At 27.6% G+C, this 72089-nt stretch overlaps 1 protein-coding gene across 4 annotated transcripts; it reads right to left on the bottom strand.

The window, feature by feature from the left end:
* Positions 1-13213: 13213 nt before the first annotated feature.
* LOC119688095 (dachshund homolog 1) lies at positions 13214-67446 on the bottom strand. Of its 4 annotated transcripts, none has more exons than XM_038102737.1 (11): positions 66361-67446; positions 53356-53382; positions 35506-35663; positions 25868-26144; positions 25541-25629; positions 25211-25447; positions 24447-24968; positions 24189-24272; positions 18199-18423; positions 17379-17840; positions 13214-13854 (listed from the first exon to the last, which is right to left on the bottom strand). In XM_038102737.1, exons 1-11 carry the CDS (start codon positions 67356-67358, stop codon positions 13721-13723), a joined length of 3213 nt encoding a protein of 1070 aa, XP_037958665.1. In that variant the 5' UTR covers positions 67359-67446; the 3' UTR covers positions 13214-13720. The 4 variants fall into 4 exon arrangements, with proteins under 4 accessions (XP_037958665.1, XP_037958666.1, XP_037958667.1 ...); XM_038102738.1 differs by having other exon boundaries at positions 35506-35642; XM_038102739.1 differs by lacking the exon at positions 53356-53382.
* Positions 67447-72089: the final 4643 nt, after the last annotated feature.

Raw genomic sequence — 72089 nt, 5'->3', positions numbered from 1 at the left:
ATTAGTTTAAGGTTGGCAGTGCCAGTGAATTAAAGTTTTTGCTGAATGCAACATTTAAAACTCTGCTGCTGATGTTGCTGAACCTGGATTTCACTTACCCGTTACAATTGAAAATTATTCACAGTCCTTTGGAGTCCAGTATAGTGAACGGAAACATACTTATGACAGCATATATAAAATCAATATGTCAACTTCATATAACCTGGTAACAATTTAACCAAAATTATTCTGCGACATGAGAACTTCAGTGGAAGCAAAATATGCCTCGAAGCAAGATGAAATTATGTACCAAATTTTTGTAGATTGAAGCACATAAAGTTTTCATAATAATAAAATTAACCTACTTAATACACAAACATGACAATTACATACTTGGCATAACCAAATGTGGTAGCCCACGTGGCATAATCAAACCTAGTAGCCCATTAGGCATATATGGTTGCTTTACCATATGATCTACCAATCAAAGTAGAATACAGATTTGTCTTTAAGTCCGCTATAATCATAATGATGAATTAACACCAAACTATTAAACATCAAATCTAGTTAATGAATCTACAGTAATTAATGATGATTCAAAACGAATAATAATGAAGAATTTTTTTATGCTTCACATTATAATACAGATTTGTCTTTAAGTCCGCTATAATCATAATGATGAATCAACACCAAACTATTAAACATCAAATCTAGTTAACGGATCTATAGTAACTAATGACTGTCTAAAACGAATAATAATGAAGAAGAATTTCTCTATACTAAATTAGATATTTACTTAGCTCATCATCATGTTTCGACCTGACGCAGCATGTCTCTCCAGGTGCCTCTTAATGTCACCTTCAAACATTTTTTAGGGTTAAAAAAAGGATTTCTTTCCGGAGAATATAACAGAAACTTCATTTAAAACAGAATAGCACTCCATAGAGGTTCTCATTAACCCCACTTCTAATTGTCTAAATGTCACAATATCATACATTTCTTTATTTGATATATTTTATTTATACCATAGATTAAAAAAATTTAGAACAGGTCATGATATAGAAAAAAAAAAATATAAGTAGATTTCATTACAGTGTGTTTCCGATTATAAAAATATAGTCATGCATACTTTTCGAAAAATTCTTTCTTTTCAAAATTATTTCAATCTATTACCAGACAATTATCGGTTTAAAAAAATCTGTATCTTTACTGACAACTTTTAATAGATATGTTGGTGTAACGAACACAACCTCGATTTTTATTTCAACGCAGCCTTTGCATACAAGAACAATATCAATGGTAAAGCCCTTACTAATATCTCAATCTAAAAGATTATTAGCAAACTGAACTAATCTAATAACTAAAAATTAATACAAAGTTGAAATCTTTATTGTACTTTGATGGGTTGCATTTCGTATGATGTAAGTCTTAAATCCAGTTTTTTACGAAATTATTTAATCAAATCTATAATCGATTGTTGTAAACAACAAATCAAATTTAGTGTGGATATCTAAAAGCTTCATTCCCTTAGCAAACTATTAGAGCTAAGCTAATAAAAATTTATCAAGGATGATATACCCGTGATATTTTTTTAGTTCAACGACTAAAAGACTTCACTTGAAACAGCAGCAGACGCTCAAGTTCGAAATCAAAGCCATACTCGTACAATGTATGTTCCTAACTAAATTATATGTTTGTGCAAGAACAAGACACCACATTAGGCATTCCGACAACAGAAATTAAAGGTGAACAATTAATAAAGAACCATTAAAACTATTAAGCGTTACAATAGCACTTCACGCTAAGCCGGCTGGAGAGTTTCAAGCGACGACAGCAGGCGAAGAGCCGTAAATTGCGAAAACCACGCAGATATTTCATCTCAATGATATCGCGTGGACATACGTTAAAGACATAAATATTTTTATGCTCAACAGAATTAATTCAAAAATATTTTTATTTCTGAAGTAAACTATGAACAAGTAAAAGAATTTTGCTGCATTTTATAGTACTGAACTTTTGATGTACACTCACCCCTCTGCAAGTGAGTACTAACACGCGACTAGTGTTTTCATCCTGTGTTTGCTTAATACTGCTTCTTGTCTAAGTAAAGACTTCCCAAAATCATAAGTGTACACTAATTTCTGTTCAGTGACATTTATGTTCAGTCTGGACTTACAATTAATAAACACTAGTAAAGATTTAATTAATGACTTCTTTTTTTTAATAATAATGCATAATACATATACATACATATGTATACATATACATAATGCATTTAGGAGATGACATTATATATTTAATAGTTGCATTATTCCTTTATGGCATTTCAATATGTAATAATAATAATAATTATTTATATAAATTTTATAAATATTTCAAAATTATTAATTAATTTAAACAAAATAATAAAATTTAATATAAATATTTTAATTAAATAAATTATTTATATTCCATAAATATGATTCCTGACTACAACTTTTGTCCCCTTTAATAATACTTTATATAAATTTTATAAATATTTTAAAATTATTAAGTAATTTATACAAAATAATAAATTTTAATATAAATATATATTAATTAAATATATTATTTATAACCATAAACATAATTCCTAACTACAACTTTTAAATTTATTGTATATTTTATATTATTACAATGTTCAACAGATACTATACTATATTATTAATATAAATATGTAATTAATTAAAAGATGTCTATTAAACCAGATTCAAAAATTTTTAAATCTTGAAATCGATAACGACTTTTATTTATTATATATATATAAAAATTTAAAGTAGAAATTTTAAAAACTTGATGTCCTACTAACAAACAATGTACTGCCAGTATTATCTCTGAATTTGATTTTATAGACAATCAATAAGTTCAAAATCATATTATCTTAAACTTGTATTGATTTCACCATCATTTTAAAATTAGACAATACATTTCACGCCAATTATTATACTTATAATAATATTATTATATAATATGATAATACATAACACTATATATTACATATAATATATATAATATATATACATTGTGACCGAAAAGCTTTCGGAAATTCTCATTTAAAATTCGCGCGCTGTATATTTTTCGATATTTTAAGTTTATGTAGTTTGGCAGCACTTAAGGACAATTACTATGCCAAAAATGAGCGCGATCTGTCAGACAGTTCGTTTACGGCAGCTGTTGAAACCAGTTCACCTCAGTAGTGCGTTGCGAAAAAAACAATGGAAAAAAATATTGAACAAAGAGTTTGCATCAAATTTTGTTTTTCGAACGAAATTTCGTGTGCAGAATCGTTGCGAATGCTACAAAAGGCTTATGGGGAATCAGTTTTATCGAAAACTCAAGTTTATGAGTGGTACAAAGCCTTTCAGGACTGTCGTACGACCGTCGAAGACATGCCGCGTTCTGGACGACCTTCGACCTCTACCACCGACGAAAACATTGAAAAGGCAAAGGAAATCGTGTTCAAAAATCCTCATGTGAGTGTTAGAGAGATAGCACGAGAGCTAGGCATCGGTCGTGAGATGGCTCGTTTGATTTTGGTGGACAATTTGTGTATGCGACGTGTCAACGCCCGGCTTGTTCCGATTCACCTCAATTTGTTCAACATTATCAACGATTTTAAGGCCAAACATTCAATAAATACCATCGAACAGCCACCGTATTCACCTGATCTTGCACCGTGTGACTTTTTCCTGTTTCCCAACCTCAAATTACCACTCAGAGGAACGCGTTTTGAATCCATAGAAGACGTAAAACAGAATTCGCAGAGGGAACTCAAAGCCATACCGGAAAGCGCCTATAAAAAATGTTTTGATGATTGGAAGAAACGTTGGCATTTGTGTATCACTTCTAATGGAGCATATTTTGAAGGAGATAAAATAAATATTGATGAAGATTAAGAATTTTGCGTTTTATTTAAAATTTTCCGGAAACTTTTCGGTCACAATGTATTATAATATATATAATATTAAATATAATCATATGTATCATAATATACGTTCTATTTTATATATATATATAGGTATAATAATTCGCGTAAAATTGTATTATATCATAATCATGTCATCATTTTACCTAAAGGTAGCCGATTTTGAATTGCAGATCGGTTCTTCTAATCACTTGATCTTTCCTCTCTTCAAATCTTCCTTACTGACTTAGTATATCATTTGTAGAAAAATATTCGTTTCTTTGATAAAGTCTTCCAACACATTTTTAGTTTCATTCTACCAATCTCTTTACCAATCTTAATATAATTATTGTTCTTTTAATCCATAATTCATTGCATTTATTTTATCGATTATATGTTATGTTTATACATAACAAAATATATATATATATATACATAATCCAATAGTATCTCAAGGCAACTTATTTATTACAAAATTTTGCGCCAGAAAGCACTTACCAGATTTTAGTTTATTTCCATTAAATTACAGTATCTAATACTGCAAGAGTAATAAGGATGTCAAGGATATTATAAGGACAAGGATATTAAAAAATATTTAATATATTTTCAATGTTACTTTATAATATATATTAATAAAAACTTACATGTTATTAGTCGTTTGTCGTTACTATATTATAAGTTAAGATTCTTTTATACAACTTAAAAGAAAGTTGTGAATCATTTTGGTTTTTTTTAAATAAACATAAATAAGGCTTAAGACTTGTTTGAGGTATCGATCAAATATTTCCTTCAATGTATTGTTTGGATCATGCTATTAGGTGTGAAATACAGAAAAATTTAAATGTCTTTTATAGGACATCTCACAATGCTGGGTCCTTTTAAAATTATTTTTAATAACATGTTGGTACGTAGTTGGCAATAGCTTGGGCATAACTTAATGGATGTTCGTCAAGAAGCTTCAAAAAGCTTCTGAACTGAAGATCAGTTCACATAATTTATTATTTGCGTAACCTTTCTAGAGAATGTCTAGTAGTGACAAATCGTATAAGTCTTGGAATAAATTTAATTCTCAAAGTTTTCACCTACAGCAGTTGTTTACTGATATTTATTAAATTAATAATAACTATATTAAATATTTAATCGAATTATTTTTAATATTTAAATTAATAAAAATTTGATAATAAATAAATAAACAGCAGCTATAAGTAGTACACAGCTCACTATGAAAACAAAATATAGCACAAAAAGTATTCTGGGAAAGACTTTGGTTTGTCGTTCGTAATATATACATTTCTAAGACGATGGTTTAAAATTATTTTTAGATTTTATAAGTTTTTACTTTAATGTGAAAGTCGTCTTTGTTTTCTTCAAAAAGATCTGTGCACCAACTACTTTGCGTTTTATACCTGTTTAGGTAATCCATTTAGTCAGAAATCAATATCCACTCCCATCTAACCTTACCTATAAATATGCTCTTAAGTCTCCCTTTTAAAATATTTTCACAACTATTTATCTAGACTATCTAGGCTACAATATTATATAGAATTTCACAACCGAAACTTCTTATATGAAGTTATACTTTTTAATGATCAAAAGTATGTATCAAAGTTTTATTTGTGATGTCACAAAGACCTCATATTTGTATTTAAGTGGACTATAATGACCAAGACCTACTTTCGGCAAGACTATATTTTCATAATCGGAAACGCACTATGATAAAGTTTATTTATATATTTTTTTCTTTTTTAGCACTACAGAACATCGAAAACCATGGCTTACTTCATAAGCTGTTCTAAATTTTTTTAATCTATACATAAAATATTCCAAATAAAGAAATTTATGATTTTGTGACATTTGGACAATTAGAAGTGGGGTTAATGATAATCTCTAATGAGACCTAATTTGTTTGAAACCAAATTTTTATTATATTTTCAGGACAAAATTTTTCTTTTTAGCCCTGTATAAATTTTTGAAGATAATATCAAGTTGGAAGCAAGATTATTTGGAAGAATCAGTATTTGATCGTGATGTTTTCTCGCCACATTTTAGCTTCATCTTTCTTAATATACAGATACAGATTTTTTAAAGGGATAATTGTCTAACTGTTAATAGATTGAAATAATTTTGAGAAGAAATTATTTATTTATTAGTTTGAAGCGTGCAGCATATAAGTTTAGTACTAACTATTTATTATAGTACTATTTATTAGTTATTACTAAATAAATGCAAAGAATTTTTTACGTTTTAGTAATGGCTGAATTAACTTCCAATACAAGGATGTTCTTATTTACTCTTACAAAAACAGTTCACTTGAAACAGTAAACCCACAGTTATGTGCCCACCATAAAATCTTCCGATACATCAATAATTTATTTGTTATAATCACTTAATAAAATCATTAAACATACTTCATTTTAATACATGCTCAACAATAATAATTCTGAGAAACTTGGCCGAATGCGGTACATTCATTAATCCATTTCCGATTTGAACATACAACTTAGAATCAAAGGAGCTCTGCAGCTCTCCGCGCAATTTCTGTTGTGATTTATGAAGAAAACAACAGTTATTCGATATGAAAACTAGAAATTAAAAATATAAAATTGCTTCACAATTCTTTAGAATAAACACAAAAATTTATAAAATTAAATGAAAACAAAACAAAAAAAGATATTGGGTCTTAAAAATATTGCCACACCAACGTACCCTTCAATCAGCTAAACGTTTCGATACAATTCACAAAAATTAACTAGAATTAAAATCGATTGACTTGCAGATACCCGTAATCTAATGCCGTTTGTCCAAAAACTGATCGTTCAAAAATTAAAACCCTGCAATCAAATACATTCCTTTTAATTTTGATTTTTTTTTTGGATAAATTTTTTATATTTCACGTCGCACACAACGAGTTGGAGTTGGATTTCGAATTTAACTTAATTTTCGTTTTAGATAAAAGTAAACGACAACAGCCACAGTATTTATACTTTTCAGGCACTAATAGCACACATGCGCCCCGCTCTAATAGCCGGCCAAGCCAACTGAGTCCAGCTACACTCGGGCAATGTGTGGAACAAATTTGAGTTTTGCGCGCGGATACATTCAACATATCAAAACCAATAATAAAGTTAAATCGATAATTGAGGTCATTTTCGTGCTTAGCACACTCGAATTGGAATAAAAGATATAAAAATTAATTCTGCGTACGCAAAGTAACATTTAGCGAATTTTTTAAAATATATAATAATAAAAGTAAAAATACCTTTTGTGTGCATTTATGTGAGTAGTTAAAATTTTGCGACTTGGTCAAATTATAATTCGATACCTTTTCTCATGTCCTTCATTATTTCTTCCCTCTGGAGCCCTAATACAACTTAAACTGTTAAACATTTTATTCCCTGCCTGAGCGCACTGCATTGCTGGAAAAGGGATGACATTTCCCCCATCTCAGACTTTCAATCATCATATATTATTTATATTTATAATTTATTTTATTTTATTTTTTTTATTTTATTTTATTTTTATTTTTACTATACTATACTATAATATTGAATAGTATTGAAATTAAACAATTAAAAAATAAAAATATAATCTATAGCTGATTTATGATTTCGTTCTAATATAAACACAACAAGTGAATTTGTTAATAAAACTCTCACAACAAATTAACAAAACTCCAGAAAAATGTGCGTACGCTGACTCTAAGCTTCAAATTTGGCAGGGCACGTGTTTGATATTTGGCAATACTAGAAACAGCTGTACGGTCAGCCAAAAATTCAATTAATTAAAATAATATAAAATGAATTTTTGTTATTGTAGTTCACTAATGTTCAAAAAACATTTTTATTTATATAAATTACAAAATTTTTTATAAAATTTTAAAATTTTCTAAATTTATAAATTGGTGTTTCAAATTTATTCAATTCTTATTATTTATATGTATATTAATTTCTAAAATCGTGTTTCAAATTCGTATTTTAATTAAAATCTGGAATGGAAGCTTAAAATGGTTCTCTTCTAGACATATTTAAACTGCAATATTTCAAACTTTTTGGAAAGTTTCTTCAAACTTTATTTTTAAAATTAATCCATATCAGTGGCGAGGCGTAATCCTTCTAGGTTCTAGTAATATGTGCTCATAACATATTCAGCACGAAGAATTATTTTAATTCAAACGTATTTAATGCCAAATCTGCTCTACATTAAATGTATGTCTGTGGGCCCCGATCCTATTTGTACCTCCAATCGATAACAGATTATTAATTGTAACTGAACTTTATTCGACTCGATATACTGGCAAAAATATTTAATTACTTTACATGTTTTCAAGCGCTGTTATAATAATACTCCGCCCTAAGAAAGAACTCATATAATAAAACCAAATCGTGCTATTTAATAAAACCAAAATAAAAACTAATTTATAAGCACTTATTTTATATCTTCACTTCAATCTTTTATTAATTCTAAATAATTTTAAAAAATATACTCCCCCACAATATTAATTTCTGTTTAACAAATATTTTTTAACAATTTCTGTTTAAAATGCCGCCAAACTAAAAAACCTCTCTAGTTCCATTGAATGTTTTATATATGACTATACTATTTTCAATATGGAAACACTTCAATCTATACTAGGTACACTAATTAGCATCACCAAAATCAAGTTGAATATATACATACATATATATCTAAAAATAGGTACCTCAAATAGTTACTTAACATAAACTGGAAAATCTTAATGACTCGTCTATCATTGAATATACTGTTTCTATAAATAATTGCTAATTTACTACTAAACTTGACAAGAATCTAATCGATCTAGATCTAGATCTAATCTAGTCGTCTATCGTGTGATAAACTTTTGTTAATGCGATAAATCACCAGCTGTATGAAATTTTCATATATTTTGAACTCCGGCTTTTCAAACTGTGGTATAAATTCTGTAGCAATACATCCCATTATGTTTGATATCCCAGCAAATCTTGTACGATGAAGTTAATAGTCATTAAGTACCTAACGGAGGGAGTTAGAGATAGGTAGCCGTTCGATATTAAAGCATATTTTCGGAAAGGTAACACTTATCGTTTGTTTTCTTTAATCACTTATTGAAAATGATCATTTGAACAGCAGAGTTTAACCACAATAATTTTTTTTACAAAAATCTAATACTGCTAGCTAATGCCAACGACATTCATAGGCCATTGTTTGCCCTAAGCCCTGAGAAACGTCCCAGAAACTTATTTGAAGTAACAAATATAGGCGAAGCAAGTAGATCTTTTAATAAATGAGGAAAAAATAAATATACCCTCTCAATAAACATATATTCTGATCATCTTCCGACACAAGTCACTACTAATAACTGCATATTCAATATTGCAGATGACTTTATTTCTTTTGAGAAACAGAGTAAACTTCAGAATGACATCAGCCAAATGATTTAATGAAAAATGACATTTACCAATATCTTCCTCTTCGGATAGAGCATGCAATGGAAAAACCAAGCATACTTTCCATAAACAAAAATTGCGATTTTTAGTTTTATAAGTAGTTAACATAAATAAAACTCGTACATAAAGAAATTTTCCTTCTTGATTATTACTACGCCATTGCTTTTTATACATATGTATATGCGAACTTATCTACTTTGTTATATATCGATATTCACTTCATCACACTTCTATATGCACATTTGGAGGTAATCATTTAACAGTTAATCAAATGAGAATAATCATAATCGTATCAATTTTAAAGTCTAAAAATCTGAATGCAGAGGCTTGAAATCGGGTTTCATAACTAAAACTTTTTTCACAAAACTTCTTATTTTAAATGAATGAGTCACCCAGAAGCAAAGACGTCTCCAATAAGAGATATTGAAGTCGTTTCTTGGCTATGGTTTTGCATCCCATTGATTCAGTTTAGAACTATCATTCTTTAAGTACTCTCTTATTTCTAACTATTTTACGTCCCAGTTAACTAAAATTTCACTATTTAAAAAACATTCGGTTCTAAACCGCAGTTTTTTTGATTTTGACAATTGGCGATCGTAATAATATAAAATAATAGATATAAAACTAGAAATTAAAATATTGAAATAGAAATAGAAATAGTAATAGAAATAAAAAATAGAAATATAATAATAGGAAATCTGACAGTCTTACTTTATGATATTATGAAATGGGAAGCATTTTGTTATTATTTATACTGATTTACTATTCAGTTTCTTCAAAAGTAAACTTTTCGTTTAGGAAATAGTCAACTTCTCCTCTATGGCAAAAATACGATTTTTTTTTAATTTACGAATCTATTACCCAATTCACTGACACTTTAGTAGAAACAAATTGTAGTGGATGAACTATTATTACAGAATTTGCAAAACGCACCCATTCCAATTCTATACAACAAAAACTATGAATAAAGCAAAGCGATTTACAGTGAAGTAGATGATATAGCTAATTATTACTATACTTTTCTTTCTTAATATGATCGATGACTATAATATATATATTAACGTTCGTTTTGGTTCATGCCCAAGTAACTTTAACTATTTTTATATTCCAAGCATTAAAATGTTACAATTTTAAACAACATTTGGTGTTGCTTATATGTTTTCTATCACACGTAGTGCTTTTATACAGCATTTTTATAATGTGCAAGTCTAGAAAATTTTCTGTCAAAGAAAAAAAAATCAATTAGCCAATATTATTCTAGTAAGGTAAAATGTTAAGCTTCTACCTATTTTTAATTATTATTTCTACAGTTGAAACAATAACTTAATATAAAAATAAAAAACTTCTCTCTCACCGTCTTAATGACAGATCTCGTCTCTCTTATGTCTGGAATTATATACTCGAAATATGTTGCACTTTAATCGACAATACATCGGAAATGCAGATAATCTTAAATTATAAAATCTTACTATATTTTAAAAATAAATTCATATGATAAATATAAAATAGATGCCGGAGATTGGATATATATTTACCTCTATCCAGTTTAATTGCTTAAAGCAATTCCCTCTCGAATGAAGAGACAAAACTTATGACTTTTCTGTTGAGTAGAATCTATCAAGTCGATGGATTCACTTGGTTTAGAAAGTGCACAAAGGTTAGTGTTATAATGACTTTGCACTGATAAAATATTAATCCATATATCGAAATGTTAATGATTAGAAAAATCTTGGTAAATAGCTCTCTCTCTAGTTTAAATTTAAGTATGTGCTACAACTCAATTCAACTAATTTATTGATGATAAGAAGTAATAGATATACTATATTGGAAAAACAATATAAAATTATCTGGTGTCAGTTTCAAATTTCACCCATTTTGCTTTAATCCCTAATAATCACTCAGAATCATATAGATGTATCAAACAAAACTATACCGTGCTTTCAAACATAGCAGCTCCATTTCATTGCCACATGAGTAAATCGTAACGGATCCATTGGCGTTGCCAAGCAGTATTTCAGAGACTCTCTCTCTCTCTCTTTACCCTAAAATCATGGGTATCCTAATATTTTATAAATAGTAGGGAATCTGCCACTCCCTTAATTTAAATAATAGGTAGAGTAGGTATGTTGTGTACAGTAGAAAGGACCAGATTATCGATTTTAATATCCATAATATAGACATTGGATGGAACATTACTACTTACATCATTTCCTTTTAATGGTCACTGTTTATGCGAGAAACTCTTCAAATATGCTTTCCCATACTACATTGTCAAGCTTTCCTAACTTTTAATAGCTAGAGCTGGAAATATTTGATATATGTCTAAAATGTTGAGGAACCACTCTTATCAAATTTTTTCGGAAATAAAACACAAAATATTTTTAATTTTTTTTTATTTTTATTTAATTTTTTGTAATAATTTATTTTAAATATATTGTAGCGTACTTTATATAATAATTTCATATGTTTTTATTTTATTTTATTTTATTTTGTTTTATTTTATTTTATTAAATAATATATATTTTTTCTATTACAAGAAGCTTTTAAATAGTATATTTTTATTTATAATTATAAATGTTTTACTGCATAACATTGAGTTTATTTTTATTTAAGTTTGTGTAATTTTATATGTACGAACAATTTTTTCTTGTTTATGTGAACAACGTGTATATGTGTTTCTATATATATATAACTGCTTTTCTTCCGTACTATATTTAACCTTTATTTATTAAAAAATTTTTTAATAAAATTTTTTTTATTTATTAATTTTTTGGAATTTTTTCTATACGAAAATCTTAAATAGTTAAGTATTAAATTTTAGTTTTTCTACCGAGAATGCAAATATTCAAAGTTTTGCATTAGAAATAAGCAAAAAGACATTTTCAACTTTAATCGTTTTTATTAATAATTTTTTTAATAAAAGTATTTTTTAATTTTTTTTTTTAATACAATTTTTAAGTAGTTTGAATATTTGAAAATTATATTGGAACTAAAAACTATGCTCGAAAACATTCCTTTCGAGATTTCGACGTAATTAACTATGATTACAATTTTTTTTATATATATAAATATTTTAAAATTACATATTAGATTATATTTCAATAAGTACGTAACTATATATTTTGTTTTTGTTTTTGTTTTTGTTTTTGTAAGTTTTATGATTTATGTTATATATTTTAAGTCTTTAAATTTGCATGTATTGTAGTTGAATATCTGAAATATGTATGTATGTACAGTTTAGACCACTGAATTCTGGCATAGTTGAATTAAATACGTACAATACTCGCAGCAGACAATGCCTGAAGGTAAATTTTAAAATTATTTTAAAATTTTATGTCTTAAGTAATTTAATTTTTTATTTTTTAATATTTTTTTTTTATAATTTTTTTTTTTTTGGTTTTATTTTCTTACTGTTTGAAGCTGGAGGTGATTGCTTACTTAATATGTATTTTGTTATATTTACATAAATGTTTTCAATTTTCGTGAATAACCATTCTGTTTATATGAGTTTACTATCGATTAAAAGCACAGATTTAATATATTATTTATAGCGCAAATCTAACCATTAAATTTGTTTATAGTTTTTATATAATTATTTACGTATGTTTTTAATAAAACAAAGCAAGTATTTCTCATTCATATTAAAATTTAATTTAATGAGCGACAAACTTAGCAAAAAAATGTATAAAATTCTCTAAAATCTATAATAAATGCTTAGCCTATGCGATATATATAATTATTATGTACACAATTTTTTTTATTATTTATTCATAATGTTTATAGTACTTTGTATTTGAAATTAATTAGTTTTTTAATATGCATTCATATTCAACTGGGTTATTTTTATGTTCAGTAGCATCTTCGCAAATTACACAATTTAAATAAAATATTTTTTCAAAATATTTTCATAAGTATTTCGTATACTACAAATTTCTACTATAAGTTTAAGTTTTGTTCTTTAAGTATTTACTTAATTTTTTTTTTTTTTTGTTTATTCTGTTACATTTTATTAATAATTTTTTTGTTTTATTTACTGTTAAGCTGTCTTGATTGCACTTTGAGATCATGTAAAACTTGCTAAATACCTTTTATTCTTACCCTCGATTTTCTATTTAATATTAATGTATATCTTTATGTATATTTAATGCATATAAAAGATAACGTTTCACTATTACTTACTACCAAAGCTAATAATTAAATTTTGCCGTCGGAAAATCACAATATTTTTTTAAAATAATCACTTCTTTAATAACAATTTTTTTTGTAATTATTTTTTAGCTTACAACTCTTTTAGAAAGAGCACAGGGAGTTCAAATTATTGTTAACAAATTAAAACAAAATTCAAAAAAAAAAAACAAATAACGGGTGCCTTGCCTTAATTCGCACTGCCAAATAGTACAGAATTTTTGTAGTATGCCTGTTGTCTATCTGGTAGAGGACTTTTGACATCTCGCTCGGCATTGGCAGCACGCGATTTACGCTCCATTTCGATTTCTTGAGCGAGCGATTCTAAAATAAGAAGAAATTTACTAAAATAAAAGACGTATGCCTTTCTTAGTTTATTTTGCATTAAAAATTACAATTATTTTCATATTGTAAAATCTAGTTTTCTGCTATTTTTATTTACAACAAAATGGCTCATATCGAATAGACTTTCTTCATATTCCATTACTTCCAGAAGAAGAACTGATCTTTTTTTTTTTGTTTTCTTTTTTGAGGAATCTTTTGCTCTTTTATATAATTCTTATACAATATTATTACTAATATTTTTATTTGATAGTATGAAACACCTCAGTAATATATGGAGCTAAGTTAAAGAAAATTCCCTTGCCACACAACTTTAATTATGAAAGTGGAAAAATGTAAGGACCCCACCACTGTACTTCATATCATATTACCATATTATCATATCATATTACTGAAATGCATGAAAAAAATATCTGTGACATGCTATTTTAAATAAAATATATATTATAGGAAAGGAGACATTGTTAGTTTATTGAATGTGAAAAACAAGTGCATTTCAAAATTTCTAATATTTTCTATATCTATTTTTCTATACCATGCTATTTCAAAGAAGAATACATCATGCTATAGGTTTATAAGTTGAGACATAGCAATGCAACTTGAAATTATTCGAACACTAACAGAAATTACCAGAACCATGCAAAAGATCTTTCTATAATTTCATATATTAAAAAATGAACTTATTCTACTAAAAGAGTTAAAGTTAATTTATTAAAAATAAGTAAAGAATACATTTTATTGGATTATTGGAACACCACCAGTGCTAACTATAACCTTTCTAAAGATTTATTTATTATTTATAAAGAAACTTTTATTCTTTCATTGAGTGTGAACATGAAATATCTAAAAATCATTGGATCACCTCTAAAACTAACTAGAACCTGTGTGAAGATTTAAGTATGATTCTATTTAATGTATGTTTAGAAAATCATACAAATTATTTAAAAAAAGTTACTATTAGAATACTAAATTTAAAATAGTTTCACAACTTGAAATCCTTGAAACATATTTGAAACTAACCAGAACCTTTCTGAAGTTCTACTTATACTCATATGTTTAAACAGTTATATATATTATATCAAATAAATTATTATTAGTTTGTTAAATTCTCAATAAGTATCACAATAGAACCAATAGATTAACGTATATCTATTATCATGCTGTTATATATTATCACACATATTATATCAAATGAGATATTGTTAGTCTATGAAAGTCATTGGAATGCCAACAAAATAAAACAGGAGATATCTTTTCATAACGCAATCCCAACAAAGACAGTTCACTCTTTTATGCTTGTTCAATCGTATTAGGTTAATTTGAGGCTGCGAAGCTCAAGCCTGTACCTCACTTGTCTCCTAAACATCAGATTCTCTGCCAATAATAGGTTAAAATTAAAAAAATTAGGATTTATGAGAGTTAATGGAGAGTTTATTTTAAAAGACCCTTTAGGAATAAATGAGCTTCTTTCTTCTAGACATCCTTTCCCAAATTTTCCACTCTTCTTTTCAGTTAAACCAAAATTAACCTAAAACCGTTGATATAGGGTCCAAAAAATTTATATATATCATTTTTGTCGCACAATGTTGTTAAACATAATATTTATTTATTTTTTTTGTTTTTCTTGTTTTTTTTTTGATGCTAATGGGTCTTTGTTTATTAAGTGAGTGAACGTAAAAGTGAACATATTATAAAAAAAATTAACACAGTGTGGTGGTAATTTTAAATATTTCTTGAAATATTTTTTGAGTTTATTCTCAGAGCGGATTCTATTAACAACTGATCATCGGATCAATGATCAGTACATTTCAAAATTTGCTATTTGAGAGAGATATAATTGTGTTACCGGCAGACGACTACACCAATTGTTCTCCTGAGTTGATAGCCAAAAAGAATATATAATGAAACTGAATTATTATATACTAAAATAAAAAGGAACTTTACACTATAAAAAATATAGGTATATAGAGTCGCTAACAGTTTTGGGACCACAGTTCTAACTATGTTATTATTCTAACTAGTTTTAGTAAAGTTTAGTGTTATCAATTTGCTGAAAATTTAAGTACTATTATTTAGCTTATAACTCTTTGTTTAAACAAAAAAAAAAACAATTCTTCTCAAAAAAAAAAGAGTACTCTATCTCAGTACTCTATGAGCGAAACACTATTTTCCTTATTATAATATATGGGGAACTTAAATTAATTAATATTACAAGGTATTGAATTTTTATAGAGCACAACTTTATAATTAATAGTATAAAAAATATACAATTAATTTTAATAATAATATTTATATTGTATTATATTATATTATATATTTATATTGAAATTTATATATTATATATAATAGAATTATTATTTCATCTTTAATGTAATTGTTTTGATATTAAACTGCAAAATTCATTATTTGTTTTATTTTTTATAGCATTTATCAAAGTTATCAAACTACTATTTGATATAAATTCATTTGTTAATTTATTTAATTTTTATACTTTGAGCCATGTTTGTAAATAAAATATTTTTAACTAGATTTTACCCGCGGCTATGCACGCGTTCTTTATTTTTCTTTTCAATTTCATTTCGTTTTAAGAGTTAGGCATGACAATTGCTGCTCCTCCCATTCACTTGAACCAATTCTTTCGAAGCTCAAATATTGTATATATACAAACAGCTTAAATCTACTCCAGAGTGAATGAACAATTTTCAAACTAAAACTGAATTTTCATAAATTTAAACTGAATTTTTGATAGCAGACACCATGACCTGGCTTAAACGAAAATTATTTTAAATGTCTAACAAAATACATTCAATTTATTGAGTATTTCAAATGAATCTTGTCTTATTCATTATTGCAGTAAATTTGCAGAGCGAACGAACGAAAGAACATAAACCCTCAAATGCACATATATCATTATATACGTATATACCATATATATAAAATAAGTCTTATATTATAAAAATATTAGAAGTTAGAAGTTATGTACTAAGCATACAGAAGAGATCATGTATACTATCTATGCTAATTCACTATAAAGAGTGACTGGATAAGTGTCGAAGACTCGTAGGACTTGCAGTGTCGCAGGACTTGCAATGTCGGACGTTCACCTTTCAAAACTTCGACTTTTCGTTATAAAAACTAATTTCTTAACACTTCGCATGTGTTTAATATATTGTATTAAAGTAAAAAATATTTCTGAAATCCCCGATTCTTATATCTTTTACGTGAGGTTTTATTAAATGTTTTTTGAGTTGATCGTTACGGACATAAACCAATTTAACCAATGCATACACATAACTCCTAAACTGCAAGTTTTTACACTTCAGTACATTTTGTCTTTGTGTACAAATTTAATTTTTTTTTTAATTAATTTTATTAATTATACAATTCATTATTAATTTGTTTTTAATTTTCATTATCTCTCATAATTCTTTTACTTTGTTTTTTTCTTTTTTTTTTTAAACAAAGTTTTCTTTCAACTTTTCGTTTAATTTAGTTTAAAAACTTACCGGAATAATTTTGCCAGAAGGCACCGGTAGCCATCAAATCGATGCCTGGATAATTCCATGGCGCTTTTCCATTGCTAGCAGCTGCTGCTGCCGCCGCTGCTGCAGCTGCCGCCAGACTACCCTCTGCTTGTGTTGTGGGTGTGATATTTAGTGTTGCGTTATTCTCACGATCGCTGCTGCGTTCGCGATCACAATGTTCACGTTCTAAACGTTCCAAACGTTCGGCGCAACGTTCCAGGCGATCAGCACTGCGTCGATCCATTTGACTGTCGTGATCTGTGAGTGGTTCACGCTTAAAGTTTGGACTTTCGGAACGTTGACGTAAGTGGCGTTGATGTTGCTGTTGCTGATGCTGTTGTTGCTGCAGCTGTTGTTGTTGGAGTTGGTGTAGTTGTGTTTGTACGCAGCCATCGTTGGAGTTTAAGGATTTCTCAGACTTTTCACTCAATTTGCAATCGTTATCTATGGGGGTAGAGGGAAAGCAGAGGGAGCTGTTTGTTAAAGGAAGTTATTTTAGAAAACTGTCTGGTACACGTTTCAATAGAAGTGTAGGGGAAGTGGTGTATTGAATTTTTATGCAATAATTTATATATATATATATTCTGTTAAACTAGATATAGCAGTATTCGTATATACTTTTTTTTTGTTAATTTTTTTGCCTTAAATTCGAAATCAATTGTAATTTGGTTATATCAATTATATTTTTTTTTTGGTTTTTTTTTTTTTTTGAATGGGAAAATTTGCAAAAACTAAAAATTGACTTAATCTAATGAAATGATTTACAAAATTTTATTTTGTTTAGTTTTAAAACAAAATTAACCTTGTTCGTTTTTACGTGAGGCTTCCGTGCTGCCGTTTTTACACTGCATTGAATCACCCGTACTGTTGTTGCTGCGACCTTCATCGGCACTACCAGCAACGCCGCCGCCGCCGCCAACCACATTGATTGATGAATGCATAGAGCTCTTACGTTTACTGCCGTCCATTTGTTGCTGGTAGCGCATGCGCATTTTGCGTTCACGCCGGTACCGCTTCTGGTACAAAACTGCAAAGAAAGAATTTTTTTTTTTTTGAATATGTATAGAAGAAACGTGCTTACAATGCATATAAACGTGAACAATAAAAATAATTACGAATTGAAATTCAATATGCGAAGGCTTTGCATGTGTAACGCATTTGTCCTACAGAGACAAACTCGCACATCAAAAGCAAAACAACGGCGAATGTATCTGCAAGATATCAAATTCGATCACATTTCAATTCAATCATTCAACATCGTTTTGCAAAGCATTCAACTGCGAATCCGTTTTGCGTGTGGCCACCTTTTTTCAATTATTATTAATCCTGACTTATACCGGGCAAATTGGCAAATCGTAGAAATTCGAGTTTCTACGTACAGTCAAATCGAATTAAGGCGAATGAGTCCATGAGTGTTTATTGGTGAAATGAAGTGCGAAAAATGTACATGAAGTACGTTCAGAGTTCAAGACACGGAGCTGTGTTGGTGTCGAAATTTTTAAAAAGTTCGCACACAAAAATTTAAAGCGATTGAGAATTGAAGTGACAGAAAAGGTACATTTAACAAATACAAATAAATTAATTGATGTTTTTATTTATTCATGAAAAACCAAATAAGTTCAAAGATGAAGAAGGCAAGGTTTTTGTCAGAAGTGGATTAAAGCAATGAACTAGATCTTAACTAAACATATTGCAAGTACTAAAAAAATAAAATTTTTACAACTCTATTAGCGAAATATTACTTGATTTAAACTATATTCTATATATTCAAATATATTTTTTTTATACAGTGAAACTTCCCTTAACAGATACCTCCCTTGCACGGAGGTTACCTTAAACGGACCAAAACCAACATTTTTTTTGCATTTTTCAAACAAACTCTCTTAAGCGGATCCTCACTTATATATATATTTATATATATGTATTGTTATATAATAATATATATTGTTCAGTATATATAATATACTATAATAAATGGAAAATATTTTAAATAGGTTTAAAAGGCTAACGTAACTCCAAAATTTTCACACTCCCAAATTATTTATGGAATATTTCTGTTTCAATTGAGTCATAATTCCTTAGCAACGGATTTTTTTCTTACTAACATAATGAGTATAGTTTTTACTTGGAGGTAGTTTCTTCAACAAACTAAAACATTGCATCGGGACAACCCACATAAAACTGTTGAAAAGCCATTGCATCTGCAAAAACTCAATGTGTGCTATAGCATATGATCTGGAGATATGATAAGCTTGTATTTTTCTGAAAATGAGTACAGTTAAAATGACAAGCTGTCAATTCTAAAGACTATAGTCACACAATTATTAATTATTTTTTAATCTGAAATTGAAGATATGGAAGGTATGGGAATGAAGCACCATATGTTGGGTCAAAAACCACACAATACGTCCTTGTTTTGGTTTTGTTGCTTGAGAAATTATCCGGTAGTATATTTTAATGATTTAATGAGGTGAATTGGTCACAAATGCTGTAAAATTTGTGACCATTAAATTTTTTTATGTGGAGTTTTGCAACACATGCTGATAGTGCTCAAACATTCGATCCTCTGGAATTGGCATTTAGTATCGAACAATATTTTTTAGATAATATTTCATAATATTTATTTTTAGAACAGAAAAAAAAATTCCATATAAATTCTTTGCTCTCAATTTTACCATTTGTTTTTAATAATTTATTTAAAAATAATTGAATTAAATATGAGATTTAAAATTAAAATATAGTAAATAAAATACGAAGCAGAAAGGTATTCTTTAAGCAAAAACTGAATTCATCAAATTTAAGTTATTTTTTTTTTATTTCTTTATATCTTTTACTTCGTTGATCACTCCTAAAACTAATACGCCCTGACACACCTAAACGCCATGTGCACTCAAGTGTTACCGAACCAATTTTGTGTAGGCTTTTTTCACTTAAATAATATCTTTATTTAATATTTTTATTATTTTTTGCTCAAATGGTTTTAATTTCCCTATATTTGGAAAGAAATAAATTTTGGGTTCTTCCTCAATGTATTTCCATTATTTTAATTCATCTTACAAGTACTGTATTTTCTATTATTATTTTAAAGATTTTATTTTTAAATTTTTAGCTTTTTTTTATTAAATAAATACCTAATATAATTACTTCAAAATATAATTAAGTATAGAAAAAAAATCCTATTACATTATTTATTATATTGAGATTGTTTACAGACGACGAATCTTAAAGAAAGGGTTTCACAATAATAAATGTACGAAAAATGTTTTGAATTAAGCATCCCTGTTGTATGATAAAATATATAATTAAAATAATTATTTAACAATTAAAAATAATAAAAAAAATTAATATAATTAATTAATTTAATTATTCTACAGCTGGTTTATAAATTCGTTCTTATATAAACACAGCAAGTGAATTTGTTAATAAATCTTTCACAGCAATTTAATAAAACTCCAGAAAAATGTGCGAACATAAAAGTCAAGCACGGCTTTGGGTTAGTTAGTTAAGGAGCGCTGACTCTGAGCTTTAAATTTGGCAGGACACGAGTTCCATTGCTGTTACTTGCAGTCTTAAAAATATATTTACGAAGAAATAAATACAAGAAATAATTCCAAGATCACTGATAATGAATATTTGGCAATACTAGAAACAGCTGTATGGTGAGCCAAAAATTTAATTAATTAAACTAATATAAAATGAATTTTTGTTGTTGTGATTCATTACTGTTCTAAAAACCTCTTTATGAAATAATTACTTAGTAAATATGTTGGGTTGCTTTATGTCTTTATTGGAACAGATATATATTCCTGCTCTTTTTTATTGGATTAGAGATGATATATTTTATTATCGTTCATATAAATCTGAAGTAAAAAGAACGTTTGATACGTGCATACCACAAATCAAAAAAAAAAAAAATAAGTAAAAGTAATTGAGTAAAAAAATGAATAAAAATATCTAAAATTTTATTTAAAACTTTAGGAAATGATAAAAATGCGAAAGATGTTATATTGTTAATAAGATTTCTGAAACAGCAGGTGTTAATATTAATTTATATTATTATATTTTTTTTTAATTTTATTTATTTTTTTTATTTTATTTTATTGTATTTTATTTTATTTAATTTTTTTGCCGAGGTTTCGAACAGTAGTGATTCCGCAAAAAATGCAATTAATTAAAAATAAATAAAAATTGTGTTGTTACAACTCATTACAGTTCGAAACCTTTTTAATTAATACAATAGTTTCTACTAAGTAAAATAGTCACTTTTACCAACGTTAAAATCAACTTTAATTTTTTTATTTTGCATTTTATTTAACTTCAATAAATACATCAAAACTTCCTTATAACAATTTTGACTTATTTCTTTTGTTTATTCATTAGTACCCAGGGCTTAGACAAAGCCGTACTCAAACCGTACTCCTATAAAAACATTCTTAAATTCTCAAAAGATATTTTAAACTTGCTAAAGGGTTTCATTACGAATCTTTATTTCATGATCTGAAATATCACCTTCATACTCCACGATTATCTGATAATTCGGAATATAGATGATGTCTCGAAAATGGGGAAACAATTATGCATATCATATGTGACTGTCCAGCTTTAATAACGCACAGAAGAAACTTATTTTATATGAAATTTCTGTCACTAGAACAGATTAAGAGTTCTTCTCCAGATTTATTTAATTTATTTGTGAGTTAACATTAAAATTAATTTTAAAGTTTACTAAGAATAAGGACCTGGACTGCTAGGTTCTTTGTCCGCTCTCTAGATTTAGTTTTGGGTGTTGTTCATAAAACTTTAAAGGGGAATGAGTAATTAAAAGTGAATTTGGTATAATAGGACACTTCTGACAGCAGTACCGGTTGTTGGGCAATTTCACATAGTACTCATACATACTAGAAAATTTGTGTATTACTGTTGAAAAAAGCTATAGTTATCAATCTTCAAAATGAAATCACAGGAATACGGTGCGTGATAGAAGAAAAATTCTTCAACCAGATATATTTGTAAGATGATAATACCATCAAATTCCCTAAACCGATTTATGCTATTAAGTAATTTAATGGACTAAAAATTAGTAAAGAGTTTAAATTGTTTGAATTAAACTCTTTTGAGATATTGACGGAGATATCGGTGTGCTTATTTTTTTTGGTTAAATAAATTTCGGGTTGTTAAGAGAAAGCAATATTGAAAATACATCTTTTCTTCCTTCAAATTTTTTTTTTTTTTGTTTCCTGATCAAAGTATCATTTTCCGCTTAAGTTTTGAATAAGAATGGAAAGGTGCTATATACTAATTTGAAATAATGAAATAATTTTAATTATTTTAATTATTATTAATTATTTTTCTCAAGTATTAATATTCTTAAAATTTATTCAATTTCAAAGCCTTATTTACCTTGACTCAATAATTCTCACACTTTAGTCTGTACTAATTTGTTCACAATCTCCTACTGACTTATACTTTTATGACAGTCGTATTTTCAATGTCTTTAAATTACGAATCAAAAAAGTTATTAACAAAATGAAATGTAGATACTTAAGAAGAATTAAATCATTTTAAATAACCATGGCAATACGGCGCATATCAGATAGGTATATCTGTCTGCAATAGAATGCGGCCGGATTGTCTCGAGGCATGCTTCAGTTCTCTTATTGCAACTTTGTCAATCATTCGAGTGTAACTAAATAATGAAATGATATTAAATTAATTTGAACTGTGATTTCTGTTGAAAACGGAATACTTGAAGGACAATTTTTTTGCTTCTTATTATTATTGTTATTATGCTGAATTTATCTTTCTGAATCTTGCTAAAGGGGAACCCTTTATGGGATATCAGGTGTCATCGTCATTTTAGTCACTTTGCATTAAGAGCACTTCAATGGAGCTCGTTTGCGTTTGATATTTTTTTTTTTTGTAACAAATATAAAATTTTAAAAACACAATAATTTAATCAAAAAATTTATCTTTACACTGTAAAAAATAAATAATTTTCAATATTATGTTATTAACATAACTGTATTTATACAAAAACAAAAAAACATTATGGACGAACCTGACATTTCGTGTATGAAATCACATTCGCATAGTACGTAAAATTTTGAATGGATTTACGTAAAAAAATTCCTATGTATGTTCAATAAATAGGATTTAGTAACAAAAAAATAAATATAAATAAAAATATATACAATAAAAAAATTTGTCATATATCATTTTTACCCTAACTACTAAAGTTTAGGATGAGTCCGTGTAAATATATAAGGTTTTTTTGTTGTAAAGTGCATTGACAATTTTGGGAAGTGATTCCTTGATACAAAAACAGAAAAAAATCTCAGGAAAGGTACCGTTAATTTTCAACTCAATATTTTTGAACTTATAGAGTATCAAAGCAAAATAACTTTAATATCTAATCTTTAATATCTAACTTCTTTATCTTATCCAGTGTTCGCCAAATATATTTCGGGAAATGATTCTTTATTTAAAAAAATTAAAAAAACATGGGAGACATAGGGTTATTAATTCTCAAAATATTTTGATTTATAAAAAAAATGGAAAGAAGAAACTAAATAAAAAAAGAGATTTTGTCATAAAAACATCTTGAACACATTATCAAGTATTCAACGAGATAGGGTTAGTTTTCAATGATTTCCGACTTATAGTGAATCAAAAGAATTAACTCAATAAAAAAAGAACATTTAGTCCTAAAACCTCTTTATCTTAACAAGTGTTCACCAAATAAATTAAGCTTAAGATATAAGATTAGGATTAAGATAAATAAGTCAAACTAACCTCTCAGTTTGCGTTCATCGACCAGTTGCCTTTCCAATGAGTCTTTGACTTCACGCTCTCTCAGAACGTCCATTTTAAGTTCAGCTGTAAGATACATTTAAAAAAAAAAATACAAAACAAAATTTATTAAAAATTTCAATTAGCAGCAAAATTAATGTTAAATATAAGAAAAATTAATATAATAAATATTCCATTTCAAATCTTTCAATTTTAGATAATAAAATCAAATTTTTCCTTTAAAAGATTGCTTTGATTTACCTTTTTCGTAGCTGATTTGCCGCTCCTGTTGGCGAGCATTATCGGCAGCAACCTTAAGAAGACTTTGAATGTTGCGCAATAATGTTTCGGTTGACGAAGGTGCACCACCATGTGGATCCATGGCAAGTGGACCAAGCCCTAAGCCACCAGCAAGTGCTGCGGCTGCAGTCGCATCATTTGCAGCTAAAATGGAAGCTTCATTTGGTGTCAAGGCGCCCGCTGTTGGACCATTTGGCAATGCCGAATTTGTACCGGGGCCGCCGCCACCATTGGCTACCGCAGCAGCGGCAGCTAATGTTGAATAATTAAGTGCACGTTGATGCTGCTGTAATGCGGCCACTGCAGCGGCATTGTGCGTTGGTACAGGTGATTGCTGAAGACCACTGTGAGCATTGTTGTCGCGTTCACTGACACCGCTATTACCGCTACCGCGATGTTCGCCGACGGTATTTGTGCCGCCATGATGATGTAGATGACGCTGTGATGCAGTTGAAAGATTATCACGTTCGGTGTCACTCAAATCTGTGCAGCAATAAAAGTGCATCGTGTAAACAGAAAAAACAGAAATAAAGATAATGCAATTAAGACAAGCAATTAAGGAAACAAAGTATTGTCAGTTAGCTGTCATATAGGTAACAATTTATTTTCAGTTTGTTGATAAATATTGTTCTTAATAATAATAATAATTTTTGCTTTATTTATTTTCAGGTATTTTGTAATCTCTTTAATCAAAATGTAAACAAACAACACAACAGTTTACTTACCTTCATCATCTTTGCCAATGCGTTCATCGACTTCCGACGCATCGCTGAGATTCTCCTCGTCCTCATCATCAACACCAATTGCTCCACGGCTAACACCACCAACGCTACCTTCTCGCGCCGAATGCATTGGGGAATGCATTTCGCTGCGTTCACTACGATCATCACAAATACTGCCATGATCCGTATTACCTCCGGATTTAGACAAATTCAAAACGGGACTTTGACGATTTGGTGAACCTTTTAGTGGGTTTAGATTAAATGAAAGAGAGAAAAAAAATATGCAATTTTTTTATTACATGTAGGAGAATCTCGTTTGAAATAGGAACTTACAATTACGTGAACTTAGGTCTCTAACTTTTGGATCACTACCAACGCTGCTGCTGATTTGCTGCCGTTCATCCGTGCGTTCTTCACGTAAGCTAATTAAGAACAGGGATATATATATAGAAAACAGTACTTATAGACGAATTTGTATATAATGCATGTAAAAATAGACTTGATTCTTCTAATTTTACTAATTAGTATGTAATGTTAAGCAAATAAAAGTATGGGAATCTCACTAAGTCTTATGAGAACTCATAACTCATTTCATAAGTTTTGGATTTTTTTTTTCTAAAAAAATTAAAATATTTCAGTTCATTGAACTATTTCACTTACCGTTCTAAATGTTTGACAATATCCTCATATGCGGCCCGACAATTTTCCCAAATGCCGGAACGTGCCAGTGCATCCATATTTGCGGCAGACATGCCGCTCTGTGCGGCGGCCTTAAGCATTTGACTATCGGGTCGTGCGTGCAATCCATGAGGTGGCATACCCGGCGACATTAACGCCGAACCAGGATGATGATTCATTTGCATAAATGCCATGTGATTAATGGGAGGAGGATTATAGCCGTTAGCTAAAAGTGGAGATTTCTCTAAACGATTCATATCTAACCAAATATCAAAAGGAAACAAAAACAAAAAAGGATATCAAAAGTCTTATGGGACATGAATTATATTTATTGTTTTTTATTCTGCTTTTATACTTGTCATGTACGATATGTCAACAATACTCTTTCAAAATATCAACTTAACATTCTTAACATTAATATTTAATTTTTCTGTTATATTTGCCCCACTAACACACTTTGATATGTAACGTATTAATACAAAATACATACATACATACACATATTAATTAACTAATCATTTTACTTGCATTAAATAAAATAGTCTGCTCATATACATACATACGTATTTAGTACCAACAAAAACACACGCATAAAGCTATTAGCACAGACAAATTACAAAAACAAAAATGTGCATATAATAATAATTCATGAAAGTAGTAGAAAAAAATAAAAAACATAACTCAAAATAAAAACAAATCATTCGACCGTCTGGCTTTGTGTCTGTGCTGCAGTGTTAAAAAATTCACCTGTATGCAAAAAAAAGTAATAGACCACATGTAGGTTTGTGCCTTTGTGTGGCCAGTCAAAGCTTTTCGTTGTGCCCACAAACATTTTTAGTAATAGTTAACATGCATACGAAACATTGAAGCCAATTTTGTGTGTGTGTGTTTGTGTGTATGTCAGTATGCATTTTAAATTCAAACTGTGTTTACTTTTTTATTTGTAAATTTTTGGTTACAAACTTATATGTTCGTCTGCAAGTATGTGTGTATGTGTGTGTGTACAGCACTGTATGTTTTTATTGACGTTCAGCATTGACAAATGCTGGCGTGAAGTGTTAGAATATGAATTGAGTTTGATTAAATTGTCAAATAGCTATAAATTAAGCAAATAAATGTGTTTTTGTAACGCAAATGGATATGTAAATATGTGTGACTAAAAGTCAATATGGCGTCAATTAACATCGTTTTAACATGAGGTTAATGAATAAAAATACTATTTACTTAGAAGCTCTGCTATTTGATTTTTAATGCATTGTTGTTTTAATGTAAAAATTATTACACATACATAAAAAAATATATGAGCGCTTGTGAGCAGTTATTAGAATTTAAGCCATGTTCGATTTATTGCGGAATCCTAGTTTTAAATAAAGTATAATTTTGTTGTATAAATAAGGGACATAAACTAAACGTAGGAATAGAAATAGCAACGCAGTACTCACATCCAACTGTCAAGATCTATGTTGGCAATATGCTTACCAGAAACAGAAAATGGTGTCGAAAAATATATATTTCGACAACAAAGTCACTGACACTATCAAAATAATACTTAAAAAGTTATAAAATATGAAAAAATCCATATAATAGCTTAATTATATTAACGCAGAATTAATAAAATTTTTAAAACCCTAATCCTATAGGTTAGGTTAGGTTATACTAGCAATCCGAAAAATTCGCTTGCACGTACTGACTGCCCATTGTGCTGCCTTTTAAGAAACTCAAAGGCTTTAAAACCACATTGAATCTTTAACAAAGCCTAAAATGTTCTATAAAGTGAGTTCCTGAAGTTGGTCAAGATCCTAAAAATAGAAGACGTTAATATAAATTGACACATTGCATGCGCTGGGCAGTAACAAAACAGATATGTGACACTTATATCGTCCTTTCTTCAACTATGACACAAATGATTTAAGGAGAGATTTAATCATACAGCATGCTTTCTCAAACGATTGTGAGCCGTCAACAAATCCCACTAATAAATTCTCTAAAAACAGCAGTTCTTTATGTTATCATAATATCATAATATTACCTATTATATTATTATGAGTTAACTTTAAGTATATGAAGTTATAACAAGATAAGATGAAACAAGATAATATAATATTCTATATAAATCGGTAGATGGTAAAAATTTAAGAACTCAGATTTTTAACCCAGCCTCTTAATCTCTCTCCTGATATTCTACATTAGCGTCCCCAATCTGTTCTTTAATCAAAGATATAACAACCATACTCTATAAGTATGGTTGGTTGGTTGCAATGACATGCTAGCAGATATCTTTTTTCTGAGCACAATAATGTTTTACAAGATATATTATAATATATAAAAAGACAAAATCTAAATTCTTCCCATCGAAATTAAATAATTGAATAAATTTTGCGTTCTTACCAATGTACAGTCCGATAAATTGTCAAAAAAGTACTATCAAAAAACCTATTTTTTCTAGAGAACAGAGCTGCGCACATTCACAGAGAATCTGCTTAATTATTTCTTTTTCCTGTAAATTTTCTCAATTTCTCTAATGAATATTTTAAGAAATGCGAGTTTCTCTGCATGGGTTTCTATACACCAGTGACCAGAGAGAACTACAGTAAATTTTGCTGTACCTTTCACGCAGACCCTTTTAATGGGTTTTCAAGACCTGATCTTGTTATATGAGGGTCGATTTAATCAAGAAGTTACACAACTTATATCTTTATTGTCTCCCTGAAAATAACTATCGAAGACAGTCGAAATATCGGAAAATATTTTAATAAAATAATTTGCTTTAAATATAAATAATAAATTGCAGTTTTTTTTATTTTTATTTAAATGAACAATTAGCTATACTATATACTATAAAATATGATATTGCTTATGCAATAACTAGTGTTATATGCAATATAAGTTATAGAAGATGTTCTAAGTGCAATACGCAGTAATAAAATGGATTATTGAAGCTTATTTACTGTTTCAATTTTTTAGGTTTATTTAAAAATTTATTTAAAGTTATAGATTTCAAATAATAAATAAATTTTAATATTGTATAATTGTTTCTTTGTGATATATGCTAAAATATTGTTATATTATATTATATAGTTCCCTAATGATGACTGTAGAATATAGTCAAATTTTGGTTTATATAAAATAGAGGAAATATAGAGGAAAAACAATTTTTTAAAAAGTGTGTTATTTAAATACTGATCAATTAGCCCGTTTAAAAACAAAATTATTATTATTATAATAAATTATTATAATAACTACTAGAAAATATTGAATGGAATTAATTTATTTGAGAAAATCTAATTATTTGAAAACCAAAGTTTTCACTATAAAACATTTTAAAATAATTTCTCCTTTTCATTTAATTTTAGTTTTAATTGTTGATTAAATATGATTTGTCTTGAAAAAACATTTTGAAAAAAATTTTTGTGTATTAAAATTTTGTTATTTGTTAAATCAATTATGTATGTAGAGGAAGATGTGCGAAGATACTTCAATGATCGCGTACACAAAATCTAATAATTTCTAATAATTTCCTAACCGATGGTTACAAGACCAAATTATGCCATACAAAGGCAACCATGTTCAATTATGATTTGAAGCAAAATTGATTCCCAAGCAGAGTCAGTCAGTCAGTCAGTCATCAAACAAATTTTGAACAAATGTAAAATTAAGCCAAAAAATCAAACTTCAATAACACAAAGAAAAATTAATGCAAGATTGGCAAGAGAACAATCAAAAAACAACGCCCCAAGGCTTACGATTTTATCCATAAACAGAAAGCGTAGAATAATCGTAAGAAATCAATTTGGCTTCAAAAATAACAAATATAAACAGAAACATTTCAAGAAAGTTCGAAACAATTGAATTCACTTCTTCCATAACCTGCATAACTACTATAACATTAACAAAAATCCGAGAAATCCGAGAAGTCCGAGAAAACTCACATAAAAACCGAAATATGGTATATGTATGTATGCTGGCTGAATGCTGAATATGGGTAAACTATAATTTCAAAGAAAAGTAATAGCCGGATGGATACCTTTTATAAATACTCCTGCATTCTGCATTCAGTATTCAGCATTCAGTATTCAGCATTCAGTATTCAGCATTCGACATTCAATATAAACATAATTCCCGTATGAAAGTATAAAAATAACTTAAACAAATCGTAGCCGCAACGGCAATGGGAATTGCAAACCGCTTTATTGCAGTAAAATTGGAAAAAAATCAAAAAGATACAAACGCAAACTCAAACTCAAACTCGAAACGTATACGAAAGATACGGGTACAATTGCACATCCGAATAGAAATGAAATGATTTCGAGCCTCGCAGAAATGATTGCTCGTGCATTTGGCATTGGTGATTTGCTGCAATATTGTTATGCGTTCGTTACACTTCCCAACAATTTGTGCCGGCAACAAATCAGCAATGCAACAGTCCGGCAACAGTCGTCCGGCAACAAAAACACAACCAGCAACATAAATGCTGCCATTTGATTTGTGATTCTTTTCGACAATTGCCACGTTTGCTACAAGATACCCGCAGTCTTTCTTTTTTTCTCTTAGGATTTTTTATTCGAGGAAGTCTTAAGATAAATTGTGGTCAAAGAAATTTTCCGCAGAAATCGGCTTACGAAATTTGTAGTTGTGCAACGTGAATGTCAAATCGAAAAACAAAATAAAAAATATTTAGTTTAAGAAAAAAAATCTATATAACTATACATTTGCGTTTTGCTTATCAAAATAAAAATAAATTTCTTTAATGATAACCAAAAATTGTATAAGATAGATAACGGTTTGGAAAACTATATCCTTAATCATCTACTCCACAGACCACTTAATATTGCCGATCAAAAAATCAGTGCAATACGAAAAATCGAAGAATTAAATAATGTGATTATATAGATTTGATAAAAAAAAATGACTTTTCAATGAAGTCAATGAAAAACCTTGACTTCAACAAGTGAAAAGGAAATTGATAAAAGATGGTTTGAGATAAAGATAAAAATTTTTTCGAAGGACGAAAAAGGACCTAAGTAATTTCGTGGTCTACTTGTTGAACAATGCGCTGTCCCAACAAAACTACCTTTTTTCTTTATTTACTTAAAATTTTTAATTAATGAAACGTACTTTAGAGCAGAATATACTCATTCCACATTTCTCAAGTAGTTGACTGAGTTTTAATGGCGCTTTCACGAACTCATCCAACCTGTCCACTCCTCTTAAAATCACATTATAAACATCAAATGGCTTTAAAATAATATTCCTAAGCATAACGAACATAATTTAATATTAGTTTAAACAAAACTTTAACAATGGGATAACTGGCCTAAATGGATCTATTAAGGAACACCGGTATAACCTAACCTAACCTGAACAAAAAGTTTATTTTACGATCCAATATAAATTCAATAATAATAAATTTATTTTTCCCTACACATAAAGCTAAATACTGATAACTCTGATACTTACAAGATAAGACTTACATTTTGACAAGAAATCTTACAAACTGTCTTACACTATATGCTGATAAAGTTATTGACAAGATTTATAACTATATAGCAAGTTTTTTTTTGTGAGAAATACCAGTTAAAAATTATTGAAATGAAATATAATATATATTTTTTTTAAAAGGACTAATTGGTCAATTTATTGAATAATAAACAAATTTATTTTTTTTTGTCTTTTAAAACTTTATTTAATTGTCAGCAATATTTCAACTAAAGTTTATAGTCATCTTCCGAATACTGACTATAGGCTGTAGTCATCGTCAGAATACTGAATACAGCATATAGCCATCTTCAGGGTACAGACTATAGTATATATAGTCATCTTCAGGATACTGACTATAGCTTATAGTCATTTTCAGGGCACTGACTATAGTCTAAAGTCACCTTCAAGGCACTGACTATAATCAATAGCCATCTTCAGGGTACTGACTATAGTCTATACTCATCTTCAGGCTACAAACTATAGTCTATAGTCATTTTAAGGACACTGACTATAGTCTGTAGTCATTTTAAGGGCACTGACTATAGTCTGTAGTCATTTTCAGTGTACTGACTGAAAGATTGAGTTTTATTTTTTTGACAAACTGTCATAAAACAGTTTTTCTTCTCTATGACATGTCTTTAAAATAATATATTTCTAATAAACAGTGAGAAGTGTAAAGATCAACAATTCATTTTAAAACTGTATATTTTCTTTATTTTAACAAAATAATTACTAATATTCTTAAATTTTTGCAAGTTTCAAATAAGCACTATATGTTTTCTAAATTTTTAAACAATATTTGAAATAATTCTTATAACATTTTCTTAGTTATCTATTCTAGCTTTTCCAAAGTTTTGAAACAATTATAGCATTTATATTGATTAATACGATTTCTCAATGTTTTTTTTTTTTTGTATTGAGTCACTCTAAATTTAAGCCTAACAATAAGTTTTAAAATCTCAAAGAGTAATAACATCACATTACAAATTATTTTATATAAACAAACTATAATGAAATATGTAAGAATTTATAGCCCTGGCTACTGTAGCCAGCGCTTAATTACCAGATATCACGGCGTATAAGTTGAATTAATCAGGGTAATCTTTAGGAAAGCAGGATGGAGGGTCATCATTTCGTTTCTTTCTAGAGGAATTTATCATATTAGCAAGAGGCCTAATCAGGGAATTTACATGGTTTTCAAGATTTGAAATATATTTCTGCCGTATTCTCTTAAACTCGACTTTAACCAGCGGAACTTGAAATGTATGTTTTCATTTCTAATATACCAGGGTGCACCAATTATCATTCTTAGCTCAAAGTAATTAAATAATATTAACTCAAAGTCAATCAATTCAATATAAAATCCATTTTTTATGAGTTCAGATATAATAAGTTTATAATAATTCTTCTAAAGATTTTATTTAGGTATTATTATCAATTTTATTTTTCTTTTTAAATATTCGTCATTTGCTGAGGAATGAAGCCTGATGGTGTGTATGTTATAAAGATGAATTCTTCATAGAATAAATATTAATTGATTTCTATTTGTTATTTTATAAATTTTTTTTTTCTCATGTAATTTCCCTGTCTAACTACAGATTTATCTGTCTATCTATCTGTCTTCATATGGAGAAAAATATGCATTAATATTGAGTTTTTTGTCTTTTTGTCACGCCCATTTCTATTTGAGTTCCCTTATGAGGCATTAATGATTTGTTGAAATTCTTTTTGAAATCAATTGAAGTCTTTGGATTTCTTTGGAAGTCGTAACACTTGTACCATTGACGGTTGCTCTTTTTTTTTTTCTTCAATTCGTTGCGTTTATATCGCAAAACTGCTTAATCACGACTATAGTCTGCCGCCAGTTACAGATAAATAAAATTTATACAATAAAAACACCAGAAACAAGATCGATAATAAAAAGTAAAAAGTAAAAAGTAAAAATTTCAAATAATATTAAATGTAATAACTGTTTGATCTTGTAATGAAGCCGGCATCTCTGTGAGTACTTAAGTGAGTTATGGGCGTTTAGTTTTTGGTGATATGCGTTTTTTCCTACGAACAACAGCAAAAATTATTTAAATTGTTAATAGTATATAGTTTTGTTGTATATAATTGTAAAATTAACAAAAAACTAATAATCAAATTGAACAAAAAAAAAACTTTTATTGATAATTGAAAATAAGATACTTCATTTATGTGTGCTTTTGTTTTCTTTTAAGGATTTTAAGTTTGTTTAAATTATTTCTGAATGTAATTGTATGTTGATTTGAACTTAAATAAAGTCTATCTACCTATATATGATTATTTAATTTATTAAAAATATTTTTTTTGTAATGAAATCAGGTAATATAATTATTATTATTATCTAAAATTGACCCCTAACTCTTTCTTATATTTTAATTATGTTAAGATGTTGATTATAACGATTCATTCTATATATATCAAACTATAAATATAATTACAATATAATTACAATTATAATTATTAAACTTTATAACAAATTTTTGTATGGATTTCGTATGAAATATAATATTAAGTGCCATAATGTAAACATATTGAAAGAAGCCTAAGAGTTAAACATTGTTGAATAAAAATCAGTCTGAAGGGTTACCATTTACCTAAATAGACTTGAATACTATCTACAAAATTTATGTTATCATAGACAACTTATATGTACTAACATAAATATATACTTGTGCTTATATATACTTGTAAATAGGTTCTGCACCGTAGCCAAAAATTTACTTCAGAACAGGCTTTTAAATAAATTCCGGAAATTAAAATTGTTTTTAAATTATTTAATATAAAAAATTATTTAAAAAATACTTTTTATATTATTAAGCAGTCATAATACATATTCAGTTGGAATACATATGTTAAATTAAATTAAATTATTTAAAAAATACTTTTTACCTTATTAAGCAGTCATAATACATATTCAGTTGATATACATATGTTGTATGAGTTTTTAAGTATACGGTAACACAATGGGTTTATAGGCCTAAGTGAATCCCTTAGGATCGATATAACCTATCTACCTATCTATATATGTTGTACAAATGTAGTATTTCGATTGATTTTAACAGGTTTTAGCCCATTAAAACCACACTTCTGCATGGGTGGAAATGAACCTCAATAGGTTGTTAATATACAAGGAGCATGAAGTAATTTATCATTTAAAGGATATCGATTTTTTTACTGGCATTTAAATAAGATTTTTAAAAAAATATATATAGTTAAAAAATATTTATATAAATGGGGCTCTGGATTTTATTTCATTAACATGATATAACAATCCATTTTGAATCCATGTTTGAAGGAATTACTTTACAATCTATGAAATTTCATTGATATAATTAATAAAACTCTCAATATTAATAATATTGATCCAAAACTATTTTATTTACATTAAAGATTTCATATATATCAAACGTTGCAAATAATCATTTTAATGTCCCAACTAATTGACTAAATAGAATGGACTCATCTTAATCATTTTTATATAGTATTGTAATATTATTAATGTTATATGATAATTCTCAGTAAATAAGAACAGTTACAGCGCAACGAAATGCATTGCATAACCGCAATTTCTTGTTTTTCTTGTTCTGAGCGGCCTTCTTTCATAAAATCAATTATACTATACATACGACTATACCAAAGTATACCGTACGACTGCACCATACATATGATTATACTATACGTATGACTATACCATATATACGATCATACTATATTTGCGACTACACCATACATACGATTATACCACACATACGATTAAACCATACATTCAATTATGCCATACATACGATTATGCCATACGTAACATACGACTATACCATACCTACAATTGTAACATATTCTTCTTAATTACTTTATCTCCGTATGACTATACTATACATATGAGTGTTCCATACACAGACTATACCAAATGTCCATACACCGACTATTCCACACTATACACCATACGTACTGATATTATTATATTATATTATATACATATAAAAAATAATTTATATGATATTTATTTTTTATACAATTTGTTGACCTAATTATATAATATATGTATTTTCTAAATATAAAATTTATATCTACAATTTCTTTATATAAAATGTGACAGTATAGATTTATGTACTCACCACTTATATGTCCATTCTCGTAAGCGTAGTCGCCGTTATCCAAACGATGTTTCTTCAATTGCGGATGTTGTGATAAATGTGTTGGCGGTAATGATAGGCCTACTGGGCCACGTTTCGGCGGTCTACCCGGTCTGGAACTGCGGAATTGCAGAGAGTTACTGTTGGGTTAAAACAATGGCAAGTGTCAGTATCATAACATTTTTTTCACCACAGCAACCGTACAAGAAAGAGTAGGGCGGTGGTGGTGGTTAAAAAATTGTGATACTAAATATTAGTTCAGAATTTTTTTTTATATACTATGATTGTCATTTTAATAATAAAAATGTATACAATTTAAATTACGATTATGTTAACTTAAGGTTTTTTTTGTTTTTTGAAATCTTAATTATTTTTTTTTTCCATTTTTTTGGAATATTTGTTTTTTCAATTATGTTTGCACAAAAGATTGCCAACATGTTTGCATTGATAAATAAATTAATATTTTTTAAATAATTTTATTTGTATTTGTACGCATCTTAATTACAACAACAATAGTTACCGGAAACACTGTAAACAGGTAAATTATTGCATCTTATAAAAGCAGCAGCAGAAAAATTTATTACATAAATATAAGATTCTTCTTAAATATTTTGCCTTATAGCTGGTGAAACTTTATGATATAAGAGAAATATAATATATCTTCGTCAAGCTACATTTGCTTTATTTACATATTAAATATTTAAAAAACTCAGAACAAATAATGAAAACGATTTTGTTGTTCATATTTGTTTATTTGTACGGCAAGAAGTTGTTTGGTTTTTTTTCTAATTTAACTGCAGGAAATTATGAAAACATTTGCGATAACATTAGTTTAAAAAAAAAAAAACAAAAAAAAAATAAAAAAAATTATGCCAACAACAACTGCAGACAACAACAACTACAACGTCAGTCAGACAATAGTTAGTTCAGATAAATAAAGTATCTGGTTATGTCGACTGGCTGTAGGCGTTGGTAAAAGACAAGCACATAAAGTAATTAGTTTAATGCTACTGTAGAAAAAAAAAATTGTAGGCAAATTAAATAAAAAATATATCAAACAAATTAAGTACCAAAAGCGCCACTTAGCGCCATTAAAAAAATTTGGAACTCATTTAAAGTGGCACCCAAAAAAATGCACCTACACGAATTAGGCCGCGGTTAATGTGATTATACACAAATTATGTTTTCCACAAAAACTTTAAAATATTTAAACGAGAAGAATTTTGAAAAACACTTGAAAATATGCACTATAGCTTATAGTGCAAATAAAAATGAAATTTTAGATTTTCTGCAGAGAACCCCATAAGTCTTAAAATGTAAATACACACTCGTATATCACTTTGACTATGGGTTAATGTTAGTTGGTTGATTGCAGTGGCAGGTCATTAGATAACTTCCGTGTACCAAATTTCGCCGAATATAGATAATTTAATAGATCTTTCATCCTTACCGACGAACAGTCTGTTAAACTATCAAAGAAGTATCTGCCTAAGAACCTATATCTTCTGGACGCCAAAGCCGTGTTAATGGACTTTTAAACACCAAATTCACAACATTATAAATATATGACAAAAAATAAACTATTTAAATATGATTACAAAGTCTCTGCTTATCTCTATTTCGAAGTCTATTTAATAAAAAATTTTTAAAGTGTTAAATATATAAGCAAAACGAACACATTTTTTCTTAAAGTGAAAAAATCTATAACTATTATAATATGTTATTATAATAATAGTATCCATAATACATAACTACATACAACAAACGACAACTTTCGATAGCAAATACAAAATTGTAATCCCTACTACACACGTTTGGTATTATCTACTGTTAAATAGCAACAAAGCGACCCATATCTACTAGATATTATCTACTTGATAGGTTCAAGACTCGAAAATACAATATACTTCAATATTTATAGATAGATCTATTAAAATTCAAACACAGAACACTATGTTTCAAAATAGTGACGCATCGATCTACATCTACACAAAAGCTAAAAAATGAAAAATATAGATAAAAGAGATATAGACTTAATAGAGAATGCAAACAAAAACTTACTCTCGACAAACAAAAGGTACGCTCTCTACAAATCTGTCCTGATATATAATGCATCAGCTTATACAAGAAGTAACGAGAATGATAATTACGAGATAATAAATAAGAGAAAAATTCTTTAGAGAATCTATGGACGTATTGACAACGAGTCTCGAATTAGTTAGAACTGTAATATACATTAGACATACCGCAACGTTGGCATAATTAAGCGTATTTAAATTTAAAGACTTCACTGTCCAATGAAATGAAAAAAATTTGCATCGTACTTCATAAGAAGAACACACAGTAAAGAAAGTATGCATCGTCTGTTGTGGGAACAGGTGACTAAATATATAAACGAAATTGATACTGTTAACTGTAGACAACAAGCGGCTGCTCAGGTTGGCTCAAGGAAACTATTTGACACGATCCACATTGACATATCACTATAAAAGTCAATAAAGTAAATAAATTATTAAGAATGGAATTCTATCAGTAAAATCTATGGACTATATAAAGGACTAAGATGGACTATATTAAATTGATGCTTGCTTCAAATATTAATCGAATGGTTTGAGTATGCTTGTACTTAAACATTTGTCTCCAACATTTTATAGCACTAGTATATATATATATATATATATATATATATATTTTAATATATATATATATATAATATATAATTTATATATATATATATATATATATATATATATATATGTAAAACTAGTAAAAACTAGCATCGACTAGCAACAGAGACATTAACTCTGTTAAATCAGCCTGTTAATAAGATAGTTAGACGTAGCTACCTATGAGGCAGAAATATTTAATACACAATGATGAAAAAATGAAATCTAGGATAACAAATAATAAATAAGTTCCATACATTAAGCAATGACCGGAAACGGGTTGTTTACTTAATAGCATTGATGATACTCTACGTATATAGGATTCGATTTTCAAATTTTTACTTTTACGAGATCTTTTTTAAGCTCAAACTTAAAATATATATGTAGGTCAAACGATTGACTCATAATGTTTAACTTAATATTTTTATTTAGAATGTTGACTAACTTGCTTTGAAACTCCATAGAACTGTAATTTTCTCACATAATTATTCGTTTGGACAAATATAACTAATTTATCTATAGACAAATAGACAAGCATTTGTAAACTGATAAAATGTTAACCAAAAAAAAACAAAAAAAGATATAATAATAGCCTTTGATACTCAATAGAAAAATAAAATAAGGTGTATATATAATTTTTTTTTTATTTTATACCATCTGATATATATGTACATAATGTTTCTGCGTACGCATCGAGAGAATTTGTATATAAATATATTTTCATAAACGACTCTGATTGTTTTATTGCCTTAGTAAACATTTGCGATGTAAACAATACAAAGAATTTACTACTGTTTTGCTACTGAATTTCCCATGTTTATCATTAAGTAAACATACAGAAATATTAATATTGTATATTGTTGCTATTTCAGCATATTTTTATTATGCTCGAAAGTCAAGAAAAATAAAAGTGAAATTACACAAAAATAGTAGAAAAAAACTAATGCAAACTGAATTATTTAAAGAATTCGCTAGGAAAATAAATTAATTTATTTTCTCTTATAATTTTTAATAAACAATCTTTTTGTTGATTTACTCTTTTTTTCCAGCAAGTTTTGATAAGCAACGCAATCTACAAAAACAAAAACAAAAACAAAAAAAATAACAGACCTTCATATGGTCATGACTCATGGGTTTAGGCGCGCACATTAACCGCTGACAGCTCTCACTCAGCTCCTTTGAACTAATATCTCAAAATCCATTTAAAACCAAAATAAAACAAAAATATGCCCCACATCGCCAATACAACGTCTACATACCAACAATAACAAAATCAAATGAATTAGCCTGATATGCATCCTATTTACAGAAGTCATCAAGAATGATCCTCGGCTTTAGCCACCAACCTACTGGTAAATAACTTATGTACGATACAATAAATCTTTCCTGCTACACATATGTCCCCCGAGTTAATGAATTTATTGTGCTATATTCTTAAACTCAGAGATATGTCAACACTCTTTCTTTCCATGTAGAACATTTGTTGCCCCAGTAGTCGCGTCACAGGTATATTTACTTCACTCTAAGACTTCTTGTGGACTGAAATCAAAACAAAGGGGGGCAAAGTGTAAATTGTAGGGATAGCGCTAATTTTTCCCAGTAAACGGGTTAGGTAAATATTTTTCTTAATACACTACATTATTACATGAATGCTAAGATTTTTTTTCTGTGTTGAAAAATTAATTGTTTAAAATTTTAAATTAAATTATAAATTGTTTTGCTTTCTTTATTTGAAAGTCAAATATTTATTTATTAAATAATTTTAATAAAGCTACTGGCAAATAGATAAGATTATTGTTCATCCGTGGAAGAGAAAATATCTGAAAAGACGGTGGAGCAACAAGTTAACAAATACAACAAATACAACAAATACAACAAAATTAATAAATTCTATGAAATGTTAGAATTTGAAATTTTTCGTTAGTCACATGCTTTTTGTTTTATTTGTTTAAATTTTTATTTTAATAATTTATTGCAGCGAATAACGTATTTAAACTAATAAGTCAATTATAAATAGTCGTAAATAGTGTTGATATACGAGTGAAAATACAAAAGCTACAAGTAGCACTGGTACTGATGGGCACGTATACTGGTGATATGCTAAAGACCTAAGACAAATGAAACATTTCATACAGAAAATTACGTCAATTATGTGAAGGCAGCTGTAGCTGTTAGCAACGGTTTCTAGGAGAATCGGTGACATCAACTCAAACAGATTTAAGATATAAGAGATTTAGCACAATCGGTCATAAACTTCTTTATACAAGGATGAAATGATGATATGTACCTATGAGTTCATTAATGCATTCATATTAATTTGATATAATATGCTGGAAGAAATTGGATTAAACAAAATAATCTATTATATAAAAACTTTTTTAGAACATATCAATTTTCTTTATACTATGATTATATACGCAGATTTTAGATCAGTCGTTGAATAATCACGAAGCTTATGAGGAATACATAAATTAATCAGTGAGATAAGTTTGACTCTGCAGAAACCCACCAGCTATCAAAGAGTAAAAGTGCTCAGATGCACTCTAATTTGGAAAATGCTCAACATAATAATGCTATAGTTATATATAATAATATAGAGGACGACGGACCTAGTAGTCCAATTCCTTATACTTAATCAACTTTAAAATTAATTTAAGTGTTAACGCACAAACAAATAAATAATAAATAAATAATAATATTTAAATAACACTGTCAAAATAGCAATATATCCACAAAAAATCTCACTGCCTAGTTTGAAATTTCTTCTAAAAATCTGATAGGCCCGCACTTTTTTAAAAATGACAAATACACTAAGAAAAATAATTTGGTTTGAAGAGCGATCTCAGGAGTGGTCTGAAGAGCTGTCTTAAAATCGTTGGTCAGTAAATCATGCTATAAATTCTTTAATATTTATTAATCTTTACTTTATTTTTATTTCGTTAAGAAAGTTACGACGTAGTAAGTCATTAATCAATGAATTAATCAATGATATGTATCTTAGTATCTTTTTACTTTTAAACTCTTATTAGTAAAAAACATCATTTAAATTTGAATACATAACTATATACAATTTTATTTAATTTTATTTTAAGTTTTTTGAGTTGATATCTGTCAGAATCTTTACTCTTACCTACAATGAGTTCTTTTTACACTATGACAATAAATGGTGTTTTATATATTTTTTATAAACTCTGTTGAGTTATTGCTCAAAAATTTCAAAAATGTTAAAAAAAAAATATATTTAAAAAACATATTCACAAAAAAAAATTGTTAAAGAATAATATATTAAAAAAAAATACATTTATTTAAAAAAATATATATTAAGGAAAAATACTTGCGGTCTCAAAAATAATTATTTACAAATAATTAAATACAAGAATTATTTCCAAGACCACTGACGATGGGTATTTAGCAATACTCGAAACAGCTGTATGGTCAGCCAAAAATTCAATTAATTAAAATAATATAAAAAATAAAATTTTTGTTGTTGTAGTTCACTACTGAAAAAACCCCTTTAGAAAAAATATTTTTTAAAAAAAATATTATAAAACAAAAAATATATTTAAAAAATTAATATTAAAAGAAATATTAAAAAAAAATTTATTAAAAAAATATATTAAATAATATATTTAATTTAAAATTTAATTCAAATTTAATTTAAAATTCATTTAAAAATGTATTTGAAAAATATATATTAAAGCAAAAAATATATTTAAGAAATATATATTAAAATATATATATTTCAAATATTATAGTTTATAATATAAAAATGAATTTTTAATGAATAATTAAAATGCTCAATTAAAACTGAATCAAATAAATTATTGCTAAATGACTATCGGTTATGCAGTGACTATGGATATTTTTAACTAGATGAATAACAAGATTTACTTAAAAAAAATAATACTAATAAATTAAAACAACAAATTACTGAATTACACAATTTGCATAAAACAGCAGCAATTATCGAAGTAATCAACTAAAGAAATCTTTGAAGGTTCCTCAGAGAAAAGTTACTAATTATAAATTAGATTAGTAATAAAAACATTTGTAATCAAATAATAGTAATCAAGCAATATAAATCATATAGAAGTATAAGTGCAACTGGGAACTAGCCGGAGTTCAATGGAAATGTAACAACAGAAGTTACGACGAAATGCATTTACATCTGATAGAAATATAAGTAAACATACATTAGTTCGTTTTGCACTTGACGCACTCAGCTATAATTAAAACCAGATATAAACAAATGTAAATTAGTTTGAATTAAAAAGGAAATTATTTTCATTTCAATCAATAAAATGTAAATAACCAAATGATAGATAGTTTCGCATTAATTAACTCAAAAGAAAAACAAGAAAAGAGTTTAAGTTTGGCTTTGTCAAAGCCTAAGTACCCTTCGCACAGATAATGTTAAAAATTAATTATTTACATTTTTTTTTTCGTAGCTCAAAATATATTACTGTATATATATAAGATATTGACATATAGACAGATTACCCCAAACTTTTTATTTAGTATGATTCCGAATCATCTTGAATACGTCTCAAATATTTTGACTAACTTAATATACCCTACTTTTTGTATATATAAAATATTGTGAAACGTATAATGATTTTTCACTACGCGTAAGTTCGTTTCATAAATAATTAAATCGGAAATTAGAGATGAAATTTATTGTAAATCCTATTTTCAAATCAAGTTATTTAAATTATATGACACGTTTACATACAAATTGATTCATTAATCATTAACGCGAAATTCAGTCTTAATTCAGTCATAAATTAAGTATTTTTTGCATCCAAAGATTAATTTTAAGTGATAATAGATATTATGTATATGATATAATAAAAAGTTATTATTATAATATATATATATCATGATTATAATATGCAGATATTATAATACATTTATTTTAAATGAAGCTATAAATGAAGTGAAGTTCTATTGGAGGTCTGTAAATGATACCTTGCTTATAAGAATTGAAAAGAGATAACTAAAATGTGATATTTGCTTTGAAACACATCAAATCACATCAGAAAATAATACAACAGAACAATTATGGAAGCATTACAAAATATAAATGAAGAAAATAGTGATATATTTTATTAATAGCAGTGTGAACAGTTGTTAAATAACTTCATTTATATATATATAACTTGAGTAAGAAATCGTTATAGTTTTATATGAAAGCTTGGAGAATTTTAAATAAATTAATTAAAAGAAAATATTGTTTAATTTAACAGAAATCAATAAAAAGAACAAAAAACAACAACAAAATCAACAAGAAACACAATAATATCTACATATTTGAACTTTGTATCTATAAAACTAAATTGATATTCGATTTTAATGCTACCAACACTTTTGGGCCTAAATTTGTACAAAAGTTGTTTGTGTAATTTCCTAGTACTTGTCGATAAACATTGCTTGATACATTATATATCACAGTTCTGTGTCTGCATTTAATGTTTTATATACGTACTCGTATTAAGTGTATCAAATCAGTACATGTGCTTTGACGAATATTTTATTTATTTATAATTTTGAAATAAAATGAATAACGGATGACTTCAAATAAACATCTCGAGCACTTGCATGCCCAACACTATATATGCTTTCAGTAATATAATTTTAGTAACCTACTATTTAAGAGTATTAGATCGTGGTTTTTCTCATTTTGTAGAGCACTATAACTATCATCATCCGAAAAATGCCTTAAGATGAAATAAAGTAAAGGTACATTGCATATCTCAACAATTGCAAATGTACCTCAGGTATATATTATATCGCAAGGGATCTGAAGTTAGCTAATTTAGAAATGGGGCCAAATTTTATATACAGTATCAAAACATTAATTTTATTATAAAAAGATAGTTTGTTATGAGTAATTTTACAAGTAGAAAATGTATTTAAGTGTAAAATTTAATAATTGATCAAAGTGTTCAAAGGCACCTAAGTCTATTGTTCAGATATCAATGAATTCTATTTATGTGTTTGAAAAATTTCAGGCGACCTACATGTGTGTATATATGGGCCATTGTATATATTCATGTAGCCTAAGGTATTTAATGAAATTGAATACATTGACTTAGGCGCGTTGACTTAAAATTGTTTTAATTAAAAAATCCCCTCTAGGCTTTGATACAATGGCACAATTTGTCAGCATTGCGAATGCGAACATAAATGCACTTCATTCAACTTAAATGAAAGTCGATTTGTCGCAATTACAATTACACAAAGAAAAAAAACATACAGTTTTTACGTATGGTAACGCCCTAGATTTATTAAAATAAAAGCATATTAAATTGCAAACTTTTAAAAAAAATTGTATTAATTGTTATTCCTAGAAATAGGAATTAAAAATATGTTACTGAAATTGTTGAAGTAACTAATAAAATTTTTTAAAAAATGATTAATTAGATATAATCACAAATACTTAATAAATAATAAATTGGCAATTAACGAAATAATAATGATATATACGAAGGGATTAAAGTATCAGACTGCCTTAAATATCTATTGTATAAAAGAGATATAAGTACTTGAATGCGGAATCTATTTTAATTTTTATATAGTGGATAAAGTCAAGTAAGTCGAAGGATAACATGGTGCCTCTTTCTTGGCTGACAGAGCACACACAAGATCTATGTAAGTTAGGATAGCGACGGTCCATTATTAGAATTAGTTTTTTCTCTCACAAACCATACTGAGCAAAGATAAAAGTCACCTTTGACTTTCCTTTTAAAAAATGAGGTAACAATATTGCTTTAGCCTCTATTTAGATAAGTCTAGTTAGTGATATAATTTCTGGTGTCTTTTTTTCGGATAAGAAGATATAAGATCTATAGAATTTTCGATAGCACAATCCCATTTAAAATGCAAAATCTTTCACTCCCTCATAAACCACGCTGAACACAGCTAAAAGTTATCTGCTGATCTTCCACTTTGCTTTTGAAAAAAAAGGTACATATTTAAGAAAGCTATAAGTTACGTTTCGATACTCAATTTTTTTTTCAATATCAAAAAATAAACTTTACCATACCAGGATCTAAAAGTTGCTTCCTAGTATGTTTCCACTTTAGTTTTAAAAATAGTTATTTCACATTAAGATAGACATTTATTTAGTTAATTTATATGTTGATGAATTTGTAGAGGGAATTGAGAAAGAGAGAGAGAGACAGAGAGAGAGAGAGACAGAGAGAGAGAGAGACAGAGAGAGACAGAGAGAGAGAGACAGAGTGAGAGAGAGAGAGACAGAGAGAGAGACAGAGAGAGAGAGAAACAGAGGGAGAGACATTGAAAGAGAGACAGAGAAAGAGAGACAGACAGAATGAGACAGAGGGAGAGAGACAGAAATAATGAGACAGAGAGAGAGAGAGCGAGATAGAGAGCGAGACAGAGAGATAGACACACAAAGCAGACAAAGAGAGAGACAATGAGAAAGAGAGAAGAAAAGTGTGATATGCTTTAACTTGAATTTAGGTAAGTCTATACAGGAACACAGTTTCTGGTGTCTATTCCTCGAACCTCCTAATTTACGTCTATTCTTTTGTATAAAAAAGAAATAGCAATTTCTATAACAAAAATTCGTAAGATTTGATGAGTTTATTTTTCGATTGATGTCAAGGTAATACAGAAATTCTGGATAGTATGGTATTGCAATCATTGTTCACACTAAATCTGAACGAAACAATATTAATAGGTGTGATTTTCGATGTTAAAATGAGCACAATACTTAATTGGCTGTGGCGTAATTAAAATTTAAACACAAAACAGTGGAAGCATTAATGTAATTATAACAACAAATACAACAACATAAATAGTAGTTGTATTTGTTGAATGATTATTAATATATATACTTAAGCATATATAAATTCGGTTGCTGTTATTTTCTTTGTTTTTTTGTTTTTTTTTTAATTTTTTTTAATTTATAATTACTTGAAAGTTATAATTTCATTATTAGAATTGCCGTTGGTATTATTTTGTGCTTTATTCCCAGACAATTTTGTTGAATTTGAAGTGCTGCAACCATGCATGGCTGAAAACTGCTGTGTTGTTGCGCTTTTGTATTAACATTAGAACTAAATGAGTTATTAACACGCTAAATTAAATTAGACGCCATGACAACCGGCGCAAAAAGTTTCAAAACGCTCAGAAAAAATATAGAGAAAAATTTGCAAATAGAAAAATGTGAAAACACTGCAATATTGAATTAAATAATAAAACTTATTGCGATATTAAAATAAGGGTAAAAGGGAGAGAAATGCGGCCGAACCATTCATTGGACAAAAAACCTACCTTTGCCAACTCCAGGGAATCGGAATAGGGCTACCGCAAAATTCACTCAAGTGAACACAAGTACGGGTATCTACAAGCTATTTTGTATAGGTTAATTCGTACAAGTTGCAATAGCAGCAGCAGCAGATATGTGAGAAAATGATATATATCTTGCAACCATATAACATATAACATAAAATGGTACAATATATACAGATACATACATACAAACATATAAACACATAAAAATATATGTAAATGTAATAGTGGAAAATTCACTAAAATGGACTTATTATTTGTATTAAAAACTATAATTGGTTCATTAGATTGATACAATTTTTAAACTTGGGCTTGCCATGACTCTGAAATAATTTTTATAGCTTCTAATTGTCGAGTGAACATTGCTTAAATTGCCACTTTTTACGGTTATTCCCATGAAGTGTCGATGGTTTTCCATTCAGTTTTTTAATAATAGAAATCAATACAAATTATATTACAAAATATAAATTAATGCCAGTTTCATTAGGTTAATTTAAAATAGAAAATATTAAAATCTATATAATTTCGTTATTTCGTTATAACATATATATCCAAAGTTCAAAGTAAAGATACTTACGCTCTACACCTGATTTTGTGGGAATCACAATATGGCAAGGAGACTATTTAGCAGTAATTAATAATAATATATATATATATATATATATAAATATGTATATTTTAATTTAATTGTGCTACTCTCTGTATTGCTCATAGAAACATTAATATATATTATAAAGTTAATTAAATTATCCATAGTACTTTTTAATATAATATTGTTTAAATACCGCAGTTAATATAATAATGTAAATTTATTATCTGAACTTTTAATTATATAATGACAGCTTTAAGATTTAATCAAGAACTACTTATCATCTACAAATAAGTGGAACAAAGTTCATTTCTAATGAATGAAAAATAATCAGTGCTTATAATTGACGACCAAAAAGTATATCATATAAATCTATCACTTTTCAAGAGTTCAAATGTGGTCGTGAGAGGAATTTCTCAAGATTTAGTCTGCGGACCTCTACCCGTTTATGCCATCGATAGTACTACCGATACATAACAATGAATATTTTTCATTTTATTGATAATGATATTGGAAAAATATTGAAACCAACCATCACGAAACACATTAAATATATAATAGATCCTTATAAATCTGATTTAGGGCTGAGACACACTTTTCTGAAATAAATAGGTCATTTAATGAATAGTTCAATTTAACTAAAAATATTAAAGACTCTTACACAACTATTTTACAAATAGTATGAAAAGTTAATAAATAAATATCCCCAAATTATTCAATCTGATAGTGTAATAACTGTTCAGAAATATATAAAAGTCTAGAATATAAGCATGATTTTTAAAATTTTATAAATAGACTAATCTAACATATTCACAGCTTAATGATAGAGTAACTGCTCAAAGAACTCAAAGACTAATCATAATATTAAAGACTAATCATAATATCAAAGACTAATCATAATACTCAGTAATAAATGACTAATCACTTATTAACACTAACAGGAAAATAAGAATACAAAATAATATTAATTAGGAAATAAAATAATGATGGAAAGAAATAAATCTAGCAAAGTTAGAACGAACTTCTAACAACATGAGAATGCGAAAAGTTGCACTCTCTGCAAAGATAGCAATATGATTTACTGCTTCCAGGAAGTGCCATTGAAGCGTTCGACTATACACTAGACCCTTATACGTAAGTGAAATATAATTCGAGAGAAATTCATTTAGTAGATAAATCTTACAGGACTTAATTACCATATGAAGAATTTAGATGTGGTAGAAAGTGATTTCTGTCGACTTTGTCATGAGGAAACAACAGAACATATTTTATGCAATTGCCCAGCGGCGGCAAAAAGTAGGCTCGACTACCTTGAAAGCGGGCTCTTAGTCTCAAATCTAATAGGTAAAATTAAGCTCACATCAATTACGAAATTTATAAATAGTCTAGAATTGTTTTACTTGAATCTATAGGCGCATAATAGATCTTTTAGGTCGGGGTGCATTAATAGCCTAAAATTTACTAAATAAATAAAAAAAATAGTGAATAAAAATGTAATACATGTTGAAGAACGTACTTTATATATCTTTTAAAGTTTTACTCTTACTACGAAATCAAGAAACAAAAAAATTTTAGTTCCATTCACTTAAAGTTCCTAAAATCATATCATATAAATCACATGCACAATTTTTTTAATTATTAACTATATTTAATAAGTACTTAGGCATCTAAAAACACTATTTCAGTATAAAACATATATAACCCGCTTGTTTAAAAAAGATTTAAGCTATACTGTGCTGCTCAAAAAGTATTACTATGTAACAACTTAATAAGTAGTATGTAAGCTATAACTGAACATTTCAAAATAGATATTAATAGACAAATTAAATTTTATAGGTTCTCATGGATCTACATATGTTAATACAGTTGGAGAACGGAATTAAGCCTATCATTTAAATTAAATTTTTCTTATGGACATGTTACTAGTTTATTATAGTATATATTAAAATCTTTGTATAATTGTAGTTAGATATACATAAAGAATTGATCAGATCTTCATATTTCACGTACAGTTATCAATATCCGAACCTACATTTGGATATTAAGATAAAGGCTTTTTAACGCATTTTACTCTAATCAAAATATAGAATTTTATTAAACTTTAAGACCCAATTAAGACATTACATAGATATATACGCATATATTAATAATATAATTTATGTGTAATGTAAGTAATGTGTAATAATATATCAAAAAGTATTAACAATATTTATACAACATCTATAAACAATATTATTGGATGATTGACGTAAGATTGTTCATCTGATATGTAAGTATCTAACTTCACTTAATGTCTTAATTGATTTGTCAAAAAATCGTGTCAATTGAAACTTTCATTAAAGCATTCAGACAATGGAACCCATAGATGGAAATATGTCAATTGCATTGTGACACGACAGACAGACAAATTTAACCGCCAACTTCATTTGTCACAATTTAACCGAATCTCCTGCAATTTGCATTTTGCGGTTGCTCGCTGACAAACATTTTATCTCATTTGTTTAGCATTCATACAAAGTATCTTTTATATATTAGTATTCACTCTGTGGCACTCTGCGGCACTGTATGGCACTCTACTCATTCATATACGAATATAAGTGACTGTGAGTGCACTTACTTGTATTCCATACCCATATTCTCATACCTTTGTTAATACCCGTATTATACTCGTATTTTATGGGGCTCCCACTTCTTTTGTCTGCTCTCAGCTCTCAACTCTCGGTTGTCTGTAATTTTCACCGCAATCATTTTAACAACATTTAAACACCGTGGTTGGTCTTCTTGGCTTGACTCTGACCAAACTGAACTGTCACTTACGATCAATGGAGTTCACATCATGCGATCGATTAAGTTTTAATATTGCATGTCAGCAATTTTAAAAGATTTTATAAAAATTTTTTATTATTTATTCATATGAGATCATATATACATATGTATATTATACATACGAGTTAACGTCTTAGTATGTCTTGGATCTATACGGGTATTTCATTTTAAGCAAGCAAATCTGTATGACGTTTCAAGAGTGAAGCGCGGCACGCTTGCACAGATTTGCGGTTTTACGTCAACTTTTTTTATTTTTTTTTAATTTTTTTGATTTTTTTGATTTTTTTTATAATTTATGGATACAGTATATATTCCGTTATTTTGGAATTTTTCGAATGTGGGTGCCTCAAATTATGCAACCGAGTCTGTTGACAAACATTTGACAGACGTTGTTAAATGTCAGTGTCAATTTAGGGCAAAAAAAATTTAATTATACTTCATTTGGATTTTTGACATTTTCCATGAAAGTAAAAGGGAAAGGGGTCTGGTCTTAGTGAGAACAGATCCAAATTAAAAAATGATTCTTTAATTTTCTTCCTTTTTGTTTTTTGAATTTTTCGGTGAAGGTGCGGAGACTTTTTATATAAATGCACTAAGTTAATAAATTCATTAATGAATTAAATAGTTTGAGAATAATATATTTAAAATAATATATTAATATGTTGTTAATATATATTAATAACATAATATGCTCAAATATAAACAAGAAAAAAATAGTGTTCATTAACGATATGACTTACATTCAATGAAAGAATTATATATACTGATAGTCTGCGTTTATAATTTAACTTATATTGCATGATAGAGTTACATATGTAATAGGTCTTAGCTAATCTGAATCTCTGATTATTCGTATGCCCTCGTAATCCCAACAAATAATTCCAGAGAAATGAAAATAGAAATTATGCATTCCTTATAGTCCCTATCGATCACAGATTCGCTAATCCGAATAGCATGCTATGAACATGTGAGGTCGTTAATCTAATAAAAAAAATCACATTTATAGGTATTTATAAAGACGTTTTCTACGCCCAAATGTTTTAGTTTTTAAATCTGCTTATATATTTTTAAAAATTTAATTTATTGAAATTAAGTGCATATACGTAAGGCACAGCATTAATACATTTTTTAAAATACTCCTAAAAATAATGCCATTTCAATTTTCTAATAATAGTTTATGATAAATCTAAATCAATATTAAAATATTAAAATTTTCGATGTTATATTTGGAAAAATCATTTTTTTCCAAATTAACGATTAAGATTAGTAACTTAATATAAACAATATTAATTATTTATATTTATATAAATTTTAAGTCTATATCTTTCACAAAGTCTGAGATACGGCCATTTAAAAAGTGATCTGAAATTCAAAATTTCAAAACTCCATGGATCGGTCTAACGTATCTTCTAAGAACACAATTTAAATTTTTTTCCCGAGACACAGATGTTTTAATTTAAAACAAGGAGCTCATAAAGAAATGTAAGCCAAATCCATGAAAGTGATGAGGTCAAAAACCGTTACACTAAAAAATAGACATTTTATGGGTTTATGACTTAATCAAGTGAATGTTTCATTTAACTTATCGTTTAAATTAATGAACAGTTGAGCTCATTAACAATGTATTATTGTTAAGTTTATATTCAGTTTCTGGTTCTAAAATGTACATTTAAACTTTAGTAGACTTTTTTGAGAAATTTAATATAACTCCCGGATATCAGAGTTCTACTGTAAATATATATAATTGTAGCAAAAGTCAAGCTGCATATGAACTTTATAAGACTTTTTTGGGACTTTTAGTATAAATTCCGCAATTCGAGTACCTTAGTAAGTCGGAGTTACTTCAATTCTAATGGATTCGGATTAGCGGAGTTCTACTGTGCATGTATATAATACTAGCAAAAGTCAAGCTGCATATGAACTTTATAAGGCTCTTTTGGGACTTTTAGTATAAATTCCGCAATTCGAATATCTTAGTAATTGGGAGTTATTTTAATTTGAATGGATCCAGATTAGCAGAGTTCTACTGTAATTATACATAATTGTAGCAAAAGTCAGACTGCATATGAACTTTATGACTCTTTTAGGACTTTTTGTATAAATTCCGCAATTCGAATATCTAAGTAATTCAGAGTTATTTTAATTCTAATGGATTTGGATTAGTGGAGTTCTATTGTACATGTATATAATAATATTAAACATCACTAATATGTACATAATAAGTATACATTACATATATTATATATATTTTATAAGAATACAACTAAACAAATAATAGAATTACTATTTAAAAAAATATAGTAATTATTACCAAAATATTCAAAAACAGAAAAAAAAAATAAAAATATTATATATATATATATATATATATATATATAAAGCCACTTTAAAATACTGAAAGGTAAAACCATAACAAAACGACTTTAAAAAGACAAAACAATATAAACAATATCCTTTTGATGTGTAAAAAAAAAATTAATAAAATAATTTAATATTAAACATTGTTTTTCATAAGTTTCAATAAAAAAAATTATGAAATAAAAATGAACTGCTCAAGAGTATTTTAGAGTGAAAAATTAATATACAAGTATAAATATATATGTATATAAATTAAAATTAAATAAAGTTGCATTTAAAAATCAAAAATTTAAATGTACAATACTTATAAAAAGATATTACTGACTGTCTGTTGCTGTTCTGCAGAATATTGCTAGAAAGCTGGTATTTATATATATTATATAAATGTAAATTTCATACGATACATACATTAAAAGTGAAGTTGACGTACACTCAGTATCTGGTATTTTGGGTCCATATATATACATCCATTACCTGTGTTTGTTGGAAATTTGAGCTTCACTTCTCTTACGTCGCTCCACTTTTACTTCTTGGCTTATGACTCAATTCAGAACGTATAAGATATATGTAATTTTTTATTTAAATAAAAAATTAAAAAATGATAAATAAAAAATAAATTTTTTCAATTTTTTTTCAATTTCTGCTTAAGCTCGATTGAGTTAATCATTAACTCAATGTGTACAGTTTTCATATATTTTATGCTCTATTTACGTTTATTTACGCTTATCCTGCAACTTCCGCCTTTACCTGTTCAAATTGTTGGCAACCCTGAGCAAATTTAATTTGTTTTTCTTCAGTGCCGGTTGCTTATTTCGTATTTCCGTTCTTTTCAGCTAGAGCACGTGCCGCTTAACAGTTATTTTCATTACTTTTGGTACTCTACACCGTTATACTTTTGTATATAGTACAAAATATTTTATAATTTTAAAATATTTTCATGTTTTGTTTTTTAATTTTTTTTTTTAATTAATAAAATTTTTTCGCTCTAAAAACTCTTAAGTTAACATTTTTTTTTAGTATTGGTTTTATGTACTTGTTTTGTATGGAAAGGAATAATCATTTTAAAGTTTTTACCTCTCAGGTGGCTTGATTGATAAGCATCTGCAATTAAAAAGAAAAAAGAAAAATATTGACCATACGCTCAGCTCAAGTGAATTACAATATTTCAAAATTTATATTTATTAAAACATATGAAAATAATTTTATATATTTACATTATAAGAGTATTAAGAAATATATAAAAAATTTTAAATAAAATAATATAGAAAATGTCAAATAAATTAAATAAAATATTTAATAAGATTATGGAGTGTGTAACACGAGCACAATTGTCTAAAATATTGCAGTAATTCAAACTTAATTGATACCAGTTTCGAATTTGCAAATTAAAAAAGATACAAGATACAAGATACTCAAGTGGTGTGCCCATGTAAATGCTAAACTACAACTCTGAGCACTTAATTGTGGCTAACCGCTTCACTTGTCCTAACACTGGTCACCGCCACTGCCACTGTTACGGCTACTGCTGAACCCGTAACAGTACTGAAAATACTCACACACTTACTCATAAGCTAAGTGGTTAAGCCACAATATTAGCTTGACGCAACCCGCGCTCGCATCAAGTCTCGAACGACAATACAATTCTGCAGCAGTGCAAATAACATGAAATTGGCTCTCCACTTGGATTTCAACTTGTTTCCCTTCTGCGCTTGGGCCCAACAACAGCAACCAACTCAACCTGACCAAACCAAACCTCAGAAGTAGTAAATATGAAAGCAAAATAAATTGAAAAAAAAAAAAATATATATATATATATAACGAAAATGCTTTTCAATAAAGCATTTTTTGTGTTGTCTTAACTGCTGCTGTGCCGTCTCTGTTGTTGTTGTTGTTGCTAGAGTGGCTATCGCGCAGTGCACTTCGATATAATTTTCAATACCCTTGTCAGCCTACCGCCTGGTAATATTATGGTCAGGTCGGTCACTCACTATCTTGCTTGCTTGCTTGCCAAAAACTTTGAAATATGCAAAAAATTTAAAAATTCAGAAATGTTAAATGCAAAAATTGCACAGTTTGTACGCAAAGTAGACAAACGCTACAAACACTACGAGCACTACTACCGAAAACCTTAAAAAAAAAAATATACACAAATGTATAGTTCCAACAAAGGAACTATAGTGAAAAGGTTATAATTACCCCTCCTGAGATACTCTTACTCAGTTACATGCCACAAATATGGTTGGGGTGCTCGTACTATTCGCAGCGGTCGGCTACAATAAGTAACATAACTACGCTTAGACAAGCACGGCAAGGGTGCGAGGATAGAGACGGTTTGTTGGTAAGTTGGTTACTTGCTTGTACCCTTTAGCATTATTACTGCATACTGCGTATGATACTAAGCAGCCTTAAAGGCCTATTCCTGAACTTACATCTACAGACGTCTTAGTCTTAACTGCAATAGTACGAAAGTGAAGCAAGTACCTAAGTACATCGCATACGAGTATAGAAATAAATAAGTACGTATGTCTGTATATCTGTATATCTGTATATCTGCACACATATATCAGTAGTAGGATTCAATGTAAATATTAACATAATAATACGTTTAACATAAGCTACTACTAAACCGGCTCACATTAAGCGCAATTCAAAAATATGCTCTTCTGTGCTTTTCGGTGTTGCTTGCAGTTGCTTTTCGCACAGTTGCATTTGGATCTAAGTCAGGTAACAAAAAAAAAAAAACAAAAAATACAAGAAACAAGAAAAAACTTAATTAAAGTATGAAGAACGAAATTAATTTAATTGTTTTGTTGACGACTTATTTATAACTTAGTTTTGCAGCACATTGTTAACAAGGAAATGACATATGAACTGCATATGACGAATTCTGACAGATTACAAAGTAATAGAGGGGTGTGTGCAAAAATACAATTTAAATTGAATTAATCAAAGGACTTGGTAAGAGAAACCACAACAATTATAAATGACCCCACATTTAGACATATATTGGGATATTAAATACGAATTACTACCGATACTGTATTTTATAGTATAAGCTGTATACAATATTTCTGTGGTTAAAGTAATAAAGATGTAGGAAGATCCGTTGCATAATAGTTTCACAATAGCTGCTTTATACTAGCAATTTTTTTATTATTTAGTTTTTTCAAATAGTATACTGCTTTTACAATAGTTGCTTTATAGTAGCATTTTTTATACTATTTGGTTTTTTCATGTATTCATTTTTATTTATAGTATTATATTCTCTCCATCGATAAACATACATAAATGTATATTTCAATATTTATCTAAAAAATTTGGTGATAATATATTTATCCAAGTCGTTTAATTAACCCCTTATATCGTTTAACGCATGCTTGAAATCGTCATACCTATATTGATCGGAAACCTGGCTTGGTAACTCTGAAATCGAAAGAAGAATATAATCATTTATCAATCGATGCTTGCGCTACATATTAGACATATGGTGGCTTAGAACGATTTCAAATAAAGAGTAATGAAGAATAACGTACCAAACAAACATAAACAACGAGATAAGAAGAAAGAAGTACGGTTCGATTGGACACACACTGCGTAACCCTTATGAAGATATCGCGCATGCTGCACTTACTTGAAACCCCCAAGGGACTAGGCGCAGGGGCAGACCAGCAATGACCTGGAGAAGAACAGTTCAGCAGGAGACGTGCAAATCATTTAACGAGTTGAAAGCAATAGCACAAAATAGAAACCAGTGGAAAACTTTTATAGACTCCTTAAGCTTTTAATTAATTTAATTTTTTTATAATTCTTATTTAGTTTTAATGATTCAATATACAAATTTGTGTATCAATTTTAATTAGCTTAATAATGATTTCTGATTAGTACAAATATGTTAATGTAAAATTAGTTAATCAATGAAGTTCAAGTTTATGAACTTCATCAAAGTATCATTCGGTGTTAAGAGAAAGAAATTGTATGTAGTTATATATATATATATATATATATATATATATATATATATTATTGCTCTTCAAGAAATCATGTTATGTGATTTATTCAAATTTAAATTGCTGTATAACGTGTTTTAATAAGAGAATTAAATCTAAAAATACATTTAGTTACTGGAGAGTAAATGGTCCATTAAGCTTGAGAAATTTTGAAAAAGCCATCCAATATTACAATTAAGGTATGCTGAATAAAAGAATAACTCTGAATGAAACTTTATTCAATATGGCCAAGTTTTAAGCTCTCCGGAATAGGTTTTATCCCATAGATTGAAGTCTTCAGCTAATTTTGATTTAATTTGAATTAACGAATATGTCTACAAAATTAAATCGTTATTTTTGATTTTAGAATTATAAATTAATTGCTAATAAGTCTTTAATTTTATAATTACATTGTTATGTTAATGAAATAGGAATTTTAAAATTTAAATGGTTATGAAATCTTAGAATCAAAATATTAATTAAAATTACTGCAATACAACCATTTGATACATTATTATTAAATTTAATTTTAATGTCAGTTTTGACAATAGCGACTATTTTACTTAATATTGAATTTAGAAGATAGGTTTTAAATAGTAGGGAATCGCAACAACAAAATTTTATTATTCTTATTAATTAATTAAATTTTTGGCTACCCATATAACTGTTTCAAGTATTGCCAAATACACATCCTCAGTGATCTTGGAATTATATCTTATTTTTGATTATTCGCTTAAATAATTTTTTTAGACAGTAAGTACGCACGGTTGAATTCGTGCCCTGCCACGAATTGAAGCTTAAAGTCAGTGTTCATTAGCCAAGTGACCCAAAGCAATACTGTTTACTGTGCAAAAAAATTTACTTGCTGTGTTACATAAATTAATTAATTCTATTTAAATTTTTAATTGTTAAATTTCAGTACTATTTTTTATTTAATAATACATTATTTTAATTATGACTTCATTTTTTAAAGAGAAATGATGATATGTATTGTCATGCAAAATAGATTAAATTAAATTAAATTAATAAATAAATGTCTTGTATATCTGAACTACTTGGTGTATTAACAGAAATTCAATATTTTCTTGATAAAATCACCAGTTATTTGATATATTTTTAAATAGGTGTTAAATACACATAAATCACGCTCCATACTTCTAAAAATAATAAAACTTCTTGCAGTTAAATGTCTGATTTTGTACTGTACAGAGTTGAACGAGACTCGTATGTTATAAGTGATGAATATAATAACTTAAACTTGTATGGATAAAACAACAAAACCCTTAAATAAATGTAATTATCATTTCAAATTTCTTTTGTTTAAAAAAATAAAAACAATTAAAAATTGTTAAATAAAAAGTTTTTAATATCGCATTAACTACTTTTGTCCAATACAAGAAACGGAAACAGATAAAAATAACAATTGTCAGAGACTTCACATTGAAATAATAAACAAATTTTATGGCATTGATTGACTCATTTAACTTATTTATTTATGTTATTTAATATTTTTCCCTATTAAATCTAATAAAACAGACGCAGTTATACTTGGCTGCCATAGAGCTTAGCAATAATTTCAATACTAAATCAATACTCGATGGTCGGTTAGGTTAATCGTGCAATTCTCACAAATTACCGATCGAATGCATGCCGAGAAATGTTCACATATCTCCACCTGAAGACAAGAAACCACAAGTGTTTCTTGAAGTCGTCGATTGTGTGTTGCATGAAAGTTGTCTGGTTTCTGAATATCGCCTAACACATTTCAATCGTATAATTATTGACGTAATATCTGCACCTTTGCACTTGTCATATAAAATCAATTAAATAAAAAACTTTGTATTCCTAGGTAATTAAATTTATCAAGATACTTTTTCATTCTTATAGAAGTTATTATTTCCAGTTCTAGCAGTCTTTTAGTAAGATTTACTTATAAGACTACGAAAGAAACCAACTCTATGAATTTGTTAAAAAAATATAATATTCTTATTGGTGTGTTTAGTTATTAATTAAATATTAAATTCCATTTAAATGCTTATATGATATTTATTTTATAATATATTTTCATTCTGTATTATATATAATACTATATTATATTATATTATAAGCAATATTATATTATATTATATATAAGTCCATTTAATAAAAAATATTGTATAAACAGTCAAAAATTCAAATAATTAAAAATTATAAAAAAAAAATGTTGTTGTTGTAATTCACTACTTTTCAAAACCTCTCTAGAAAAAACATTTATTATTATCTTTTAATTAAGCAGTGTTCTATCGATTTTTATTATTTCAGTTCACTTTAAGTAGTTTCGGAAGATACCATTTGTCCTGTCTGATTCCCCTTTTTTAAGTCAACACCTCAGTTTCTTTTTCGTTGTTCTTTGAATTGTTACAAATACTGAGCACGCAAAGACCTATGAATGGACGTATACCTTTCCAAATTACCTTACATTCAGAATTGTTTTACGAAATTTTCTTAAAGAAATTCGAAAATCTTTAAAATTTGGAAATTTTTCATGAGAATACTATATCTCCTTCTATTTAACTATTAAGGCTTCAATAGTTTTTTTATGAGGAAACATAACATAAAAAAAGATAGTTTGCGTTAAAGTCTTCCATCCCTCATACATAGTCTTTGTTTGGAGTCAGACAATAACATACCAAATGAAGTCTGAATTCATCAACATATGGTAGTAATCAGTTTTTGATTTTAAAGATTGGTAATAATTTGTTAACAGATATTATCGGATCATAAATAATTAATACACAAACAAAATGATATAATACATAATTTTGTAAAAAATAAATATATTCAAAAAAATTTTATCTATTTTTATATAGGATGTATGCCTCACATATTTGATCAGTAGAGGAATTAATATAGCGATGAGCACTATATTTGTGTATTAGTTAATTGCAAGGTCTCATGTATATTATTGGACTCACCGAATAATATTTATAAATACCAAGCAATTTCAAAATGCTTAATCTGAATGATAATGCCAAGTATGAACCATTTAAGATATAGGTTCATATATAACAAAGGATTCAGTTATATAGTAAACTATATATATAATAATATAAACATATAATAATATAAATAGTATATAATATTTATAGTATAATAAATTACATATATAGTAGTCTGTATATAGTATTTCTAGTATAATAAACTAGATGTATAGTAATCTGTACTAATATACTATATACTTATAGTAATCTAGTATACTTAAAGTCGATACTCAATTCAACCTAAGCATGCATTTAGTTAGTTTCTAAGTGTTCCACCACATTAAGTGTATATCGGTATAGTCGATATAATCATAAGTACTTCTATGTAGTAAATCTATTAAAGTTTTGTATAAATGGCTGAATTTCAAGTTCTCAATTTCAATTTCGAACTCTAATCAACTAAAAAGTTAAATATATACAAGCGAGTCATAAAGGTAAATAAAAATCTATCGTTTCGTATGAAAAATTGATAAATCACTTTGAAGGAAGCTCCCTTTGTTTACATTATATATAATAAAATTTTAAACTGTTTAAATATCCATTAAAAGTAATTAATTAAAAAACTATTAACTGAAATCCAATATTTATTTACAAAATATATTGAGGGTTCAACAAAGACAAAGGTTCACATTTCAATTTTATTACACTATTATATTTTGGTTTTTTTAATCGTAAAAAGTACCTATTATGAGTAAAATAAATAAATAAATTTCATAATTGAAAAAAGACATTATTTCTTTATAAAATGATAATGATGTTAATATGTATTTTGTTCATATTAACTATTACAGAACTGCATAGATAAGAAATGAATGTCGGATACCTATGAATACATTATTATTATGAAATATTTTCCATTGCTTCTTCTTCAAGACAACCCATGTTGTTTGGGGAAAACCCAGAAATGTAAATTTAGGCTACATATTTGAAGAGAACAGAAACGCATTTGATGGCAACACAGGAAAATAAATAATATTGAGTTCTCTTTGATCAACAATTATATATATTATGTTAACTGAAAGTACTATACAGTTACTAACTGTAAGAATGATGAGCCCAAACAGTTATATGGGATTTTTTCAGAATAATTAGATTGATGAGTTGTTAATTTATCTCAGATTTAATATGAAATATCTTTCTTCATAATCGAAATATGCACAGTTGGTTTTTTAAACATATTGGTTTGTCTATTCCTAGAAACAGTATTAGATGTCTGTTAATATAGTTTAACGTTATCAATGATAATATCTAAATTCCGTAAAATTTTTAGGTATTATACTTACTAAACAATTTTCAACAAAAAAAAAAATCACTATATATAAAAGAACAATTTCAGAAGCATCAAAAGATTAATAACACGTTATACAACTAATCTTAGGAATGAATATAATAAATATACATAAAATGAAATTAATAAAATTCTAAAAAAAAATTTTACTTTACATTAAGTGTTGGAATTAGAAATAACTTATTTACAATTTCATACACTGCAAAAATCTATTTAGGAACACTCATTGTACACATTATTATTATTATTGTAAAAGAAGGGATAGTGTACTGCGACCTAAAAGATCTATTAAGCCCTTTAATCAGACTAAAGTTTTCTCGCTTTAATAAAAGACAAAATAGAGTCTATCTTTCCTAGTCTTGGATCCTTGTGATCCATGAATTACCCTCCTTGGTGTTAATTCCGCTTGTGCATTAGTGCCGGCACATGGTATGCAATTTCTCTCTCTTCTCTACAGTAACTGCAGTCTGAGTTGGATTGAATTCCCAATTACGAAAGGTGATTTTTCAATCTACAGTGACCGGTCAATAATTCCGCAATAATGCTTAGGTTATTTTTTGATTGTTCTATGCAATCTTTGAAGCGTTTCCGGTTGTAAGTTTCTAGAAGCATTTTAGATTGTGATAGACGTGGTAGCCTTTCCCAATAGCATTGTACACATAGAAAATAAATTTAAATTTTATTTTAAATTAAACTAAATTCCTTAAATTAATAGACAGTATTTTTTAATATGAAAATATTAAAAACTGTTAGACATAAAAGTTTTCAACTTCAATTTCAATCTTTTAAATATTTTTAATACAAAAATAAGTATTCAACTTGAGGCATTTTCGCAAATAACACAAAAAAAACGCTATCAGAAGTGTTCTTAAATTATTTTAGAAAAAATTAATTAATAATGTTTCCAATTCAGAAAATAGAGAACAACATTTGATTAGTAAAAAATTATGATTTATTATATGGATTAAAAGATAATGGCTAAAGCCTTTGACCTCTCAAAAGAGAACAGCAATTAAAAAGTGTATGATTCTCACACTGTCAATTAATTAATTAATGTTAGTTTAATATCATAAATTATACAATAAATATAAAAAAAATACTTATATGTTAAAAAATGTATATAAATATTTACTAGCATATAGATAAAAATGATTAATAATATACAATAATAAGAAGACAATAACGACTCTTTCTGAAGTTTGACCCATTTGACGATATAAATATATTAAAATCTTTGATATCAGCGTATCAATTTATATACCTATGATAGTTTATTTTTTATATACTTTATTTATATTATTCATATATATCTATGAGAACAGAAAAAATTATTTAATACTATACAAACTATATATATTATAAAGTATACAATAGAATATATGCCACACAAAATATATATATAACTTAAACCATATGTGAAATAAAATATATATTCAAATTAATATTAAAAATATTTATAAAAATTTTATACTATATAAATTAAATGGAAATATATAAAAAAAAATAGAACTCATTAAGTTTTTAAAACTTTAATCAGATTTCTTATTTTCTTGTTTTTTGTCATTTATGATTTATATCTTTTTAATATTTTTATACAAATTATTCTTAAGTATAGGAATACCGCAACAAATCGGTAAAAGTACTGGCAGTTTTTTTTTAAATAAAACTATAAATCTTCTTTAACAATAGATTTATATATATAAAAAAATCTATAAATCAATTTTCATCTATCAGATGAGAATAGAGAGTCAAACAGATGAGTTCGAATACATGTGGTAAACGATTTTATACGACTTATAATATCTTAAGCCAACAGTTATAACTACCAGCAGATGTCACATTTAACAGAAATGATATACCTGTTAGTTTCTGAATATGTTTTTATTAGAAATTTCATTTAAAAAAGTCTCACTAATAGAGATAAATTTTGATTTATATTCAAGTTGACTCTACCACTATACAAAAGGTACAAGTTGCTCAAAATCAGGCTCTCCGAAGAATCTTCATCCGCACAAATGACATGCTAAGAGACTTTAGAATAGATCCGGTCAAAAATATCATAAAGGACAGAGCTCTGAAGCTATATGCGAAAACTGACAGGCTGTCCTACTTAACACTATATAATCTCAGAGTAATCACTAACCGCATGCGGGTGTACGCAGATCTTAGATCAAACATTAAATAATGACGAAGATTATCAGGAATGCTCATATTAGTCAGTGAGATGGGCGGGACTCTGCAAAATCCCCCCAGCTATCATAGAGTAAAAGTGCCCAGATGCACTAACTCGGAAAATGCTTAACATAATAATCAAGTTGAATGTCATATTTCAATCCAAACGTTTTTTAATTTGTAAAATGAATCTAATGAATGGAATTAAAAAAAAAATAATTTATCTGTATTATATATATGATTCTATGTGCTCTCTCTTAAAATCTCCATACTAAAAATCTGATCTAAAGAAGTGTCATCAACAAAGATAAAGTCTGCTTGTCTCTTAATTTAATTTTTAATATATCACTGAGAACAATTATTAAAGAAAAATATATTCTCTTCAATAATTTGTTAAATTCAGTTTCAGATATTGGTTTAATTATTTCAGGTGAGTTAAATTGGATTGACTGCCTTGTATCTTTAACTATCTACTTCTTAATTAGTCATAAACTGTTATGGAATTTTTAAAGTCCCACAATCAAAAGAATACTTTATATCCAATCTTTTTCAGTCTATCACACTATAAACCTATGATCATAATTTGATAGAGCTAAAAGTAGAAGTAATTATTTTAAAAGTAGAGTTCTTATTATCTCAAACTATATACCTATGTAGCACTTATAATGCAATATTAAAACAAATAATTTTTAAATTCAAATATTGAATTAATTAGTAATATTGACGATTAACAACAACTCATGAGTTAGCTTGTAAGGATATGTACATAGTGAATCATCTTCAATTTTTTTAGTATATAGAGCTTAACTTCTTACACCGTTTATCAAGATAGGAAATATATTTTTCACTACAGAAATTAACAAATGAATAAACTTTAAGCAAAATAATAGATCTTCTATATGTGTATATTCTCCTGATTAAAGATTCTAGACCAAATTTCGTTAGTATTATTGTTAACTGATTTATTGATAAATAGCAGAATACTACGTTTGTGTTGGATTCCTCTAATATTTAACTATAATTATTATTATTATTTTTACTATCTGCAATCTAAAAAATCTATTGTTTTATCTGTCGAGAAATTCTTTTAAGCTAACTTGGACAAATTATGATTATGCGTTAAGGTTTATTGATTTAAGATCAGAAATCGAATACTGTTCAATGAGATCCAATGACAGGTATTGGATCTCAGTGTATTATATATATACATTTATATATCTATGTATATATATATTTATATATATAAAAATAGATAGGTAGATATATATAAAAATAAATATATATTTATATTTATATATATAAAAATAAATATATATTTTTATTTATATATATAAAAATAAATATATATTTTTATTTATATATATACATATAGGTTTATTTATAATCATATACGTACATATTTATATAAATATAAGTAAAATAAAAATATATAAAAATAATAAAAAAATTATATGTATATATATTTATATTTATAATTATATATACAGATATTTATATAAATATAAATAATATAGAAATATAAAAAAATGTATTAAATAATTATATATATATTATAATTATAATTATGATTTAAAAAGTTCGAAATAAAAAGGTTGTACATTTTCAAGTTTATATCTCTGTGATTTGTGATATGTGATATGATTGATTGTACAACCTTTACAACAGCATTAAAATATGAGTAAAATTTTAATTCACTAAATGCAGTAGCCCTAAGCGAAAAGTTCTATAAAAACTGAATTTAATCCTCAATTTTACTCTAGTGTGGCATGGGCCACCAGCATGTAATAACGATGGATAATCTGGAATAAAGGTTACATTTTATGGTATAATGATTATTAAAAGGAATTTTTTATATTTTCACTATTTAAGTATCAAGATCAATTATTGCTGATAATCTAGAAATACATGTTTATTTTCATAAACGAATTGAATGCAATTCTAGAAAAAATTATTGATTAATTAGAAAAATTCTCATAGGTGACACGTTTTAGTATGAAAAACTTTGAAATAATTGTTGTTAAAATCAATTTATCGAGACCCTTTGCTTCAAAGACTGTTTCTTCAGTAAACGCAGCTGTTTAGCAAAGATTTCCCAAATTTACTTGTAATTAAAACAGTTCCATTTGCTAAACACTACCCACCTAATGATAATATGCATTTGTGGTTTCAAAATGGACTGGCATGAGCCGAAATAAAGCGCCTTGAACAAACACGGCATGCACGAATTTACACATTGAACTCTACATGACTCCACGCTGCTCCACGTAATAAAAGCCCAGCTCATTAAATATGTTATTTGGCATACAAAGTTTAAAGTTCTGCACTTCAAGTTGTTTTCTGAAATTATGGGTTAACTTTGCTCGAATGTGCAAACAGACTACCAGAGCTTAAGACCCATTTTAACCATCTTTTCAACATGAGTTAAACGTTTCTGTTTTTTTTTTTTTATATAGCAATAAAGCAAAGAACACAGTATTATTCTGTGAAACTTTACTTTTGGGTACATGCAATTTGCAACTCCGTTTCTTCTACGTTTGTTGATTTATAATTGGCATACGTTTCGTGCGCCATACCACGGGCAAAGGGGCAACGGAGCAACGGGGCAAAGGGGCAAATAAATGCAACACTGAAATACGTTTGTATTGCGTATTTCCGGCAAATGTCATCGCAACGCAAATGTAAACTTTTATGATTAGTATTGCACTTTTCACCTCTCCTAACTACTACCTACTCGTATTTGCACTACTGCTCTTGAGTGCTATGCATTTTTTTCCCCATTGCATGCACTTCGCAGCGTTGCATTTTGCAGTGTTGCCAAAGTCTGTTTTATTGCCAAAGTCACAATACCTTGAATGGCATTTCTTGCAATGCACTTAGGTGCATTTGTAGTAGAGTGGTAGTAGTAGTGGTAGTAGTAGTGCGTGTAAAATCAGTTGAAATTCAATTTTCATTGAAACGGAAACAGGAAACGAGCAAAATTCCTATTTAGTTTGATCGCATATCGAACTTTGATTAAATAGTTTCATATGCGTATTTCCCCATATGGCTCCGTATGGTTCGGTAAGGTTCCGTATGGCCCCGTATCTACGCATATGAGTGCTACAATTATTTGTACTATTTTGCACGAATGAATTTCCAATAATTTTTTCTTATTTTATTTTTATTTATTTTTTGAATTTATTGTACGTGGCATGCGAGCAAATTTTTTCACATGCAACGCATAACTGCATTCATGCCACAAATTTTCTTCTTATGATTTAAATTGAAATCTGTAAAATGTACAAAAGTGCATTTTACATTTTACATTTCCATATTCATTTTCATGCTGATGGGTTGGTCAAGTTAAGTCACTAACTGGGCCCGGCGGCCATAGGCCATTACCGCTAACTATGCACTCTTTATCGCACAAAACAAAAATTACATGAAATCAAAAACCCAAGCTTAACTAACACAAGAAATAATTACAATTATAATACAAACAAAAAAACAAAACAAAAAAAAACAAAAAAAAAACAAAAAAAAACAGAAAAAAATAAATAAACATATTTACTAACATACATATGTGTAGGCTTGACACATACAAGCATACACAGTGAATATTGGCTCTACCTACCTGGCAGTAGTACAGTCCCGATAAAGCACATCGAAGTCCTTGCACGACAGTAGCTTGCAGCGATTTACGCCGGGCTGTATGGCGCCCAAGCCGCGTAGGATGCGCACCTGTTCCACATTGCAGACCAGTGGCACTATGTCGAGGCGCTTTAGTTTTGTGTAGACGGTATGCAGACCGCCGACGAGATGTTTGAGGAAGAGCTCGAATGCTTGCGGTAAGCATAGCATGGTTTCGCCGCTTATTATGAAGGCAGCTACTTTTTGGCCACGATATTCTACGAGTTTGCATTCGTTGGCGCTTGGATCGGAAGTCGAGATCGGTGGTGGACTATTATAGGAGCGTGGCGGTACATGATGATGTGCGGCGGCCATCAGTTCTAACGGTGATGCATGATGCATCATTTGTAATGAATTGAGCAAACCCAATGAATGTGGTGGCAGTCCGTGTGGCATGCGTGGTGGTAAACCTGCGGGCAGACCATTTGGTGTCGGTACGCCGCCAACATGTGGTGGCGGACTTAATTGATGATGTTGTTGTTGCATTTGCTGCATCATTGTGTGATTGAGCGAAGTAACCGGACTGACAGCGCTGGGATGACGTGTCGGTGAGCTGGCCGGTGAGCAACTAGAACCGCGTCCAGTGTGTGAGCTACGTCCATTGGTACGTTCATCGATACCACCGCCGCGGCTACTGTTGTCACGTGAGCCATTCTGTTGTTGTTGCTGTTGTTGTTGTTGCTGCTGATGATGCATCAGCAGTGTTGTTGTATTCATGTTGCTGCTGCTGTGATTGTTGTTATTATTGTTGTAAGTTGGGCTGTGTTTACTGTGTGGTGGACTATTTTTTATATTATTGTTATTATTTGTTATTAAATTGTTATTATTAATGTTCATCGCTTTCGCGGGAGTTAAATCGCGATTTATAGTTATGATCGATTCATGTGAAGATACAATACTATTTTCACTTGTTGTTGATTGTGTATCAATGGCAGAATCCATTCTTTGTCATATGGGACACTTGGAATTTTGCCTTCTTTTAAGAATTTCAATAAAATGCTTTTAATATAATTGCACTGTATAAAATATTATTTTATACATCAATATTAATTATTATTATTTTTTGTTGATGTATTTAATAATCTTAATTGAAAGTATTTTTTAAAACATCACTCCACACACTTGGATCTGAAAATCAAAAATTTTTTGCATAATTGTAAGAATTTTTTTTGTTTTTTTTTAAATGTCAATAAAATATTAAAAAAATATTTGAATTGAGTGTATTTCCGTAAATGAAGTACATATATACATATATATATACAAAAACTTATTTTTTTAATTAAAATATTGATTTTTTAAATACTTAGTTTCGTTTAAAAATACACTAACTACTAATAGAAAACAACATATAGACACGGGGCTATAAGTAAAGAAGTTTACTACACACACATCAAGTAAAGTTTATCTACAATTCCCAATAACTTATCTTAGTCCAAACTAATAATACGCCCCTTCTACTAGACAGATATATTATAATCTATATAATTATTGCAATTTGTGAAAAGATATCAAGTAAAATTTTTTAACAATTCTCCAAATGTTCCACTTAAACTCTATCTAGTAACTAATATGCCCTTTTCTAATACAAAGATTTTATACAATCCATTGAAACTCTACCTGGTAGATTATGTATATGTACTTTATTAAGAGACAGATTTCATATAATTAGAAAATCGTCACAGTCTTGAAAAAGATATTGAAATAATATTAAACACTAGAAACATATATAATAGTATAGTTTCAATTATATTAACAAAAATTAAGAAATTAATATTAATTTCACTATATGTATAATTTACTTTGTTGGAGAATAAGTTTAAGTTTAGAGATATTAATATTATTTATAGCAATTGTACCCTGTTTTATTATAATATTGTATTATTATAACTAAGTATTTAAAATAAATATATTTAGCGTATTATCTATAAGACTACACATCTCACTAGGAACTATATATTTGTTCTGGTAGTGCATAATGAATTTATAGAAAAGACTATAACTGCAATATTACGCTATAATAATTATTCAATTTTTATTACGAATAATGGCAATTAACAATAAATAATATATATATATATGAAAAGCATACTATATATAAAGTGTCAAAACGTTACACTACCAACTATGGAACGATCCACTATCTCACTAGTAACCATATATTTTTTCTAGTAGTTGATATGGTTATTGGTAACTTAATAATAGCAATAGTTAGAATTAAAAAAATAAAACAAAATAATATTAATATATAATAAATAATTCCCTTTATCGTGTTTTAAGAAACGCTAGTTAGTGTATGAATAACTTCTACACAATAATGACTGTGACTACTGGGGTGGTGATCGATCCACTGTAATATATATTCTAATATATTTTATATAGTATACTAAGGAATTCAGGTAAATTAATAAATGTATACTTTGAAGCCCATCATATCTAACTGACAGAATATAAATTTCAATTCTTTTAAGAGTGCGTAATGCCAGTAAACTTGAGAATTTCTACAATTTCAGGGTTCTGCCTTTGACCTATTTTTTAACGCTTTCGGTCCTTACATCTTTGTGTATATCTTTATAAATGACAAATTATTGCGGTTTGTAAAAATATTTGGAAATAATATTTCGATAATATTTATAATGATAATAAGAAACTGAAAATAATTAAAAGAAAATTTTTTACTAGAACTTATAATAAATTATCAGACCTAATTACAGAACTTCATTTTTATATATTTTTTTTTACAAAATTTGAAAAATCGGTCTTCATTACGAGTACTTTAATATGATTTTATATATTGTTATATATATATTTATTTGTGTGTGTGTAGTATATATAATAATACTTTATTTTATTTAATGTTCAATTTTTAACATATTTTTGTTATTGTTTTTTTTTAATTTTATTAATAATTTATTAATTAATATTATTTTTATATGAACACTATATGATACACTATATACTCGTAGATTATTTTATACTTTCATTATATACTTATAAATAAATTGATAATAGAGAAATATAATATATACACATGTATATTATATTTATAAATAAATTAAAAATAAATTCTTATGAAATTATTTTGCAGATATTTTTAAAAATATATTTTGTATATTTTACTAATATATATCTAACATATATACTTATATATTCATGGCAAATGCATTTCTCGTACTTTTTAAAAGCTGAGCGCTGAGATAATAAACTAGTATGATTTGCGATTCTAAATAATTTTAAAATTTAATATAAATAATAGTAGATAATCATAAAAATATGTGTCATCCGTTTGTTTCTTTTAATTTTTTTATTGTACATAAACAGAATTTTATGACATTCAACATTTTTTAATTGTTTTATTTTTTTTTTTATTAATATTTTAAGTTTTTTTTTCTTTTATAGATATTTTCGTATATATTTTTTTATAAATATTTTTTCATATTTACAATTTTATTTATTTATTTGTAATCGAATTATTTATGTTAATTATTTAATATTGTCTCAGATTAATTTACATTAAATATAAAAAAATGTTTATGTATTCTTTTATAAGCATTTTTGTTTATTTATTGAATTATATATTCTTAACATTATTATTAGATTTTATACTAGCACCTAGAGATCTATTGTGCCTCCTCCAGAGGCTCCTTAGAGTATTTCTCTAAGTTCAAAGTGTGCTCGATGATATATTTAATCACATAATACATTATGTTAATATATATTATTGATTCTTGTCAAATCCTCCTTTTTTATATAAATGAAATTATAAATTTAAAATACTTAGTAATTATTTAAATTTATTTCCTTCTTATATTTATTAGCAGCAATTAAAATATTCAGCAATTATTTAAATTTATATTGTGTTCATATTTATTAGCAGCAATTAAAACATTTAATAATTATTTAAATTTATATACTATTTATATTTATTATTAGCAATTAAGCTTAAGATTAATGATACATATTATTTATAGACTTCCAAACAAAGCTCTATTCTTTTTTATTATTAACAATGTATGGCATACCAAAGAAATTGACTAGCCGCCTTGTTAAAATGAGGCTAAGAAGTAAAACAAAGTAGGAACTAGCCCTGGAAGTGTTTACTTTTGTAACAAAAACAATACCAGTGTTTTATTAGGACGAATTCCTGTACTTCCTCTTATCTTACCTATTGCTCAAAACTGTGGTATATAAAAAAATTTGACGGTAATTAAAGCAGCTTCACTGATGACACACAATAGGTAGCCTAAGCCGATCAAGACTCTAAAACCTACCTACAAAAATCTCAAAGCCTTTACTGCTTTGAAAATACACTTCTTCAAAAGAAAATATACGTTAAGATCCAAGATCAGTTCAAATAACAGAGAGTTCATAATATATACATAAAATAAAATAAATAAAATAGATTAAAGGTGCTGATTCACCAACTCAGACATCTGAATATCAATATACATATATACATAATAAAATATTTAAAAATGTGGAAAAAGTATATGGGATTGGTATTAAGTTCAAGAAGTAATAAAATCACAACAATACATGATAAAGTTCTTGTTTCTAACAGAACGTTCCTTGAGTAAATCAAGTTTTTCAAATCCAAAATTCTGTCAAGAAATCAGAAAAAACTATATAAGGCAATATAGCGGTCAGTACTGATATACGGATGGACTACAGATATGGACTATAAAATTGTATGAGTTAAGCCAACTGGCTTATTAGAAATGTGACCTTTATTAAATTTTTGGTCCGGTACAATCACAAAATGTGTTAACATATATTAAAACTTAGTGATTGGATTGAGACTACGGCATATACATAAAGACAAGTACTTTATAGAATATATGGTCCAGTACTAAAAAAATAATAGTTTTTAAACCAATTGTGTATCAAATCTGATACAATCACAGAATATTATAACATAAGTAAATTTCAGCAATTAAGTTAACTAATGCGCCCCAAGCACATTACTAAACGCACTTACAGAATGACATCAATTTCTGAGCGTTGGAGATATAGACCAAAGGAAATATATTAAGTTGTGTACATGATTAAGAAGTCATTGGATCAGAAAAAAAAAGAATAGAAAATATTTGTTATTTTGTACTGGAAATTATGGAAATCATTGTGTTATTACAATGAGTCAACTTTGACTATATGTATCGACTGCTAACTTATTAAATCGACGTTCACTTTCACCTACCCACCTATTGATTTACAAAGCAGTAGCCCGCCAAGGAATATATTGTTAAGTTTAGAGATTTAGTTTTTTAATTTTTAAATATTCTGAATTATATGTGTTCTTTATATACATATATATATAGTTTTTCGAATTAGCACCTTTAGAGAAAATATTGGAGTTTTGGTTATAATGCATGGACTACTTTGAAATAAGAATGTCTAAGTTTATATTCTTAGTTTTTAGTCCATGAACTGTTTTGAAATGAAAATCCTTGAATTCAGGTTCTTACTTTTTATATCAAATAATTATTTAAAAAGAAAACATTTAAGGCATTAAAGGTAAAAGTTAGGAACACACTTTCTAATATATAAGTGGATCTTATTTTTAAGACTCTATTGTACATCTATAAACGCGTGTCTATATCTTCAAATACATTTGATATAGTATGTGCTTTTTATCTTAATTTTTATTATAATTTATGTATTTTTATAAAAAAATAG

The sequence above is a fragment of the Teleopsis dalmanni genome, chromosome X (assembly GCF_002237135.1).
Source record: "Teleopsis dalmanni isolate 2A chromosome X, ASM223713v2, whole genome shotgun sequence".
Taxonomy (NCBI): domain Eukaryota; kingdom Metazoa; phylum Arthropoda; class Insecta; order Diptera; family Diopsidae; genus Teleopsis; species Teleopsis dalmanni.
The sequence above is the reverse complement of the archived record's forward strand: the minus strand, read 5'-3'. Positions and strand labels throughout refer to the sequence as shown.

What these genes read in the sequence shown, in the direction of transcription:
- LOC119688095 (XM_038102737.1), bottom strand. Translation starts at nt 67,358, where the DNA reads ATGGATTCTGCCATTGATACACAATCAACAACAAGTGAAAATAGTATT. An exon ending in CGAGAATGGACATATAAGTG is followed by an intron (nt 26,145 to 35,505) that starts GTGAGTACATAA and finishes ATATTTGGTTAG; the next exon opens with ATATGAATCGTTTAGAGAAA. An exon ending in GCAAATCAGCTACGAAAAAG is followed by an intron (nt 24,273 to 24,446) that starts GTAAATCAAAGC and finishes TGTATCTTACAG; the next exon opens with CTGAACTTAAAATGGACGTT.